Source organism: Lygodium microphyllum, chromosome 12 (assembly GCF_053477565.2).
Source record: "Lygodium microphyllum isolate KBCC chromosome 12, Lygodium_microphyllum_v1.1.10, whole genome shotgun sequence".
Lineage (NCBI taxonomy): Eukaryota > Viridiplantae > Streptophyta > Polypodiopsida > Schizaeales > Lygodiaceae > Lygodium > Lygodium microphyllum.
In genome coordinates, this window is record NC_141146.1 from 26,529,702 (window position 1) to 26,601,790 (window position 72,089).

At 41.9% G+C, this 72,089-nt stretch overlaps 1 pseudogene; it reads left to right on the forward strand.

Moving 5' to 3' along the window:
• Window positions 1-20,480: 20,480 nt before the first annotated feature.
• LOC148027565 (diacylglycerol O-acyltransferase 2 pseudogene) lies at window positions 20,481-54,487 on the forward strand (annotated as a pseudogene).
• The last annotated feature ends 17,602 nt before the right edge of the window (window positions 54,488-72,089 follow it).

Below are 72,089 nucleotides of genomic sequence, written 5' to 3' on the forward strand. Positions count from 1 at the left end.
GCATGGTATACTGCGGAATATAGTCTCGAAGAACTCTATGCATAGCATTCATCATATGAGCAACTGAGTTTGTAGCACCTTGTGGCAAGGTACACATCCTCACAAGACCAATAGGTGTCCGCATAGTAGTAATATCCCTGCTTTCCAAGGCAAGCTGAAACTGATCATAACCTGAATACAAGTCACCTAGTGAATAGATGGCTCGTCCTGCAAAAGCCTCAGCAAATTCATCCACAACTGGACCTGTTCCCACATTCCTGGTTGTCACTTTGTTCACGGGCTGCATATCCTGAATAAATCTCAAAGTACCATTCTTCTTTGGTACAGTAAACCACCTGTTAGAATAAGGTGCAGAAGAGGGTTCCAAAATCTCCATTTTAATCTTCTCATTCAGCAACTCTATCAACTTTGGCAAGTGTGCTTTAGGCACAGATATAGGACGTATATTCCATGGTACATGAGGAACAGTGAAGATGACCATAGGTGCAACCAATTCGGGACTAATGCAGTCAATTTCATGTGGAAAGAAAGCAAATGCCTTACCATGACGTCCAAGCATCTCTCTAAAACATTCTTTTTCCACTGGAAGCAAAAAATCATCATTTCCAATCTTCAATCCTGCAAGAGTTTCAGCTGTAAACTTATGTCCAATATTTGCAGGATCCCTCAACATAGGCTGCTTCATAGCTTTTTCAATCTGCTCATCACTATCAGAAGGAAGCGGGCCTGCAACCGGCTTAACCTTCTTATCAACTGTTTTATATTTTGTGTCAACCTTGGCATCATTCAAGCACTCTTTCCTTTGCTGCAATTTCTGCAAATTTTCAGCATCTTTCAACTCTGTTGGCTGAAAAATTTCAGCCTTTAGCTCTATAGACTGCATGGGTGCAGCCTGAAACTCTATATGCATAAATTTTTCTGCATTCAACTCTGTTGCCTGAATGAATTCAGCCCTCGGCTCAATGGACTGCATAGACGCATCCTGTAACTCTGTATGCAGAAATTTTTCTGCATTCAACTCTGTTGGCTGAATGGATTTAGCCCTCTGCAATTCTATTAGCTGATCAAGATCAGCCATAAATTCAGTTTGCTGAGTTTTCTCAGCCTCTAACTCTGTTTGCAGCATAAAACCAGAAATTTCCTGAAACATATCCAAGGTTTGCACATGTATAATCGTTGAACCTTTGCATATATCAGTTTTCAGCATTGCTCTCATCTCAAACAATGTATCTGCATAAGACATCCCTTCATACAATCCATCCACGTGCTCTTCTGCTTGCAAAATACCTGCATTCTTCAACTCTTTCTCCTTACGACCAATGTACTGCCTGGCAGCTCTAGGCAAATCTGAAATTTTTTGATAACTTACCGAACTATCTGAAGTAAACCCAACAAAGTTATTGGAGAAAGACTGGTTGCCAGGTGGCGAGATCTCCTCTTTTCTCCGCTCCGTACCACTGGCGTCTTGCAAGACAGCGGTACCTAATGAAAATCCAACTCCTTCGCAGGTAATGGTGCCTCACGCAAGGAGTCCCTGTTTCTCGGATGATTTACCCCAACAGTCATAAACTGAACAGCTCGCATACCATCTTTACTGCGTATCCGCGCATAAGCTGATCCGTCATCCATCACTTTTGTTTCCATTCTTGCTTCTGTAATGAAAGGCTGTCCAAGAATAATCGGATAAGAACATGAATCCTGAACAAAGCAATGATAATCCTCTTCAACATTACCAATAGAAATTCTGATACTTGGACAAGCAGCATACATATCTCCAGAAGTATTATTGGCGGCTCTCATGCGCCAGCCATGCTCTGCATCCATAGGCCACTTGCCACTCTCATAAACACCTCGAGAAATAAGATTAATTTCAGAACCATGATCAACTAAAGCAATCAAGGGAATTTGTTTCTCTCCAATCCTTACCACTGTCTCAGTGGTTGCTCTAGCCCAATGACTTCGTGAAAAATGGCTGCGAGGAATGAGAATAGGGGTCTCATCATCTTCATACTGCATAGGCTGCACTATTTTCTCCGATTGCGGATTAACAGAAGCATTCTCAACCTTCACTGTATCATCATGCTCTTCTCCAAGAGCTCCATGCCACAATCCCTGTAAAGCAGGTCCTTCCATCGCATGTCGTTTCCTCCGCAAAAGATCATGCATTTGATCCTGTATTTCTCTTCTAGCAATCCCAAGAGCCTCTCCAACAGTAAAAGTGACTTTACTATTCAAAATTCTTTCATGAAAAATCTTACTCATATCCGTTTGCATATCAAGATCTGACAAGAGCTTGAATCCTGGCTCTTTTCTTGGTTGCTTCTTTTCTTTCTGCTTGTCTCCCATTGGTTGATCGGAACCTGTTTGAGTTGGAGAATTTGACATAGGTGGAGCTATAACAGGTGGTGAAACAAAGTCACCTCCTCTAGTCTTTTTGGAGGAACTAGGACCCTCCTCATCTCTTCTTCTCTTTTCTTCAACCATGGCATCTAAACCCTGCGTTTTAGCAATATAAGCAAAAATAGAATACCTGTCAACAGGAGAATCCCATCATGTTTCTCCTCGGATGCTAGAGCCCACACAAGTCATAGTAGAAGTTTGAACTTTCCCTCTTCTCGCTATCTCAAAGGCAGAAGACCATAAAGCAGAGTCTCCATCAGATTTTTGCTCAAGCTGGACTCCAAAAGCTGAAGCATCTCCTCTAACACTCACATAAGCTGATCACGCAGCCATATCATCAACAAGCTTCTTCATACCTCCCTTACCAAAGTTCGTGTCAAGAGGAGCGCCAGTCTCTGTCAGCCATATCTTCCCATCTTGTCCCCAGAACACTACATTCTTCTTACGTGCTTCCTGAAAAGCATCACAATCTCTGCAGTGTTGGTGCTCTGTACTATCACACCAAATACATCGACGCCCTTTTCTTTGACCAGCTGAAAAAGCAGTCACTGGAGCAGGTGCTATAGCAGGTACTGACATAAGTTGCTCCTTTAACTTACCAACTTCAGCTTTGACTGCTTCAATCGTCAAATCCGCCAAGCCTTTAATAACATCATCTACAGATAAGGGCAATGGAGCAGCAGGTACTGGTGGATTCACAACAGGAGGAGTAGGCTTAGGCAAATAAGTAGCAGGGGTAGAAGAAGAAGTCTCCAAGGATTTTTTAGGAACTAATCCTGTATTTCGATGCAATCTGACTCTCCTGCACTGCTTCTTGACAAGAGCATTCACAGCATCAATGACATGTCTCCACTCAGTCTTTAAACCTGAATCAGTAGCTTGATCTTCCAAAAGATCATCCAACTTTTCCTGTAAATCAGCATCTGCAGCTTGCAAAAATAACTCCACTTTCTGCATCTCCAAAGCTTGTTGTTCAGTCCCATCCAACTGATCATAACGGCTTTCAAACTCTCGCAGAAGAGCGGTAACAGAAAGTCCCTTATTAGGCATAGAAACCCATGCTAAAAAATTCCTGCGATTCATAAGAGTTGTATCCTCCAGGAAATATTCATCTTTTAATGCCTTTTTAAATTCAGCCCAACCTGCATGTGCCTCTTGAATTTCTGCAATTCGACCTTCAAGAGCGCGCACCACGATCCGCAAGAAGTAGCGGCTCCAAACATCTTGAGAAACTCCAAGAAACTTCATCTTTTCTTCATACAAATGCAGGTAAGTTGACACTTGCTGGCCATTAAACTGCTTCATCTCCTGTTGGATAGCTTTCAAAGCATCCATAGCATCACTGTCTCGTTTTGCATGAACTTGCTGCTGCATATATATGGTAAATGACTGAAACAGGTTCTTCATGACATTATCATCTGTCATCTCTTCTTGCGAGTCTCCCATCTTGCTGATGACGCAGCACTTTCACGTCGGGTTCACCAGAAATGTCAAAGAGATCGTGTGAGAGCTGCTGAACACTGGGTTCAAGTTACAGCAAGAAATAAAGACTATCAAGAAGATCTCGATAACACAAAATTTGATGCCAAGTAATATTTATATTTCTGCCATGAAGTTCGCAAAATACAAGATGACTTCAAATCTGATCAGATCACTGATTTTAGGCCACCCAATTTAATTCAGCTGCATTTGTAAATCCTTGTCCTCAAACACTATGTACAGAAATCTAGAGTTCAAAGGTACAACACTATCATGATCTTCTTGGATTCTGGCTGTCTAGTAAGATCATTAAAAGCTTCTTGTGGAAGAAACCAGAAATACAAAGGCATAAACGTTCTCCTATGCTGCCTTCAGTAAGGTTAAACTGTCCGCTCTAGTTGTCTGGCATACCCCAGAGTTTGATTGATCAATTATAAGGAAGATAATTCCTTATACACTGTATTTATTGCTTTCTGAAAATACACACAGCCATTGCGGATCTTCCACTCTGGTTAATCCTTTGCAACATAGATCAGAAATTCTTGATCTGAGGAGAACATCAATATCTTTTTTGCATCAGCCAATGGTGACAGTCCTTCACAGCTTTGTATGAACTCCACTTTCACATTTATCATTCCAACTTGGCAATAAGATGTTGTGGTCGCCGAAAGAGATGATCAAAGCTCCTCGTCAGCAGCCCAAAAGGTCCCTTCAATATGACGCAGCAGTCCTATTCGTTTGCAGAGCTCGACGATGCCTAACTTGGTGAATAAGCTATGCTTTTGTAGCAACTAAAAACATCCCATTGTGAACCGTTCATCATCATGAAAGAATTCCAATTCTTCATATGAGCTCAAAGGCGCCCACCTTGAATCTCAGCATTGTAGTTGGCCGAAGGAGAGGTGAAAGCAGGCGTACTGTAGTGGAAGTGGTGGTGGGACCAAAGGTTGACAAAACTTGTGCAGCATTTCATTTCTTTGCCACGCTGCTGCTCGGCTGATGATTCAATCATGTAGCAAATTTAGTAGCTCCAGACAGATCTGCCGTCCTGAGGATCCTTCATGTGAATAAAAATGGGCATGACTATTATTGACGATGTGCGAGGGCACAGAACCAACCTCCCCTGTGTATCAAGATCACCCCATCAACATCATAACATCATCTTTGGGTTAGTACCTGGAATTGAAGACGAGCATCATGATGGGGCTGGAGAGGCAGTATTCATGCTGGGAATCGCCAGCGAGGGCTACCACAAGGACGAAGAGGCAGTAGCGGAAGAGCCACACTTTGTTTGTGAAGATGGCCTCTTGGGTTTGTTGTCTTTGATGTTGATGTTGTTGTTGGTGTTGTCGCTCGTTGCAGGCTTTCCTCTCCCGTTGTCGCCCATAGCCTCCTCGTCTCTATCTATCTCCCCCCCTTTCGCATTCAATCCAGCACTCTGTTCCTCCCACCTCAGTTCACCTTCATTCTCTCCTCTTTTCCTGTTCAGCTCGGCAAGCCGCATGGGCTAGGGGTTTTAAGCATTGTTCAGGACATTGTAACGGTGGATGCCCTTGCAGCGGTTGCTGCTGTGGGTTATCTTTGATGAAGTCAAGGAGATGGCGGATTTCCACTCTTCTCTTGCGTCTCATACCAGCGTCTCTCCTCCATTCGAACGCGTGACAACCCGTCTTTTTTCCCTCCCTTTTGCCATTCGAATCCTCTTTTCCCCAATTAGTCTCCTTTTTCCCTTCCTTTTTTCCTCTATCTTTAGTTTTTCCTTTTCTTATTCACATGTCAGAATTAGGCAAGCGACCTTCCTTTTTACCCCCCGCTAAGACACAGCATCATCATCCTCTTAATCTCGTAATAAGGGCATTCATTTTGGTTCATGTTCTGCATAAAGCTTTCACATATTACCCTCTGTTCATCTCCTTGCTTCTGACGTAGTGATTTTCCACAACATCTAATGTCTGACATCTCTTTGCAATCGGCATTTCAGTCCTATTGACGGAATTTATCCTCCTCGCAACCTGTTCAGCCACTATGACGGCCTCTGACAGTTTATATTTGCCTCTGATAGTTTATATACTATCAATCTCTCATGAGGATTTCAGTGAGAAAGGAGCAATGGTGAATGAGCCTCTAAGCAAGCTAGAGGCCAGTGCCTTGGCTGTTATTCAAAGCAGCAAGACAAAGATCCTTTGGCATCAGTTTTTCATATTTTTCTAATACACGCACATCATGCGTCCAAACAAAATCATGCGCAAGGGAATATATACATTGGATGCGGATTATTAAAATGCATCACACAAACAATGAATCACACGCGGAGATTAACACAAATGCACAACAAAAGAAATGGAGGCGTATACGACTCGGATGCGCAGCAACACGACATCCACCCCCTCTAAACCTGCGCATCCTCCGGATGTGCCAACTATCCAGGATCATTCAAGTCCACAAACAGGTCAAGTCCATCTTCTGATTTTAGTAGACCTGTTTCTCCATCGGCTTCATCATCTATGTCTTCTGTCTCTTCTGCTTGTCTTTCCTCTACCTGCTCTTCTTCTGTCAATGCTTCAAGTGCATATTCTTCATCTTCTCTTCTCTTGAAAATCTTGACTCGTTTTCCAGCAATAGGCACCCTCAATAGTGTTCCATCTAATTCAGCTAGCTCATAGGTACCATTGTCAAAAACCTTTTTCACTTCATACGGTCCAAACCATCTTTGAACCATTTTTCTCATGCTACTATGCTGATTTTCTAGACTACTGTCGTAGACTAGAACCCAATCTCCTTCTTTTATGGCTCTAGGCCTCAAGCGATGCCTTAAATCAAACCTGTCCTTATTTCTGAGACGGGCTGCCTTCAAACGATCAACAGCTAGCTGCACATCTTCTGTCCTTCTCTCTAGTTGACGAATCCGAAGGGCTAACAGCTCTTCCCTTGATAAATTCTCATGCCAAGGAAGAACACTCCAAGTGAGAGCACAAATTTCAATAGGCATGACAGGTTTTTGCCCATACATCAACTCCGCAGGCATGTATCCAGTAGTCACACTTTGTGTTGAGCGATCAGCCCACAATGCAAAAGGTAGTAATCTCGGCCAATCTCCAATCCGTCCTCTACAAGCTTTTGCCAATGCTTTAACTATTGGCGGATGTCCTCTTTCACTTTTGCCATTTCCCTCTGGATTATAGGCAGTAGTAAGAGCCAATTTAATCCCAAGCCGTGAGAAGAATTCTCTAGCTTCATCAGCATCTAGCTCTCCACGATCAGCTGTAATCTTGCCTATACATCCATACCTGCAAAATATTTCTTCCAACAAGAATTTACATACTGTAGTGGTGGTCTTCGTTCGCAACGGTCTACCTTCAACATAGTTTGTAAGATCCTCCCTAGCCAAGACAAGATATCTCATCTGCCAAAGTCCCACTGGCAAAGTAACCAAGTCTACCACCCACTTGTAATGCATACATAGTGGATAAGTCAGATGCAGCTCATCACGATGTCGCACTAAAGAGTAAAGCTGGCAGTCCCTGCAAGTTTCCACAAAATGAGAAACATCTTTATACATCCCTTTCCACCAGTATCTTTCTTTGATTTTCTCATAGGTAGCCCACACACCTCTATGTCCTGCCCATGAGCTCTCATGAAACTCTCGCATAATCTGTATTTGCATCGCTACATCACAAACTACTCTCAAGGGCAAGCCTCCTCTCTTTCTTGGATGCTTCCAAAGAAAACCATCTTTCAAGAAATACCCATAAGCCTTTCTTCTGATTTTCTTGAATTCATCATCTGTCCAATCAGCTCTTCGAGTCAATGAACTTAGATACTGTCCAATTTGCAGCCATTCATCAACATAAAGTTCTTCAATAAAAGCTTCAACAGTAGAAACATGACAATCATGAATAAGGACAGAAGCAGCAAACTCTGTCTCATCATCTTCTGCAAGCATTGACTCCTCATCCTCATATCTCGCTCTAGAAAGCATGTCAACAACTGGATTATCTTTCCCTGCTATGTGTCGAAATTCTGGATTCAATGATTTGATATAGGCAATCCACCGAAGCATCGCTATATCTGGAGTCGAGCAACTAGTAATCATACCAAGCAAAGGCAAACAATCTGTTTCCACAATAACTGAAGCTCCAATAAAATATCCTTTGTCACACTTCAATGCAGTGACTACTCCCCACAATTCTCTTTTAATCTGCGGATATCTCCTTTGTCGCTCATTAAGAACTTTAGCTCCAAAGCGGATTGCATACCTATTTCCATCAGCATCATCCTGTCCCACAGCCCAACCTATGCCAATAGGGCTAGTATCAACTGTCAACATGATAGGCCATCCACACTGATAATCCGCCTTGCGAAGAGTAGGAGCTGATTGCAACAGCTTCTTGAGCTTACGCATGGCTTTTGAATGCTTCTCATCCCAATGAAATTTCTGCCCCTTTCGAAGCAGCTGATAGAGAACATCTGCAATATGAGCAAAATGAGGAATCCAAATCATGTAAAATACACAAGCTCCCACAAATCTCCGCACCTTTGAAGTAGTCGAGCAATACTCTGCAATCCTGTTTATGGCATCCACCTTTGCAGGAGAAGGCTTTCCGCCATAATATCCAACCATATGCCCAACTATGATGACTTCATTAACAGCAAAGACAGATTTCAGCCCTGAAAGTGTCAAATTTACCTCCTCTAATCGTGTCAAAATTTGCTCACAAGCAATCAACTGATCAGCCACAAACTGTCTACACCCACGCAAATCAAGACTTTCATTCTTTTCTTCTTCTGCACAACCCTTAATAGGCACATCATCTAGAAAAGGCATGGTATACTGCGGAATATAGTCTCGAAGAACTCTATGCATAGCATTCATCATATGAGCAACTGAGTTTGTAGCACCTTGTGGCAAGGTACACATCCTCACAAGACCAATAGGTGTCCGCATAGTAGTAATATCCCTGCTTTCCAAGGCAAGCTGAAACTGATCATAACCTGAATACAAGTCACCTAGTGAATAGATGGCTCGTCCTGCAAAAGCCTCAGCAAATTCATCCACAACTGGACCTGTTCCCACATTCCTAGTTGTCACTTTGTTCACGGGCTGCATATCCTGAATAAATCTCAAAGTACCATTCTTCTTTGGTACAATAAACCACCTGTTAGAATAAGGTGCAGAAGAGGGTTCCAAAATCCCCATTTTAATCTTCTCATTCAACAACTCTATCAACTTTGGCAAGTGTGCTTTAGGCACAGATATAGGACGTATATTCCATGGTACATGAGGAACAGTGAAGATGACCATAGGTGCAACCAATTCGGGACTAATGCAACCAATTTCATGTGGAAAGAAAGCAAATGCCTTACCATGACGTCCAAGCATCTCTCTAAAACATTCTTTTTCCACTGGAAGCAAAAAATCATCATTTCCAATCTTCAATTCTGCAAGAGTTTCAGCTGTAAACTTATGTCCAATATTTGCAGGATCCCTCAACATAGGCTGCTTCATAGCTTTTTCAATCTGCTCATCACTATCAGAAGGAAGCGGGCCTGCAACCGGCTTAACCTTCTTATCAACTGTTTTATATTTTGTGTCAACCTTGGCATCATTCAAGCACTCTTTCCTTTGCTGCAATTTCTGCAAATTTTCAGCATCTTTCAACTCTGTTGGCTGAAAAATTTCAGCCTTTAGCTCTATAGACTGCATGGGTGCAGCCTGAAACTCTATATGCATAAATTTTTCTGCATTCAACTCTGTTGGCTGAATGAATTCAGCCCTCGGCTCAATGGACTGCATAGACACATCCTGTAACTCTGTATGCAGAAATTTTTCTGCATTCAACTCTGTTGGCTGAATGGATTTAGCCCTCTGCAATTCTATTAGCTGATCAAGATCAGCCATAAATTCAGTTTGCTGAGTTTTCTCAGCCTCTTAACTCTGTTTGCAGCATAAAACCAGAAATTTCCTGAAACATATCCAAGGTTTGCACAGGTATAATCGTTGAACCTTTGCATACATCAGTTTTCAGCATTGCTCTCATCTCAAACAATGTATCTGCATAAGACATCCCTTCATACAATCCATCCACGTGCTCTTCTGCTTGCAAAATACCTGCATTCTTCAACTCTTTCTCCTTACGACCAATGTACTGCCTGGCAGCTCTAGGCAAATCTGAAATTTTTTGATAACTTACCGAACTATCTGAAGTAAACCCAACAAAGTTATTGGAGAAAGACTGGTTGCCAGGTGGCGAGATCTCCTCTTTTCTCCGCTCCGTACCACTGGCGTCTCGCAAGACAGCGGTACCTAATGAAAATCCAACTCCTTCGCAGGTAATGGTGCCTCACGCAAGGAGTCCCTGTTTCTCGGATGATTTACCCCAACAGTCATAAACTGAACAGCTCGCATACCATCTTTACTGTGTATCCACGCATAAGCTGATCCGTCATCCATCACTTTTGTTTCCATTCTTGCTTCTGTAATGAAAGGCTGTCCAAGAATAATCGGATAAGAACATGAATCCTGAACAAAGCAATGATAATCCTCTTCAACATTACCAATAGAAATTCTGATACTTGGACAAGCAGCATACATATCTCCAGAAGTATTATTGGCGGCTCTCATGCGCCAGCCATGCTCTGCATCCATAGGCCACTTGCCACTCTCATAAACACCTCGAGCAATAAGATTAATTTCAGAACCATGATCAACTAAAGCAATCAAGGGAATTTGTTTCTGTCCAATCCTTACCACTGTCTCAGTGGTTGCTCTAGCCCAATGACTTCGTGAAAAATGGCTGCGAGGAATGAGAATAGGGGTCTCATCATCTTCATACTGCATAGGCTGCATTATTTTCTCCGATTGCGGATTAACAGAAGCATTCTCAACCTTCACTGTATCATCATGCTCTTCTCCAAGAGCTCCATGCCACAATCCCTGTAAAGCAGGTCCTTCCATCGCATGTCGTTTCCTCCGCAAAAGATCATGCATCTGATCCTCTACTTCTCTTCTAGCAATCCCAAGAGCCTCTCCAACAGTAAAAGTGACTTCACTATTCAAAATTCTTTCATGAAAAATCTTACTCATATCCGTTTGCATATCAAGATCTGACAAGAGCTTGAATCCTGGCTCTTTTCTTGGTTGCTTCTTTTCTTTCTGCTTGTCTCCCATTGGTTGATCGGAACCTGTTTGAGCTGGAGAATTTGACATAGGTGGAGCTATAACAGGTGGTGAAACAAAGTCACCCCCTCTAGTCTTTTTGGAGGAACTAGGACCCTCCTCATCTCTTCTTCTCTTTTCTTCAACCATGGCATCTAAACCCTGCGTTTTAGCAATATAAGCAAAAATAGAATACCTGTCAACAGGAGAATCCCATGCTGTTTCTCCTCGGATGCTAGAGCCCACACAAGTCATAGTAGAAGTTTGAACTTTCCCTCTTCTCGCTATCTCCAAGGCAGAAGACCATAAAGCAGAGTCTCCATCAGATTTTTGCTCAAGCTGGACTCCAAAAGCTGAAGCATCTCCTCTAACACTCACATAAGCTGATCGCGCAGCCATATCATCAACAAGCTTCTTCATACCTCCCTTACCAAAGTTCGTGTCAAGAGGAGCACCAGTCTCTGTCAGCCATATCTTCCCATCTTGTCCCCAGAACACTACATTCTTCTTACGTGCTTCCTGAAAAGCATCACAATCTCTGCAGTGTTGGTGCTCTGTACTATCACACCAAATACATCGACGCCCTTTTCTTTGACCAGCTGGAAAAGCAGTCACTGGAGCAGGTGCTATAGCAGGTACTGACATAAGTTGCTCCTTTAACTTACCAACTTCAGCTTTGACTGCTTCAATCGTCAAATTCGCCAAGCCTTTAATAACATCATCTACAGATAAGGGCACTGGAGCAGCAGGTACTGGTGGATTCACAACAGGAGGAGTAGGCTTAGGCAAAGAAGTAGCAGGGGTAGAAGAAGAAGTCTCCAAGGATTTTTCAGGAACTAATCCTGTATTTCGATGCAATCTGACTCTCCTGCGCTGCTTCTTGACAAGAATATTCACAGCATCAATGACATGTCTCCAATCAGTCTTTAAACCTGAATCAGTAGCTTGATCTTCCAAAAGATCATCCAACTTTTCCTGTAAATCAGCATCTGCAGCTTGCAAAAATAACTCCACTTTCTGCATCTCCAAAGCTTGTTGTTCAGTCCCATCCAACTGATCATAACGGCTTTCAAACTCTCGCAGAAGAGCGGTAACAGAAAGTCCCTTATTAGACATAGAAACCCATGCTAAAAAATTCATGCGATTCATAAGACCTGTATCCTCCAGGAAATATTCATCTTTTAATGCCTTTTTAAATTCAGCCCAACCTGCATGTGCCTCTTGAATTTCTGCAATTCGACCTTCAAGAGCGCGCACCACGATCCGCAAGAAGTAGCGGCTCCAAACATCTTGAGAAACTCCAAAAAACTTCATCTTTTCTTCATACAAATGCAGGTAAGTTGACACTTGCTGGCCATTAAACTACTTCATCTCCTGTTGGATAGCTTTCAAAGCATCCATAGCATCACTGTCTCGTTTTGCATGAACTTGCTGCTGCATATATATGGTAAATGACTGAAACAGGTTCTTCATGACATTATCATCTGTCATCTCTTCTTGCGAGTCTCCCATCTTGCTGATGACGCAGCACTTTCACGTCAGGTTCACCAGAAATGTCAAAGAGATCGTGCGAGAGCTGCTGAACACTGGGTTCAAGTTACAGCAAGAAATAAAGACTATCAAGAAGATCTCGATAACACAAAATTTGATGCCAAGTAATATTTATATTTCTGCCATGAAGTTCGCAAAATACAAGATGACTTCAAATCTGATCAGATCACTGATTTTAGGCCACCCAATTTAATTCAGCTGCATTTGTAAATCCTTGTCCTCAAACACTATGTACAGAAATCTAGAGTTCAAAGGTACAACACTATCGTGATCTTCTTGGATTCTGGCTGTCTAGTAAGATCATTAAAAGCTTCTTGTGGAAGAAACCAGAAATACAAAGGCATAAACGTTCTCCTATGCTGCCTTCAGTAAGGTTAAACTGTCTGCTCCAGTTGTCTGGCATACCCCAGAGTTTGATTGATCAATTATAAGGAAGATAATTCCTTATACACTGTATTTATTGCTTTCTGAAAATACACACAGCCATTGCGGATCTTCCACTCTGGTTAATCCTTTGCAACATAGATCAGAAATTCTTGATCTGAGGAGAACATCAATATCTTTTTTGCATCAGCCAATGGTGACAGTCCTTCACAGCTTTGTATGAACTCCACTTTCACATTTATCATTCCAACTTGGCAATAAGATGTTGTGGTCGCCGAAAGAGATGATCAAAGCTCCTCGTCAGCAGCCCAAAAGGTCCCTTCAATATGACGCAGCAGTCCTATTCGTTTGCAGAGCTCGACGATGCCTAACTTGGTGAATAAGCTATGCTTTTGCAGCAACTAAAAACATCCCATTGTGAACCGTTCATCATCATGAAAGAATTCCAATTCTTCATATGAGCTCGAAGGCGCCCACCTTGAATCTCAGCATTGTAGTTGGCCGAAGGAGAGGTGAATGCAGGCGTACTGTAGTGGAAGTGGTGGTGGGACCAAAGGTTGACAAAACTTGTGCAGCATTTCATTTCTTCGCCACGCTGCTGCTCGGCTGATGATTCAATCATGTAGCAAATTTAGTAGCTCCAGACAGATCTGCGGTCCTGAGGATCCTTCGTGTGAATAAAAATGGGCATGACTATTATTGACGATGTGCGAGGGCACAGAACCAACCTCCCCTGTGTATCAAGATCACCCCATCAACATCATAACATCATCTTTGGGTTAGTACCTGGAATTGAAGACGAGCATCATGATGGGGCTGGAGAGGCAGTATTCATGCTGGGAATCGCCAGCGAGGGCTGCCACAAGGACGAAGAGGCAGTAGCGGAAGAGCCACACTTTGTTTGTGAAGATGGCCTCTTGGGTTTGTTGTCTTTGATGTTGATGTTGTTGTTGGTGTTGTCGCTCGTTGCAGGCTTTCCTCTCCCGTTGTCGCCCATAGCCTCCTCGTCTCTATCTATCTCCCCCCCTTTCGCATTCAATCCAGCACTCTGTTCCTCCCGCCTCAGTTCACCTTCATTCTCTCCTCTTTTCCTGTTCAGCTCGGCAAGCCGCATGGGCTAGGGGTTTTAAGCATTGTTCAGGACATTGTAACGGTGGATGCCCTTGCAGCGGTTGCTGCTGTGGGTTATCTTTGATGAAGTCAAGGAGATGGCGGATTTCCACTCTTCTCTTGCGTCTCATACCAGCGTCTCTCCTCCATTCGAACGCGTGACAACCCGTCTTTTTTCCCTCCCTTTCGCCATTCGAATCCTCTTTTCCCCAATTAGTCTCCTTTTTCCCTTCCTTTTTTCCTCTATCTTTAGTTTTTCCTTTTCTTATTCACATGTCAGAATTAGGCAAGCGACCTTCCTTTTTACCCCCCGCTAAGACACAGCATCATCATCCTCTTAATCTCGTAATAAGGGCATTCATTTTGGTTCATGTTCTGCATAAAGCTTTCACATATTACCCTCTGTTCATCTCCTTGCTTCTGACGTAGTGATTTTCCACAACATCTAATGTCTGACATCTCTTTGCAATCAGCATTTCAGTCCTATTGACGGAATTCATCCTCCTCGCAACCTGTTCAGCCACTATGACGGCCTCTGACAGTTTATATTTGCCTCTGATAGTTTATATACTATCAATCTCTCATGAGGATTTCAGTGAGAAAGGAGCAATGGTGAATGAGCCTGTAAGCAAGCTAGAGGCCAGTGCCTTGGCTGTTATTCAAAGCAGCAGGACAAAGATCCTTTGGCATCAGTTTTTCATATTTTTCTAATACACGCACATCATGCGTCCAAACAAAATCATGCGCAAGGGAATATATACATTGGATGCAGATTATTAAAATGCATCACACAAACAATGAATAACACGCGGAGATTAACACAAATGCACAACAAAAGAAATGGAGGCGTATACGACTCGGATGCGCAGCAACACGACAACGCCAGTGGTACGAAGCGGAGAAAAGAGGAGATCTCGCCTCTTGGCAGCCAGGCTTTCTCCACTAATTTTGTTGGTTTTTCTTCAGATAGTTCAGTGAGTTATCAGAAAATTTCAAATTTGTCTAGAGCTGCCAGGCAGTACATTGGTCGTAAGGAGAAAGAGTTGAAGATTGCAGGTATTTTACAAGCAGAGGAGCATGTGGATGGGCTGTATGAAGGAATGGCTTATGCAGATACATTGTTTGAGATGGGAAATATGCTGAAAACTGATGTATGTAAGGGTTCAAGGATCATACCTGTGCAAACCTTGGATATATATCAGGAAATTTCTGATTTTATGTTGAAAACAGAGTCAGAGGTTGAGAAAACACAGCAAACCGAAGTTATGGCTGATCTTGATCAGCTTTCAGAGTTACAGAGAGCTGAAACCTTTCAGCCAGCAGAGTTAAATGTTGGAAAAATTTAGCATATGGAGTATGAGGCTGCATCATGGCAATCCACAGAGCAAAGGGCTGAAACCTTTCAACCAACAGAGTTTAATGCTGAAAAATTTCAGCATACAGAGTTTCAGGCTGCACCCATGCAGTCCATAGAGCAAAGGGCTGAAATCTTTCAGCCAACAGAGTTGAGATTTGTTGAAAATTTGCAGAAAATGCAGCAAAGAAGAGAGTGCTTGACTGATGCCAAGGTTGACATGAAGTATAAAACAGTTGATAAGAAGGTTAAGCCGGTTGCAGGGCCGCTTCCTCCTGATAGTGATGAGCAGATAGAAAAAGCTATGAAGTAGCCTATGTTGAGAGATCCTGCAAATATTGGACATAAATTTACTGCTGAAACTCTTGCTGAATTGAAGATTGGAAATGATGATTTCTTGCTTCCAGTGGAAAAAGAATGTTTTAAAGAGATGCTTGGACGACATGGTAAGGCATTTGCTTTCTTTCCTCATGAAATTGGCTGCATTAGTCCCGAATTGGTTGCGCCTATGGTCATCTTCACTGTTCCTCATGTGCCATGGAATATACGTCCTATACCTGTGCCTAGAGCACACTTGCCAAAGCTAATAGAGTTGCTGAATGAGAAGATTAAGGGATTTTGGAACCCTCTTCTGCGCCCTATTCTAACAGGTGGTTTACTGTACCAAAGAAGAATGGTACCTTGAGATTTATTCAGGATATGCAGCCCGTGAACAGAGTGACAATCAGGAATGTGAAAACAGGTCGAGTTGTGGATGAGTTTGCCGAGGCTTTTGCAGGATGAGCCATCTATTCCCTAGGTGACTTGTATTCTGGTTATGACCAGTTTCAGCTTGCCTTGGAAAGTAGAGATATTACTACTATGCGGACACCTATTGGTCTTGTGAGGATGTGTACCTTGCCTTAAGGTGCCACCAACTCAGTTGCTCATATGATGAATGCTATGCATAGAGTTCTACGAGACTATATTCCGCAGTATACCATGCCTTTCCTAGATGATGTGCCTATTAAGGGTTGTGCAGAAGAAGAAAATAATGAGAGTCTTGATTTGCGAGGATGTAGACAGTTTGTGGTTGAACACTTGGTTGCTTGTGAGCAAATATTGACACGATTATAGGAGGTGAATTTGACTCTTTCAGGGCTGAAATTTGTATTTGGTGTTAATGAAGTTATCATAGTTGGGCGCATGGTTGGTTATTATGGCAGGAAGCCTTCACCTGCAAAGGTGGATGCCATAAGCAGGATTGCAGAGTATTGCTCGACTACTTCAGAGGTGCGGAGATTTGTGGGAGCTTGTGTATTTTACATGATTTGGATTCCTCATTTAGCTCACATAGCAGATGTTCTCTATCAGCTGCTTCGAAAGGAGCAGAAGTTTCATTGGGATGAGAAGCATTCAAAAGCCATGCGTAAACTCAAGAAGTTGTTGCAGTCAGCTCCTGCTCTTCGCAAGGCGGATTATCAGTGTGGACGGCCAATCATATTGTGAGTTGATACTAGCCCTATTGGCATAGGATGGGCAGTGGGACAGGATGATGTTGATGGAAACAGATATGCAATCCGTTTTGGAGCTAAAGTTCTTAATGAGCAACAGAGGAGATATCTGCAGATTAAAAGAGAATTGTGGGGAGTAGTCACTGCACTGAAGTGTGATAAAGGGTATTTTATTGGTGCTTCAGTTGTTGTGGAAACAGATTGTTTGCCTTTGCTTGGCATGATTACTAGCTGTTCAACTCCAGATATAGCGATGCTTCGGTGGATTGCCTACATCAAATCATTGAATCCATAATTTCGACACATAGCAGGAAAAGATAATCTAGTTGCGGACATGCTATCTAGAGCGAGATATGAGGATGAGGAGTTAATGCTTGCAGATGATGATGAGATAGAGTTTGCAGCTTCTGTCCTTGTTCATGATTGTCATGTATCTACTATTGAAGCCTTTACTGAAGAACTCTATGTTGGTGAGTGGCTGCAAATTGGTCAGTATCTGAGTTCATTGACTCGAAGAGCTAATTGGACAGATGATGTATTCAAGAAAATTAGAAGAAAGGCTTATGGGTATTTCTTGAAAGATGGTTTTCTTTGGAAGCACCCAAAGAAGAGAGGCGGCCTACCCTTGAGGGTAGTTTATGAGGCAGCGATGCAGATACAGATTATGCGAGAGTTTCATGAGAGTTCTTGGGCTGGACATAGAGGTGTGTGGGCTATAATTGATTGTGTGTGTGTGTGTGTGTGTGTGTGTAGTTTTGCAATTTACAATGAAATTTTTAAACATATATAACATCCTTTTATTGACATCTGATACACACACACACACCTACGTAATGAGAAGGGATTCTTATAGATCATAGCTGATACAATGTGTAATTACTACATCAACATGTTTACATATACATATGAGCTTTACAAACACATTAAGTAAAGCCATAACTAAAGAGCATATGCAAACGGTCCTTTAATGGTTTAAAACTTAGGGTTTTTAAGGTGGAACTACTTTAGTTCTTGTTTCTTTGTTTAATTTCACACATTTTCTTAAAGATGTTTCCCACTTTGTGGAGACTTGCAGGGACTGTCAGCTTTACTCTTTAGTGCGGCATCGTGATGAGTTGCATCCGACCTATCCGCTATGTATGCATTATAAATGGGTGGTTGAGTTGGTTACTTTGCCAGTGGGACTTTGGCAGATGAGATATCTTGGCTTGGCTAGGGAGGATCTTACAAACTATGTTGAAGGCAGATCTTCGCGGACGAAGACCACCACTATAGTATGTAAATTCTTGTTGGAAGAAATATTTTGCAGGTATGGATGTATAGGCAAGATTACAACTGATCGTGGAGAGCTAAATGCAGATGAAGCTAGAGAATTTTTCTCACAGCTTGGGATTAAGTTGGCTCTTACTACTTCCTATAATCTAGAGGGGAATGGCAAGAGTGAAAGAGGACATCCCCCGATAGTTAAGGCATTGGCAAAAGCTTGTAGAGGTCGGATTGGAGATTGGCCGAGATTACTACCTTTTGCATTGTGGGCAGACCGCTCTACACATAGCGTGACTACTGGATATATGCCTGCAGAGTTGATGTATGGGCAAAAACCTATCATGCCTACAGAAATATGTGCTCTCACGTGGAGTGCTCTTCCATGGCATGAGAATTTATCAAGGGAGGAGCTTCTAGCTCTTCGGATTCGTCAACTAGAGAGAAGGGCAGAAGATGTGCAGCTTGCAGTTGATCGTTTAAAGGCAGCCCGACTCAGAAACAAGGATAGGTTTGATTTGAGGCATCGCTTGCAGCCTAGAGCCATAAAAGAGGGAGATTGGGTTCTAGTCTACGATAGTAGCCTAGAGAATCAGCATAGTAGCATGAGAAAAATGGTTCAAAGATGGTTTGGATCATATGAGGTGAAACAGGTTTTTGACAATGCTACCTATGAGTTGCCTGAATTGGATGGAATGGTATTGAGGGTGCCCATTGCTGGAAAACAAGTAAAGATTTTCAAGAGAAGAGAAGATGAAGAGTATGCACTTGAAGCATTGGCAGAAGAAGAGCTAGCAGAAGAAGCAGAGAATATGGATGATGAAGCTGATGGAGAAACAGGTACACCGGAAACTGATGAAGGACTAGACCTGTTTGTGGACTTGGATGATCCTGGATAGTTGGCTCATCTGGAGGATGCGCAGGTTTAGAGGGGGTGGATGTCGTGCTGCTACGCATCCGAGCCGTAAACACCTCCATTTTTGTTGTGCATCTGTGTTACCTTTTCGTGTGTGTTTCATTGTGTGTGATTGCTGCATTATCTTTCCGTCATTTTCAGTACCCGCATCCAATGTACATACTCCACTTGTGTGTTTGTGTTTGTGTGTGTTTGTGTTTGTGTGCATGTTGTGTGTGTGTGTGTGTGAAAAATATGAAAAACCGATGCCAAAGATTATTATTATGCTGTCAATTTCAGTGATGAATTCCAAGAAAAGTGCAGGATACCGTGGAATCAAAGGAAGCTTTGTAGAAGCCAACATTTAAGCTATGAAGATAAAGGTTGCACGTGAACAAGGCCAATGTAATATGCAGGACAAAGAATTTTTGAAGAAGATACATTAGCACTATATGCCATGGAGAAGAAGGGTCCATATGCCTTTGCTGTAGACTTTTTGATGAGAGGAATATTTGTGGCTGTCTCAAAGACTGCAACTGCCCCATAGAACGTGTTAAGCTTCTTCTTCCATTGGGCTGTTGTGCAGCTTCACTGCATTGAAATCACATGCAAAGTCAAATACTTAGGTCAAACGTAAGGGTTTCTACATCAGGCCTGGGCATAGAGAACCCCAGAACCTGCTCAGAAACAGTGTACCATACCACTTATTTCATAGCAGGTGTGGCTTATGGTTTTTACCCTCGGAACATGGTGAGATACATGTTTTGAGATCCAATGAAACTTGCTTGAAGTGAGCCATTTGCAATTGACAAGGTTGAAGGGAGTTCCTTTTACTTTTGTAAATGGACTCTGATCTTCCATATAGTGCCTTTAATGGGAAATCTCAATTTATTGCTTTGTCAGTTGGGGGTATTAATCAAGGAAAAGGTGTAATGCATCTGAAACCATGGCCGACTGCTTGGCTGGAGTATCACTACTGGTGTTGGCCTAGCCTATTCTTGGAAAAAATGAGTTTTTTTGGCTCTTTACCAAGCAATTAAGGAGGGAATTAGCGATGACAGGGGGCTTTTTCTGGCTCGTTCTACTACCATGAAGGGAAAAAATTGCTATGGAATTATGGTGCAAGCTATGAAAAGAGGTGGCCATCAAAGCTGCTTTGGAATCTGGCATATGGTGGGAGTGAAGGACTTCTACATTGGCTCACTGTCTTCGAGATGTACATCCTCAGATGGATTTCTATGGTGGTCGTTGTTGATGTCTGCGAAAGAACAGTGCTCTAGGGGATTGCTTGAGAGAAGGGAAGCAGGATGAAATTAAGTATTAACAGCGCGCACAGTTATCATGCTTCCGGCAGGTCAGATAATACACTACCTATGTTCGTAATTAGCTGTGGTCATGGATCAGATGCAGTCATCAGCAAAGGTAGTACATCATCGAGTGCGCCCGACATAGATCTCATATCCTTACGTGAAGGAAATTGATGCTCCCAGCTGTGATTAAAATTCTGAGAGTTTCTGATGTTGCTTTAGAGGAATGATCCACTTCTGGAGAGGCGGCCTATAGCTCCGCAGGTCTTTCCACCACAGTCGATTTGCCGCACTACCTTGCTCCCTTCCGAGCTTTCTTTGCCCGATCGTTCATTTGGATGGCCTTCTCAGCTCCGTTTCATCATCATCGAAGTTTAGCAAGCAATTTCTAAGGTGCTTGTCTTCTCTCACCCGGAGCCCATTTCTGCACTCGCTCTGGGGAAAAAGCTTCAAGGTTTGCACCGATCTTCTTCAAGTCGCAAATTTTCTTACTGAATCTTGGATTGGGCACGAATCCACAACCAGAAACAGGACATTCCGAGAATGCCAAGGAAAAAAAGCAGTGGACAGAGGCGACTGAACGGGGAGATCTCTCTGTCAGCGTCTATTTCTTTACTGCCATTGCACCTCATCTCCAACCTTGCTATTACTCAATTTCTTCATCTCCAAAGTCCTCTCCTAAGCGGATACATGTTACCTGTGCACTAGTTTATGGTAGGAGTCCCACTGGCCAATTGCATAAAGGTGTATGCTCCGCATGGATGAAGAATGCTGTTCCAGCCACATGTGAAACAGATGATAAACGTAGCTGGTCACCGATCTTTGTAAGATAGACAAATTTTAGGCTACCAGAGGATCCATTAACACCCATAATAATGGTTGGTCCAGGGACTAGTTTGGCGCCTTTCAAGGGCTTTCTACGGGAAAGAGCTGCACTTCAAGCATCTGGAAAAGAGCTCGGACCTACACTTCTGTTCTTTTGGTTGCTGTTCAAGGAAACGGGATTACATTTATGAGGAAGAGATTCTTGCACATGCTAAAAGGGGCATTTTAATAGAACTCTCTGTAGCCTTTTCAAGGGATGAACCGAGCAAAGAATATGTGCAGCATAAAATGAATGAAAAAGCTGTACAAAGAACAGAGACGTAAAAGCTTTGTTTCACATGATAAGCTTCTATTAGGGGCTGTGAAGCAAGCTCTAAGGAGTGTATGCCATGGTCTACAAGACACGTTTTGATGCAATGGATGCAAGAGTGTGCCCTATATGCCATTATGGACTGCATCTCTCTGCAATAGGTTTCAGATGCTGACCTGAGTAGTATACATGTCTCGAGCCTATGCATGCACTTATCAAATGCTTTATCTGTTGGACTTGGAGTTTGAACAAGCTGTTTATGACTAAGTCCTAAATCTGGTTGAATTATTTGGTGCCCTGAAAACCAAGCTCATACGCTTATTGTAAAGCAGTGGACAGATTGTCATTCTTTGTCATTTATTTTGACTCTTCTTTTGTAATGTACTTGACAAGCAATATAGTGATCTTTGGCATCAAATATTGAGTTATTGAGATATTCTTGTTAACCTCATTCCTTGCCGTACCTTGAACCCCGCGTTCTGCAGCTCTTGCACGAACTCTACGACAAGATTTTCTCTATATTCAAAAATCGCGTCTAAAAGTGCGTCTATGAGGCCTCTTTGTTGTAGTGTGCATCGACATTTTGCAGCCTCTCGACTCTCGGGAGGGAGCATCTGAGGATGTGGCACCGCATCCTGCTCAACCACAAAAGGGAGTTACATGTACGTTGATATATATTTCAAACATAGACTAGAAATCTTAGTGTTAAAACAATGAATACCGGTGATTTTTCTCTGTCCCATTCTCCATACATGCTGAGGTGGGACATTGCAACTCGACGTGATCGAAAAATACACCCTCGACAACGATCACACATGCATTTCATTTTTTGTCGTAGCCATGCATCTCGATTATGAAAACGAATGTTTCATCCTCACTTGAGGATGTGCTCGTTGACTCATCAGCATGCACCGCATTAGGTGATGACGACGACATGATTAGACCTAACTAATGACAACATCAAATTTGTTATTAATATGTTTACATAAAAACTTCAAGGTGTATTATTTATTCTAAGATATTCAATTTTAAATACACAAAACTTATCATAAATACATAAAAACTTATGATAAGAACTTACTATCAAAACTTACTATCAAAACTTATCTTAAATACAAAAACTTATGATAAAAATGCAAGCGCACTTAATGCATATCTATGGCTGTGTCTATTAGCATGTCTATGTTTGCGTCTATCTGGGCGTCTAAATCCGCATCTATTAGCCCATTTACATAACCTTAGACGCGCATATACATGCAAAAATAGACGCAAATGTCAAATTTCAAAGATACAAGCGATTTCTTTTCAAACTGTGTCTTTCCTACATTTTTTACGCAATCTGGAGCTCGAGTTTAGCCAACATGTAGTCTACCTCTAATAGTCTCTTCATGACTCACCTCTTCTTTCACTTCAAAGAGACAAGAAGGGAAAGAAGACAGCTAAAGAGAAAAAAGCTAAGGAGAGGAAGAAAGAGAGAATAAAAGAGAGGAGAACAAGAGGAACAAGAGGCAAAGAGAGGAGACAACAAGCAGCAAGCATCAAGGGAGAACAACTCACCAAGGAGAGGAAGAAGGGGAAGGAAGCAGTGCCCAAGGTGAGTCCACTCTCTCTCTCTCTCTCTCTCTCTCTCTCTCTCTCTCTCTCTCTCTCTCTCTCTATCTTTCTCCATCCCTCCCTCTCTCTCTTTTTGTATTAGGATCTTTCTTTCTATGAATTTGAAGCTTTTATATCACAAATAAATCATGGCGGTCGTCGGATTGAGAGCGACTGACTTAGCGCATTTGACAGTGCGTGTAGATTCGAGAGCAGACGCAGATATAGACACGCAGCTCTGTTTGCTGTTATCGCATATATAGTCATGTCTCTAAGCGCGTCTATTCTGCTTCCCAGACACGAGAATACACACGCTCTGCTTAGAAGCTTTGACTTCAGGGTCGCATCTAAGAGCACGTCTATTCTGCACACGCGCTCTACTCAGAAGCTTTGACTTTAGGGAAGCGTCTGAAAGCGTGTCTATTCTGCATCTCAGATGCGAATATACACGTGCCAACTCTGATAAAAAAACAAGTTTTTATTTTTGAAATTGTACAAACATATTACACAATAGTACAGTTTACATCATATTGCAGTTTAGCAAATTTGTCTTATTCCTGTGTTTTGTTTGCAGATGTCACATCTTGGTTCATCTAGGAATGACCTAGATTTGGAGCACATGAATGATACATTGGTCTTGTTCAGCAGAGGGGTCAATGCTTTTTTTGGAGGTTTCCCTAGTAAGAAAGACTTCATGGGAGAGATGACTAGACACCTTGGTCACTCTCCCACAGCAGACGAGGTGTTCAACGTCATGTCTAGAATGCCTCTAACGTCTTTACCTGGCTGCACTGCTTCCCAAATACCAAATGTCCAAACTCCAATTGCAAGTACTCCACGTGCAGCGCCTGTACATGCATCGGCTGAAGCACAAGCGTCAGCCGACGCACATACATTTGCGGAAGCACGTGCATCCAACGAGGCAAAGGGTAGTCGATAGAGAGGGAGGAGGGAGAGTTGAGGGGGAGAACAAGGCTTGTGTGGGGGTTGCCTAGGAGGTGGCAAGCGATCACCCTCACCAGAAGATCACGTAGAGGAGCCTGTACACCAGTACTATACAGTTACAAATACTAGTGGCATCTTCCATGGTGAGCATATATAGTCACATCTCTAAGCGCGTCTATTCTGCTTCCCAGACGCGAGAATACACACGCTCTGCTGAGAAGCTTTGACTTTAGGGTCGCGTCTGAGAGCGCGTCTATTCTGCACACGCGCTCTACTCAGAAGCTTTGACTTTAGGGAAGCGTCTGAAAGCGCGTCTATTCTGCATCTCAGATGCGAATATACACGTGCCAACTCTGATAAAAAAACAAGTTTTTATTTTTGAAATTGTACAAACATGTTACACAATAGTACAGTTTACATCATATTGCAGTTTAGCAAATTTGTCTTATTCCTGTGTTTTGTTTGTAGATGTCACATCTTGGTTCATCTAGAAATGACCTAGATTTGGAGCACATGAATGATACATTGGTCTTGTTCAGCAGAGGGGTCAATGCTTTTTTTGGAGGTTTCCCTAGTAAGGAAGACTTCATGGGAGAGATGACTAGACACCTTGGTCGCTCTCCCACAGCAGACGAGGTGTTCAACGTCATGTCTAGAACACCTCTAACGTCTTTACCTGGCACTGCTTCCCAAATACCAAATGTCCAAACTCCAATTGCAAGTACTCCACGTGCAGCGCCTGTACATGCATCGGCTGAAGCACAAGCATCAGCCGACGCACGTATATTTGTGGAAGCACGTGCATCCAACGAGGCAAAGGATAGTCGACAGAGAGGGAGGAGGAAGAGTTGAGGGGGAGAACGAGGCTTGTGTGGGGGTTGCCTAGGAGGTGGTGAGCGATCACCCTCACCAGAAGTTCATGTAGAGGAGCCTGTACGCCAGTATTATAGAGTTATAGTTACTGGTAGCATCTTCCATGGTGATGAAGGAAGGAATGTAATGGCGTACATGAGGAGCGTCGTGCATGCGACATATAAAGATTGTTTCGTTTACTTCAAGAATCAGGAAAGCGGCTTGTGGCAGGAGGTGTTGAGGGCAGTCCATAGGAGGTACCCAAATCATGAGGGTCAGTGATTCTCAGATGATTGGGGACGCACAAAAGTGAGGGATTTGCTTCAAAAAAAAAGATCCCACCTCATGACATGCGCCAGGGAGTCACTGCGGAGACAAGAGGAGGGGCGTGGAGCCTATAGCGCCAACCACCTATGTGCCACCGCATAGAGTAAAAGAAAGCCAAGAAGAAAGCAATAGAGAAAGTGAAGAGTCGCCAGCATGCAGAGGCGCGACGCATCCAAATGGAAACTATGGGATCGTCGCATTACAGATTGGGCGGTAGAGAGTTGTGGGAGGCAGAGTTTGAATGTATATTTTGATTTCTAGTTTTTTAAAATTTATATTTTTTAAAACTCTTTATATAATTTGTTCTAATACATTGTGTCTCATAATTGTTTATATATCATAATTGTTTTGCAGACTACTATCGTTGGTAGAATACCTACTCCTAGAGAGGTAGGTTACCATCGAGGCCATAACCGCATAGCCACATGGCTTCACTTCTATGAGGAGGGTCTTATCACTGAGGAGCAATACAACCGGGCTATGAGGATTCGACAGCTAGAGGATGTATTTTTTTTTTACTTTCCTATTAATTATAACTTTTTCTTTGCAATTGTATGTAAGCAACCTTGATCTTTTGTGTGTGTAGGCGAAACCCGATGTGGAGCATAGCGAGGAGGGGGATAGTGACGCCAATAGTGATGGTGGTGCTAGCGAAAATGTTTCTTTTTCAGATTCGTAGAGGAGCACCATACCTCCTCTATGGCCTATTACTTGCGACCACGCTTTAGGTTGCAAGCACTTAAACTCCCCATGTAAATGTGTTTTATATATAATGATTACATGGATTTTTGTTTTCAATTCTCGTGCCTTCAGATCCATTGTGTTTTTCCCAAATGCACAATTTAATGGATGGGAGGGGGGAAAAAAACCAGAGATTTTTTTTTCAATTTTGTGCTTTGCGTCTATTTGCACATCTAAATTGCAGAAAATGCACATCTAGACTCGCGTCTAAAATGCAGAGTACACGCACCCATAGACGCGCTATATAATTCAAATTAATAAAAAGAAATTAAATATCTTTTTTAAAAAGGAGATTTTTGGTTTTGCGGTCACGTCTATTGGTGCACGTAAAAGTGGTCTATGCACATGTCTATGTGCCCGTCTAATCTTCCATATAGACGCGCTTGTAAACGCACAAAAGAAATTAAATAAATAAAAAATTTTGTGTTCATATGTATTTTTATTTACACATATATATGCGCGTCTAAAGCGCATCTATTGGTGCGTGTAGATTTCCTTATACACGCGACTATAGACGCGAAATGGTACATGCGCATTTAGACGGGCTGATAGACGCGCCCGTAAGATTTTCTATCAATTGAAAAATCGCATCTAAGAGCTTGTCTAAGAGGCCTTTTTGTTGTATTCTCTCTCTCTCTCTCTCTCTCTCTCCCTCTCCCTCTCCCTCTCCCTCTCCCTCTCCCTCTCCCTCTCCCTCTCTCTCTCTCTCTCTCTCTGTGTGTTTACTTTGAGTTGTATTTTGGTTCCTTCTTAGCTTTGGGTATGTTAGTTGTTGCTTGCTTTTCCTAGTTTTATTTTGTGCTTCACTATGAATTCACGTCTACAAGCGCGTCTGATATACAGAGTAGATGCACTCGTAGACGTGCAGGTGTTGAAGATCCATGCAACCTCCTAGATTTTGTTGAGTTTTGTGGAGCTGGTGCATGTAAGAGCGCGTCTGATCCACAGAGTAGATGCACCTGTAGATGTGCTCGCATTAAACAACCATAATTCCTCTGAGGTTTTTTGAGTTTTGTGGACCTGGTGCATGTAGGAGCGCGTCTAGTGTGCAGTGTACATGCGCTGATAGATGTAAAAATTTGTTTTGAAAAATATGCAAAAAGAGAGAGAGGGTGAGAGAGAGAGACAAAGAGAGAGAGAGAGTGAGAGAGAGAGAGAGACAGACGTATAGAGAGACAAACAGATAGACATGTAGATAGAAATACTCACTACAATGCAATGGCACCTTAAGTGTAAGAGTAACATCGGTAGGCTACATAATATATTCAAAATTGGAGAGAAAAGAGAAGGCAAAGGATAATACCGATAGCACGAGATGGCAAGGAGTAAACATGGGAGCGGATAGCAAGTCGATAATCACCACAACCAATATTTTGATTTTGTTGTATAGCCTAACGATGTTACTCTTAACCTTAAGGTATCTTTGCATTGAAATAAGCATGTGCTCTATTTCTAGTATTAACAAAATAGTTGAGAAATCCCTACATGCGTGCTATCATAAGCTATACAGCATGCTTATGTTGGGACTACACAATCCTTTCAACGGATCCTAGCTTATAAAATCTTTTTTTTTGCTGTATTAGCTACCTTGTAAAATTACTTATCTCTAGCTAGATTTCTTGTCAAATTGACAATGCTCACATACGTGATCAAAATTCACATATCCAAAATGCGGTAGACCACAGACTATCTGTCTTGATTGCGTTTGCTTCAATCTTTGCAAATTGACATGACCAATCCTTCTATGCCATAATTTCACATCCTTATCTTGCCCATGTCCTTTCTCAACATATATAGTGTTTTGAATCACTGGAGTACGTGCATCCAAAAAACATAATCTCCCTTTCTTTCTACCATGAGCAATCACCCTGACAAAACTTCCATTATGGAACTCCTCAATGAAACATCCAAACTTATTAAATCTCACCTACAATCCTTGATCTATCATTTGACCACCAATCAATGCTAAGTTCTTATTTATTATGGGCACATAAAAACATCACCAAGCTTATTATCAATCCCATCTTTAGTAACAAGTGGAACACTACCAATTATATGAGTAATTTTATGTAAAGTATCATCACTAGTGGCAACATATTCCTCATTCTACATTCGCTCCTTGCTATCAAACCACTCAACATGATGAGTCATGTGATTTATAGCTCCCGAATCCAAAAACTAGTCATTCTCACAAGGAGAGTGAGTCATGCTCCCAAGCACATGCTCCATAGCAAATACGTGACTCTAGGCGATCCACCTCTAGGTCCATAACCTCTACCACCATAAGTGCATGCATAATGGCCATATTGGGTCCTTCCATGACCCCTAGACATGTCATTCTCTTTGTGATAACAATCCCTCTCAAAATGACCAAACTGCCCTCAATAATGACAACTGCTATCTCTCTGTGAAGGACTAGGCCGTCCTCTACCTCTAGGGAAAGATCTCCCCATGCCTCTATGCATGAAGTGACCACGACCAAGATTACCTCTTCTAGGAGTAAAACCATAATTACCACAACCAATTGAAGAGCCTCTAGCCCTAGATGAGCTGCCACGACCTCTCTAGTGATAGAAAACACTGTCTCCACATGCATTTTTGCCACTACTAGATGCATTAAATCCCAACTTGATTTCTTCTGTGAGTAGCAATCCAATAAGCTCCTCAAAGTCAGGCTTAGACCTCCTATAACTGAAAGAGAGGTATCCAAAGACTTGAAAGCTGGTCCAAGTCCATTTAGTGTCATTGATACTAAATCATCATCATCAACAGGTGCATTAATGGATGCAAGGTCTTCTACAATTTGCTTGATTTCTGCCACATAGTCATTGATACTGCAATTGCCTCTCCATGCACCATGTAATCTCTACTTGAGTTGTATCTTACGAGCCTTTGTACATGTTCCATACATTTTTTCTATAATTTCCCATGCCTCCTTACAAGTACTTGCCTTTTTGATATGAGGAATCAACGTTTTTGAAATACATATGGAGATCCAATGCAAAACCTTCATGTTTTTTCCTATCCAATCCTTATACACTTTCTTTTTCTCTTCAGTTGGATGTTCAAAAACTTGTGGACATTCATCATCACCTCTTATGAGGTCCCATAGACCTCTCCTCACATTAAAAATTCTCCATCCTGTAAGATCAAACACTATAATTGTCTTTGGTCAATTTGTCTTCCAAAATCTGAGTGATCTATGCCATGTCAGACATTTTGGCTGCTACAAATTCAAAAAAACCAGCAATAAAAATCGTCCACAAATGGTATTCAGTAGCATGCCCCAATCCGGAACATCAATGGTCCAATCCAAGACCAAAAGTATTCAAAATAGCCCAAAAATGCATGTAAAAATAGCTTCCAGCAAAATGACTATCATGCATGTGTCCAAAAATGTTCATATCCATCCATCCATCATGTCAACATGTCATATATTCAGTTCCCAACAAGAAATATCCAATTCGGATCCCAAACGATGTTCTATGACCCAAAATGCATCAAAACATGCGTCTCAAATCGACCATTTTTCTGCAGTTTTTTTTGTGCCAAGTTGGAAGTACGTATCAAGCTGAAGCTAGAAAAAATTTCCTAGAATTTCTAAGCAAAAAACCAGCTTGAAATAGCCTCCCGTAAGTTGCATTGAAATTACCCTTGACTTCTACACATTCTCAGAATAGATGTTGAGTAGATTCTTCATGATGTTTACACAGCATGCATCTATGAGATTCTACCACACTGTTTTATCAACAGCAAATGCAAACTGGACATAATGCTCAATATGTCCATATGACCAGCAGGCCTTGGTTATTTTCGATAATAGGTGTTATGCTGACTTAGAATTCGGAACAGATGGAGGAAAAAAATGCATTGTAACAAATGGCAAGTGACCTTGATTGCAGGGAGTGATTATTGAACCTGATAATATAATGACAATATAATTAGCAGTCTGTCGAGTTGGTTTGTTGTTGTCTTATTCCTTCTTGCGACATTTGACAGTCATTGATGCAACTCATCCTGTCCGCACTCCCCTTAAAAAATTTGCCCATCCTAACCTAAACGAAGATGCTTCTCTTGTAAAGGTTGTGAACTGTACTACTGCCTCAAGCCTCAGTCTTGTTAGTGTGCTCACCTTACGCTCTATAACTAAACTGCTTCACTGTTTTCAATTACTGTAATGGTGACGACCAAAATGACATGATTTGTTGGTGTTAGAGAGCACAAATCGATGATAGTCAATTTTCAAGCTATGCAGACACTGTAAATGGTCAATCTTCAAAGAGAAACCAGGCCCTTGACAATGATGCTTTCACCAATTGTTGCTTCTCCCACAATTAGTCTGCCTCTTGGACCACTCATGTAGCATTGGTTGTCATGGTTGGTTCCAATCATATCCACACAATGAATTCCATGCCCATGAAGGAAATAGCTCCAGATGGTGCAGTCTAGCTATAAGATCAAAAAATACACATGCTCTGTGTAGAAGAAGAGTGCAATCTGAGTAGACTTGTGTGGGTGAATGATTAAGTGTTCATTTTTCTTTCAACCTGTTGAGATGGACACTTCTTCACATGCCTTATTCATCGCTACTGCTTTGGGGCTTCCTCTACTTGTCCTTGACATTGACTGTGCTGCTCTTCAAAATTAATGGTCTCCTTCTCAATATGGACAACTGCTACTGCTCATGATAAGACCTATATAAGATCCATCATACAATGATAGGAAACTGGCTACCACTGCCATTTTGGAGTCCTCAATATCTCTTGAATGCTCTGATACCAACTGAGAAAAAGAGGGAGAGATGCGCAATGGAGAGTAGTCAACATTGGATATGGAGGCTCAAGCATTTATCATTTTCACTTTCTTCTATCTCACTTCTTCTTCCATTCTCTCAATCTCTTACAAGTGGTATCCTCCAATGATAGATACCCTCAACTTAAGGACACTTTACATATGCTTGTACTTTAGATACATACAACCATAGGATATGACTTAGGATATATCATATTTATCGACACAAAGCCTAGAAAGCAAAGACAAAACCATAGACATCGACATATGATCAAGCCATGATGGGTCCCCAAGAGCTTATTGCAAGCGCAACGCTATCATGAGGGTCACGCTTGGATATGGGTACCTAAAGAAAAAATGACCAAAGGTCCTACTCAAACGTCATCCTCAAGGTTGATCACCCGGATCATCAAGATAGATCAGGCACTTGGACCACAAGAGATCACAAATATCAAAATAGATCAGGCACTCAAACCAATCTATTGGCCAAAACCGCAACCTGCAACTAATGAACTATCTCAATCTGGGCCTACTAGTACCCCTTAGGCCTCAGAAGTACCATTAGCAATTGCGCAGACTAGCCTATTGAACAAGAGACCAAGCCAAACCTCCGAAGCAATTTGGGATGCAACAATCAATTCTGTTGAACTCTCTAGTTCAGTCAAACCCCAACCACCTGCAAGCCTTAAACCCTCTTATGAGCGGAGATCAATTCTAACCTTGGCCACGAACTTTGCCGAGAGAACATAGGGGATGACTTGGTTTCTTGCCTTAGACGCTTGGATGCTATTGTCATGACACTGGTTAAAAGTTTTAATAGGCTTAATTTAGGTCTTTTGGATGAGCCTATACTGACGGAAGTACGTGGAGTCCCCTATTCTTGGGAAGAATCAGATTTTGTATTCATTAAAGCTTCCGACATAACTGAGGAGCTAATTGCCACTGAGGTCTCCAAAGACTATGCACAAAACCGCATGCCTCATCACATCATATCACAAGAGCAATGTCCCTTGCTATAGACAGAGACATCAATGAGTTAAAATAGCTCGCTCGCATCGACTCCTCTTTCCTGAGGAAATGGTATGCTCTCTCACTTCAATGGGAGCTAGAGAGATACCAAATCATGACTAATGCTGAGCAAGGACAAGCCATCAAAACCTTGGGGTATGATCACACTTATGTAGCTCCAACTCGATGGGTTCACTATATATATATATATATTCTTTATATAACATGCGTTCATGGCCTATTTATAAATATCCTAATCTATGAATTTTTCATGAATAAAACACAACCCTTTTCTATTCAATCTATAAGTAAGCTCTTTATATGACACCCTTCTGTATGTAAAACATGTATAAAATTGGTGTTTTAAAAACCCCTTATTTTGAACTCACATTATATATACATATATTCATGAATGACCCCCCCGAGAGCTTCAACCTCTTATAGGGTGTTGACTGCCATCTGTAACCAACCTGTAGAAGAGCACCTCCTAATCCGCCCCTATTTAGATCAAATGCAACCAAGGAAGAGTTACACATTGCTAGTCAAGTAAACTCTAGTGACTTCCTTATGGATGTTCTCACCTTCATAGCTAAATCATGCATCCACCCTTTCAATATGGAACACTATACTAATTTAGAATACAATCTGAATTTCTACACTTGGCTTATGCACAAGTAAAGCCCCAAGAACACGCACTCAATGCCCTTAATCTCTCAACTCCTAATCGTAGAAAGAATTCTTCTCATTTCCAAGGCAGGAGGGGGTAAGGTGAAGTAAGGAGAAATCAAGGAAAAGTTTCATAAAATTCTTGAAATGAGTAGAACTTCTCAAAGAAAATTTATCTTTTTAGGCTTAAAGCATGTTCTTCTTTCCATAAAAGCATGGTCAACTCTTGTTTATCTTCTAGCAAGAAAATGCCTCAAGAACACTAATGGTGAGCCGTGATATATGACATGAACCTAAAATGGCAAGGGAAGATAAAGCTAGCAAGCTTCCAATCATAGAGGAAGAGCAAGCTAACTATGGCTTGACTGTGTAAATGAAGGGCTGCAACCAATTCACATTCAAGTATGCCATGAACCTAGAAGATTCCATCATGGAAGAGCCACCCATAAAACAACTCGTGGACCAGTGCAGCCTACAAAAGTATGTAGAGCAGGCCGGGCAAGCAATCGACTATGGCAAGTGCACAAAATTTCTAAAGATCTTCAATGCCAAAAGGAAATGTGGCACAATGAAAATCAGGAAAGGGGAAGAAGCCCACCAACTAGAGGTCCAATTGAGCCTTGTAGTGGTGGAGAAGGCCCTAGGTTGTTTAACTACTAGTAGGATATAGCTACGCCCAAAGAGGGGCATGTATAGCATGCTAGGGATGAACAAGGCCGCCATATGCACAATGAATGGGATAAGCTTAACAGAAATCCCAAATCTTGAGATCAAGTTGCAGGCAAAGATGGTCTATGCTCTCTTTTCCAATCAAAGGTACAATGCCCTTATAAACAAAATTAGGGTGTCCTTGTGTTGGAGAGCATCACAGTTGGATCCCCAGATGAAATAGATTGGAATGCCTTCATGCAAAAAAATATTGAAAGCTCAGCAAAAGCTTTGACCACCCGCACAGTAGTGACAGGAGGGGAATCCCCGACATCCATAGCAAGATCAACCTAAAAGAAGTCCTCCCCCAAGGCATCTACCATCAAGTTTTGTGGAATCCTAGCGGCCATCATCTAAGGAGGTGTTAAAGGACACAAAGGAAGGTGAAGAGGGTGTAGGGGAAACCCCTGACTATTTTACTCACCCATAAATAGGCATAGTCTAGTGAAAGGACTATAAGTGATAGGGAAGAATTGGAGACACAGTCCAGCCAAGGCGAGCCGAAGGCAGCAAAGAAGGGAACACCATCAAAGCTATAGAAGAAGACGAAAGAAAAATGACAAGGATGGAGCAGCTTGAGCTAAGGAGGGCCCAAAAAGATTCCAAGAGGGCCGAAGATGAGAGAAGGAGAAAAGCGGAGCAATAGGTAGAAGAATTGAGGAGAAATGAAGATGAGAACATGACCGAGGCCATACACAGGTTAGTGGAAGAGACCTTGGGCATGGAAGGACCAACCAACCTGAGCCCCTAAGGGGAAAGAGAGCCAAGCAACAGTGCCAAGGCCTCAGAAGTTGAAGCAATCCCAATAGTAAGGGGCAGCAGTCGTGATCGACATGAGGTGCTTGATGTCCATGATGCAGTTTTTGGTGAAAAAGATACAAGAGATATCTCCAAATTTAGAAGCAGGCCCCCCCCTTGTAGGAGCTAAAAGACTAAATGTGATCGATGCTAAATCAAGGCAAGATCCTAACAAGAAGAAGCTAGAGGCCTCCACAACTACAACGTCCCCTACAATACCTATTGCCACAACGTATGATGACTATGTTAAAGAGCTCCTAACGTAGCTAGAGAAGGCCAAGGGAGGAGAGGAGAGTGGCAACAAGCCATGTTGGAGATCAAAAGAGAAGCCTGATTTGCACTCAGGTTGGAAGCAACCTGCAAGGCACCAAATCATCAACGAGAAATCCAAGAACTCAAAGACTAGCTCAAAACCAAGAAAGGAGAAGAAGGAGATTGGGAAACAAAGTGGACCGAGGAGAATTAGAGCCACATAATCCTACAACAACTCAATGAGGAACTAGCAAAGTTGAGTGAGGAGCTCCAAGGGAATATGATTAACATTTGGGAGGCTATGGAAGAGATAGAGGACGCAACAACAGAGGAGAGGGCATGGAGATACCAAAAGGAAATTGAAGACTTGAAAAATAAGACTTCCCTAGAGTTGGTTGAGCAAGGCAGACTAGAAAGGGAGATCAAACACTTGAAGAAAGAGAGGGAAGAAGCCATTGAGCAAGCAACCCAAAGGCTACAGGAGGAGTTAGAAGATGTGAAACAGGAGGTGGAGGAGATAAAAGCCATTGGACGAGTCCAAAAGATAGTGCCAAGAAGGAAACCAAGACACCCACGCAGAGAGGAACAAAGATGCATTCAAGAGGTTTTTGGAAACTTCCATGCAACTCTCTATGGCACAACTAGCCCAGAGGATTGTTGAGGAGCAGTTGAACTACTAGAACAAGGAGAAAATACACATGCGAGATGTGTGGAATGAACAGTAGTAAATGGTGATGATGATGTCTCAAAGCATGGAGAAGGGCAAGGAGGAGTTGGAAGAGAGGGCCAAAAAGTGGAAAGAGCACACTTTAAACAAGTGCGAGAACTTACTAAGTGCTTGGAAATAGTTGAATGTGAGCAAGTGTTTGTAGAGGCCAGGGCCAAAGCCATAGAAGTAAGTTCACAAGTGCAACGACAAGCCTTCTTGGGGGGCACAATGCTTCATGTAACACAAGTAGAGGGCAAGGATTCTGTGGAGAGGACAAAAAGGAAGCTAAAATTGAGCACCAGAGCCTTAAATTATGGCCTACACGAGTGGCCACTCCCCATCGATACCAGCCTAGCAAGAAAATAACAATGCCAGAATTTGACGCAAGACGGCCTCTCTAGGGATGAGCTAAATGATCTAGGCTTTAAAGAGCACGAGCTGGCACATCCACCCCCAGCTCCTGAGACCCCACAAGAGAAACCTCTAGAGGAAGGACCTAATTTTGAGCAAGAGTTAGAAGAAGAGAAATAGGCCCACGAGCTTAGTCCACCACTACCAAATGAACCCCAAGAAGATCCACAAGGAAGCCGAGTACCAGAATGCATCATTACTGCTAGGAGAAGAAGACGGGAATTGGTGGAGCAAGCACAACAGAGAACTAGAGCTTAACGTTATACATGCTTGATTACATCAGTGAGCTTAATGTTATACAAGCTTGATTACATCATTGAGCTGTGATACTTTGATATTATAGGTGAGACCATTGATGGGGATCTGGTGGAGGAAAATATATTTTTCTTCTTTGACTCAATTTGGATGTACAATGAGCTTAATAACACAAGGTTATTCTCTATATGTAATTGTTATAGCTTGGTGAGATGGCATGTATTGTTTGGGTGGAGAAACCGAGCAAGGGGCCTATTTAGCCTACCACTAAGCCATGAGACCCTATTGGTGCTCCTTTGTGTCTTCTTATTGGGTTGAGTAAGGTTTTCTTTCTTCACCACTTGCATGAGAGCATCGCTATTCACAATGCTATAAGTATTGTTGTTAGCATCATTAATGTAGCAACATTAAAAGTGATGCTAACTATGATGCCAAAAAAGAAGTCACTAACTAACCTTTGGTATGCTCGTGTGTTATCATGGAAATTCTTAAATCAACATGATAGCTTCTTTTTTGAATAGCTACTCTTGTTCGAGGTTAGAGGCTACATGTGCCTAGCCACCTACACTTACTTTGTACATATTCCTCACATACCTATATATTGCAGGTGACATCATTAATCACAAATCACTTTATTCTTTATTCATCCTACTACAATACAATAAGGGGAAAAAATTCAAAAATTGTGACTATTGGAGTTCCTACATACCATATTACTCTTTCTTACTTGAACTTCCATAGCTCTTGCTTTCACTTTTGCTCTCAATCTAGCTCTGCATTGTCATTGGGATCAAAGTGAGAATTTGTGGAGCTTTAGGATGTGACTTTAGCTTGGGAAAATAGCTTCATTCACAAATTCTATGGCAATCACTCATAGAGGTAAATATCAATCCCGTTGCTCCTAGATTAACTCCCTATCTTCTTGGATTATTTCTCAACCTTCTCCAAATCATTGGTGAGTGCTAGGAGCTTTAGCACATTCACTACTAGTAAGGAGAGAGTAGGGAATAACCCACAAATTTTGGCGCATCTCCTCCCTCATCTACTTTATCTTGTAGTTCTTGCTAGACATTGCATGGCACTTGATGGTTCTTTCTAGCTTCATTTGAAGAGTTTTGGATTGACCATTGTTGTATGGTTTAGAGTAGTTTGTTGCTCACTATTTGGATAAGTATTTGACTAGTTAATGCTCTACTAATTGTTATGAAGGAAGTTTTTAATTCCCAAATGATGTATCGATGCTTGAGAAAGCCTTCGAGATTGATTAGGACTTCTTTAGCTCAACATTTGGAGGGTTCTTTATTGTAACACCCTATGGCTAGAAAGCATTCACTATGATTGAATGCCTATGGACAGTTTGGAGATGCTACATGGATGTATTGATGATTGGTACACTTAGCAACGTGAAGGACTCTTATTGGTATATAGCCCTAGATGTATTGCTTCATGTCTTTGGACACTTGTTGTTATAAGGCACACATATTGAGCTTTGGTTTATTCTTGGACATTTTGAATTTATTTCTATGGGGGCACTTTAATATTTTCATTATTGTAGAGCTTGGACTCTTGAGTTAGTGGCAGACTCTTATATGCTTCTTGCATCATGCTCACAATGTCCTTATTGCAAACATTGATGATTGTGGGCTGATTTAGCTTTGGTTTATATACTTAATACTTCCTCTTATTAGATGGTTTTGTTAGCTTTGATATATTCTTGGTTATGTACTTGAGCTTCATTTTTCATATGCAATGACTTGATTGGAGATTGGTGAATTGCCTTTATTTTTTTGAAGATCTCTTATGCACAATTGGCTTACATATAAGGTTATATTTAGTTTGGGATTTCATCTATGTCTTTAGCATCTTTCTATTTTTGAAAAGATCTAGTACCTTGTTTGTTTCACTAAAAGGATATAGGGGCACAGCGACGGGCATTTGCGATGTAGATTAGCGGCATCACTATTTGTGTCACACATATGACACAAATAGTGAGGGTACTCAAAGAAAAAAAGCGGGAAAAACCCAAATGTGGCATTTTGTTGCAACGAGTTTGAGAGAGAGCGAAAGATATCGTGGCCTTGGGAGGGAGAGGGAGAGGAAGAGAGAAAGAGAGAGAAGTCTAAATTCTCACTACTGCTACTGCCGCTACTGTCACCATTCACGAAGAAGAGGAGGAAGTGCACGAAAGAATAAGAGGGGCCATCTCAAAGAGGAGATTAAGAATACATCCTCGGGTCTTTGCGGTGAGTACATTGCCCCCTCTTGGTTTGTTCTTTTTCTTTCTTCTTTTCATTTGTTTGTTTTTCTTGAGAATGAGGTGCATTGAGGGAGAAAGTGAGAAAATGAGAGAGGGAGAAGAAGAATGGAAAAGTAAGAGAGAACAAGAGGAGAGAGAGAATAAATATGAAAGATAACAAAGAAAGAGAGAGAGAGAGAGAGAGGGAGGTAGAGAGGAGAATGTGTGAGAAAACATGAGGGGGTGGAGAGAAACAAAGAGAGGGTTTGTCTCACCAAGAGGAGACGAAGAATCCATCCTCCTCTTAGTTTGTTTTTGTACTTTCTTCTTTATTTTATTTGTTTTTTTTAAGGATGATGTGCATTGAGGGAGAAAGAGAGGAAATGAGAGAGAGAGAGAGAAGAAGAAAGGAAATGGAAGAGAGAATGAGAGAGAGAGAAGAAACATGAAAGATAACAAAGAAAGAGAGAAAGAGAAAGAGAGAGAGAGAGAGGAAGGAAGAGAGGATAATAAATGAGAAAATGTGAAGAGGTGGAGAGAAACAAAGAGGGGCAAAAAAGAAAGAGAGAGAGAGAAAGAAAGATCGGAGAAGGGGGAGAGAACATAAAACAAAGAGCGCAAAGAAAGGTGGATAAATTGTGTTAGGTTAGTTAGAAAACTAAAGCTACTCATTAGGAGAAATATGGACTCTCTTTTTTGCCCCTTAAGGAGTGAATAAACAAATATAGGCCTAACCAATGAGAGAGCTGGGATTCCAGATTCATGTAACATGAATCTTCTAGCCATATCTTGGCCCAAATCTTCCCTTAGCAATAAAATAAGGGGAAATGTGGGGACTACAATGCTGTCACTTCCTAGAAGTTTGTGCCTCGAATTTTCATTTTCTTATTTTTTATGTTTAACTTTTCTTTTCTCCCCTTTTCAGTTTCCCCCTCTTTCTTAGGCGGAACTCAAATTTGTCATATCTCTTTCCCCGCTTCTTCTTTCCTGATGAAATTTTACAGCCTCATTGTTGCTTGCCCTATCTGAATTTGCTTTGCACAAGCACAGAGAGAGTTTCACGTGTTTTATGAGAGCAGAGCTTGTTTTACCAAAGCCCTAAGATTCTCTTCACAAAACTCTACAGGTATATTTTTCTCTTCCATGGATGTTCTATGGTAAAGTTTTATCTCGTTTGGAGAAAACCTGTGCAAGTTATGTGCATTCTCTAACATGTAATTTCTTTTGTTTTGGTGCTCTAGGAGTCTTAGGGTTTCTCTGTAAACAAAGTTACATGTATATTGTCTTGTTTTTTTGTTGCTTCACTGTTAAATTTTATCTCGTTTGGACAAAATGTATACAAGTTATATGCATACTAAGCTTTCCTTTGTTTTTTTACTCCAAGAATCTCTGAGGGTGAAGAACAATGATTTTTTAAGAACTCAACTTCTACAACATCTTTGGCCTTTTTTGCAGAGAAAGCCACAGGTATATTGCCATTTTTAACTGTTGTTCCATGGTTGAATTTCAATGCATTTGGACAAAGCCTATATAAGTTATATATATGCTTTGACCCAAGATTTCTTTTGTTTTTTTACTGCAGGAATATGTTAGTGAAGGAACAATGGTCTTGCTATAAGTCAACTTCTTGTTCAACATATCTGGGGATTTTTGTGAAAGAAATTACAGTTACAATGTTTCCTTTTTAAATTGATCCATTTAAATTTTATTTCTTTTGGAGAGAACATTTTCAAATTATACACATCTTGATAGGTAAGTTTTGTATTTGGTTGTTACAGATGTCTTCATGGAGAAAAAACATCAGTAGCATACTTGCAGTGGAGGTCTTCAATAGGAAAGATAATGGTGGTAATTGGATTTGTGATAAGTATTATAAGTTGGATTGGATTTCGATGTACCCAAGTACTCGAGGGAGTTTCAAGGTCAAGCGTAAGGATGTTGCAAACCCTAGCAAATATTGGAAAGGTAGAATTCTAGAGTTCAGAAAAGTGTTTAATGGCACAAGTGCAATAACAGAAGTGTTGATTCAACATGTTTATACGCACAAACAAATCTTTGTACACGATGAGAACAACATTGCAAATTATAAACAAAACAGTAAGTTGTTAAATTTTATCATTGATTATTCATTTGTATCAGAGTTGTTTTTAAAAGTCTTTGTAGTATTCTAATTCAGTCTTGTTTGATTGACAGCTCTATATCCATCGACTTTGCATGAATGGCAGAATGTTGAATGTTTAAGCGACAAGATACATGTTTGGCATGAAGAGATAGGTTCTTTGATCTATGATAATAACTTTGCAAGTCAACTTGCCATTCAAAATATATTTTTTTATAATTCATTGTATGTGGTATAAAGCGAGAGATTGCAGCATGTCCCATTGCCGCCACTGTCTAGTGGTGAATGGTTGATTGGTAGCTTGGAGTTGTTAGGAGCTTGCAAGTCGAAGATAAAAATTGACATCAATAGTGATATGAAACCCACCACAGGCTCCAAAGACGTGCATCTTAGTTGGTTTATTCCATTCTCATTGTTTGCACATTTGTTTGGTTCATGTGATGTTTTGAAGAAAACAAAGATTACTTATCAATGCAAGTGTCCATCCGAGGAATGGATGAGTCAGCTATTGGGTGAGTCTTGGCAAGTCAAAACAACACATTTTGATGAGATGATTGAGTGCAGGGTCAACCAATCTGATCTTACATTCAGGTAAAACGTTTTTACTACTTTGCATACCTTGATTTAATTGGCATAGGTCTCGCTTAGATGAATTGTTGTGTTAGTCGCATTCACTTACCATTATTTTCATTTTTATTACAGGTATTTCATTGCTAGACAAACTCTGTGTGTTCTATTTCGATATAGAAGATGGCGACTTTTGCAAGGGGAGTGGATCAACTTGGATCAAGATACCCAAGATGAGACACATATAGCGCTCATAGATGTGGTAATCTTGTGGAGTGGTCATAATCCTTTCGTAGTTAGTGCAGAGAATAGAAAACTAATGTCCAATGAGCCCCTCTGCAACTTCTATTTCAAGTTAGATAATAGAAAAGTCAGGACTCATAGTGAGCAATCCATGACATGTAAACAATGTGCTTCTCCACATATCCTTGAGAAAGTGGAATCCTTGTAAAAAAACTTTATAAAGAGCGAATACATACCTTTTTTGGACTTCCGAGTACTTTAAATTTTAGTTTACTGTGATCCAAGCGTGTGATAATACATACTGTTATTACTCAATTGTGCAAGTAAAAATCATAATTAGATTGCAGGGTAGAGGTCTATAATCTATAGCATATTACCTTTGCACAATGATATATTGTAGTGCATCTCTACTACTCGTTTCTTAAATTTTAATATTAAATTGGATCCAAAGGGATTTTAATGGTCTTTTAGATTTATTTTCTTTAAAAAATATATATTTTCTCTCATTAGACTTGAATATACTCAGCGATCTAAACATATTCGAGGATATAATAATGTAGAATGAAGCGTTTGTCTGTATGAGTAATTTTAACAATGACTTTAAAGTACTAAAATAAAGAAACTAAGGTAAGAGTTTTCATTTGAAACTTTAGGATTAATAACTTTATAAAGAACCTTTATTTAAAACCCTAGACACATACAAGCTATAACTCCAAACTCATTTTCACTTTCATTCTCCACTTCCCTACACTTGTGCTCTCCTTCCTTCTCTCATTGTGTGCCATGGATACCACTCCCGCCTTCGCCACATGTATCAGCTCCACATGCTATGCGCACATAGGGGACCAGATATACCCTATGTTTTACTTCACCTTGAGTCTAAAGAGCTCGCTTTCCGCTGTAGACCCTGACTCTAGGATACTAGCATTGTTTTGTGATGCAGTGAACCCTCTCACTTGCTCTATTCCTGACTCCACTCTCAGGTGGGTTCCCATGGATCTTTTGTATAGTTTGCGTGCCCGATCCAGCCATGCAAAGGTGATAAGTCGAGCCCTGTGCATGTGGGGCAACATCTTCGTACTAGAGCAGTGCCCACCTCGTCACAGGACCACGTCACGATGGATCTCAGATGCCGCCTTTGCCATATATGTTATGTGCACTGAGGTGCAAGAGGACAGTGACGAGGACATAGACGCATCCTCTCGGCCACAACTAGAGTATTTTGAGAGGGAGCTTGAGGAGATCACTCTCGGTCCGAGTGTTGAGGCAGCACAGAGCTTGGCGATTGTGCACCCACCTCCCTACCCTGATGAGATGCCCACGAGCAAAGAGCCACCCCTCGCTTCTGTCCATGCTATCACCATCAAGGGGGTGGAATATCTACTCATGCAGGATGTGCTAGAGTTGTTGGAGCTAAGGGAAGAAGAACTATACTGTATCATGGTGCATGATGTACCTAGTGATTACATAGATTTTGATTTACAGGATGCCCCAGCACATGTTGATGAGGTGGCTCGTTATGATGGCATGAGCATCGATGACATCTCTGCCATTGTGAGCATCCAAGAGCAGATTGAGGATGCGGTGCCACAGTATCAGATCTTTGATGAGGAGTCTGAGTAGTTGCAGGAAAGCCTTTTCGGTCCTCGACCTGACTATGCAGTGCCTACCCGCGAGAGAGACGAGGGTGGCCCAGTGGCGGGAGCAAACCTGGATGCTCCATTACAGCAACAGATAGATGATGTAGAGAAGGTAATGTTCTTGGTTTCCTATGAAACTTAACCAGTAGGGCCTCTAGGGCATCGTGAGCCAACACAACAGTTTTTGTTGGGATCGGGCCCCTAGATGTGCCCTGGCCCGAGGCTCGCATCTTGGGGCCTCAGACGCGAGCCTGCAGATTTAGGCCCCAAGACGGGAGCCTCCAGCCAGGGCACATCTGGGGGCCCGATCCCAACAAAACTATTGAGGCGAGTCTCCGGCCAGGGCACATCTGGGGGCCCGATCTCGACAAAAACTGTTGTGTGCAGATTCAGGCCCCTAGACGCAAGCCTCCAGCCAGGGCACATCTGGGGGCCCGATCCCGAGAAAAACTGTTGTGTTGGCTCCCGATGCCCTAGAGGCCCTACTGGTTAAGTTTCATATAAATATGATATATATATCTTCAGCACACTCCATGCATAGTGAGTCTAATACTCAACTTTTGTGATGCACGAGATTGTCTATATATATGAGTTTTCATCTAGGTAGGGTGGCCGATCTGGTAGCCAAGGAAGGGTGCAAGACTCGGCATTGAAGGAGTACGTTGGACAGCTTGTCAATGACATTATTGTATTTCATAAGACATGCTCCCTGCTTTTGCTGAGAACTTCTTGAAGTTGAGGGCACTAACAAAAGCTGGGCCCTTCAAGACCATCCTGACCAACTCCAGCCTGGAGAAAGTAGTGTTGCTTTGACATTCGAAGCTACTCTACTTATTCACAAGTACTACATCTGGCCTACTTTTCTCCATGGTGGCCCGTGGCATGGTTGCCGGTGTTGAAGACCCCACTGTCATTAGACAAACTATTGGGGCAAAATGTATTGTTGCCTATGATCAAGAATAGCTCTGACCATGGGGAGCCTAGCTCGAAGAAGCCTAGGAGAGACTAGATGTACTTATTGCCTAATGATATTGCATCATCGATGTAATGCACTTTGTAATCTTCTCTTCAAGTAATGAAAACTGATGTTTGTTGGATTCGCATGCAATGTAGTTTGTGATACGTGTCGTTTACCATTGTTTTTAGTTGAATGTTACATTTATTTTTCGAATTTATATGCAACATGATTCGTACCCTAAATTTAATACGCAATGCTTTATCAAATTTGTGCGCAACATATATTTGTTTGAACGCATGTAACGATAACTCAACGATGTAAATAAAATAAATAACAAGCGACTAAACAAAAATAAGACGTGCCAAATTTTTTTAATTCATATTAATAAAAATTTACATGGGGTCCATTACAACCAGGGCTTTACAAAATGTTTTTAGAAGCTACATTCCATGTGTTTTAGAGTTGTACACCCCTATCCTTGCTGACCTCCGCGAGGACTATCTTTCCATCGCTGAAAGAACCTGACTATCCGCAGATCCCTGTCGATGACGATGATCCTCCTTGCATGCACCACTGCATAGACCAAGTCTCCAGACAAGTCCATGAGATAGGCTTCAACAACTTCTTGTAGTGCAAGGAGGGCCTGGGCAATCCAGTGTGATCGGGTTGTTTTGCACGTGATGTATCTGGAAACTGGGTCCTGTTGTTCCTAATCAGTATTCCCTCAATGATCTCCCGCACCAACTTCTGGAACGGAGCCTTTGGTATCAGGAGGTGAGTAGTCTTTTGGTAGTGGTGGATCTCGCGAAGAGCCACTGTGCCTAGCTTCCATTGGCGCTTGCACTGCTCGTGTGGTGGTGGTGGTGGTGGAACTAGAGGATGTGGCTACCATATGGAATTTCTAGGGGGTATCTCTGGGCCGCTTGCTTGGTACGAACCATGTCTTCTAGGAGAGAGAACTCAGAACTCAAAAGTGAAATGTGTAAAATGAGGTGAAACTTTAAACTTATAGCTAAACTTTTTAAAAACCCTAAAAGTTTAATTAATGAATCCAGGCTTTGGAAAAATATCACAAGTGCTCCGATTGACATGAAATTTTACCTGTGGACTCCTCAAAGACACATCAACCACCCAAAAAAAATTTGGTCCCAACAAAAGCCTCTAGGTAACCTGTCCGGAGGCTCGCGTTGTCGTATTGCTGCGCATCCGAGGTGTGGAATCCACCAAAATGTTGTGTGTGTGACATTTGTTACTTTGTACATACTTAGTCGTGTTTACATTTATTTTTTGCATGCAAGTATAGTGGAGAGAAGTTTGGAAGCATAGTAATGGATATGTTTGGGAAGTTTGGATCAGTTTCAGAAGCACTAGAAGATCAATTACCATCTACCTTGGATTTTGCAATGGAGGTTTCTGGAGTTGAAAAGTTAAGGGTCTGGCAAGCAGTGCTGTTTTTACGACTCCTATTTTAAGACACATATGGACTTGGTTGGGACTAGTGTCTGCTTCAAGAAAGGTTCTTTGTGATTTATTAAAAGATGGTTGTAGTTGTGTTCTGATTCCTGGAGGTGTTAGAGAGATGCTCTTTATGAAACATGACCGTGAGGTAGCTTATCTGAAGCAGAGAGTTGATTTCTGTAGCAATTGAGAGAGGAGTTTCTTTAGTGCCTTGTTTTATATTTGGGCAGACCCATGTTTACAAGTGGTGGAAACCCAAGGGCAGGGTATACAATCAGATCTGTTGACTGCTTCGCTTTGTGCCACTTATGTTTTGGGGAATGTTTGAGTCCCCTATATCTTTTGTCGTCCGATGCACGTTATTGTTGGGAAGCCCATTGATGTGAAGAAAAATCCAAGCTCGTTTGCTGAAGAGGTTTCTGAAATGCAATCAAGCTTTATCTTTGCCCTCCAGGAATTTTATGAGAAGTACAAAGCAGATGCAGGATACACGTGTGTTCCACTGTATGTGTACTGAGCTAAAATGTTTAGATTGTCACTGGGGTACCTGAGATCATGCAAGATCAAATATGTCAAGGCTATTCGAGCTTCGTATGCAAACATGGTCCGTGGTGCTCAGCATAATGTACTAGAAATAATACGTGTCATTGTAGTGACTTAAGGAGCCTGGGGGAAGGAAAAGCTACGGAAGGCTATTTTGAAATGGATGGCTATTTTAAAAAGGGGGATTTTTGGGGGGAAGAAGCTTAATTGAGAAGAGCGGAGCATATTCAGGACTGGTAGGCACTAATCAGATTCGAGGGGGAAAAAAAATAGAGGAAATGAGGAGAGTTGGAGAAAAGGTGCAGTCGAAAGGTGGTGGATAGATGAAGAGCAGAGCAGAAAGCATATGAATCGCAAGCAGAAAGCATACAAATCGCAAGTGGAAAGCATACGAATCGCAAAGGATTTTCTTTGATAATAAGATCCTACATATTTCAGATGTGGAGCTGAAGGAGACTAAATTTCTTAGTCAAATGGAGAGCTTACGACCTGTGCTTCTGGCCTACATGAAGGGGGACCTGCTTTGATTCCTCTGGAAGGAAGGCAGATCTTCGTTGTTGAGGGGAGCAAAAACCAAGACGACGATGCTGATCAGATGAGCATTATGCCAGGGAAAGGACGAATATAGCAGAAGAGGAAGGAGGTGCTAGAACGAACATGTCTAGTGGATTGTGAGGACGAAAGACGCTGTAGTACGAAGGGTGGAAGACGATGCTATGACAATGATCCTGAAAGATTGAGGACGATGTAGTCGACTGACGGGAAGAGACAACGAACGAAGAAGAGGGAAGAATTGGTGGATTGCCTGGAGGAGCTAAGGCAAGATATAGCATATAGCAGAAGCTTGGCGAGCATAGACTCGAGTTTACTGTCATTTGTGAGGGCAAGCCTTGTCAACAGACGTTCCAACGTAGCTTGTTGTTCGGCCTCTCCATCTCCGCCAATCGTCTTCACATCTTCTATGGTTTCAATTTCCCTAGAGCAATTGTTTGAGCCTCGCTTAAGCAAGGGTTTCGTAGAAATCAATCTCACGCAAATTTGAAAGATGCAAACCGTCCAAAAGAATCAAATAAATTTGATTCTCAATATGATGCACTGGTGAAAATGGGATCTACACAGCAGGGATATATCCCTCCAAGAATTAATGCAGTTCCGCCAGAGCATGGGTGATTCTCGTTGGATGGAGGGAATATGCACAGAGGATACATGTTGTAGACTCGAAATCTGGAAATGGAACTTTCTCAGAAACTTTTTGGAAGAGTACCTCAATTCTCAAGGATTTATGGGTATGGTTCACATTGAAAATGAAGTGCAGGCAATGTAAACTTGTGATATCTCTATGCTTCTGCATATTTATTCTCAATGTTTCCTGGACTAAGAGTTTCATGAAGAGACTCCTTCACTAACAATACAGGAGGTGCAAACAAGATCAGTGTGTGTAAATACATTGTTGACTTTATGCTCCTCTTACATATGTTGGCAAGGAACATGCTTATAGAAGCAAGCAGTTAAGATGTGGAACAGCCAAGCTCATGCTGAGCCATACACACAACATTGGGTAACCTTTAAACTATCTATGAAATCGGGCTCATAGTTATATACTGCTCTTTAGTACTTGTCACAGAATAGGTGGTTTCTAAGAGTTGAATCTTTCCAACTGATCAACATCACAGAAGGTAATTGCAGTCATATCAGGCTTGGGATTGAAACTACGTGTTGCTGGGCATGATTGTTAAAAATATTCTTTTGCTCAATGCACATTATTCCGGAATTGCTATTGCAGATTTGTATTTAGTCACTTGATTGATCTTCCATCTTGAAATTTATCAAGGTCTTCTGTAGACACGACTCTGCTTTCAAAAACCCTTCGACATCTTTGGTGAACCCAACGTGAAAGCATCACATCAATTTCAGGATGGGAGATACTTCAGCATCCATTTCAGCCTCTTCTACAATTCCTGCTGTGTCCTCTACTTCAGCTCCATCATTGAGTGCTGCTTCAAGTACTTCAACGGATGATCTAAAGCAGATTTTGCAGAATATGTCTATGTATATGCAGCTTCAAAATCAACAGACACAATTGTATATGGTGCAGCAGCAGCAATTGCATCAACAACAGTTGTCTCAGCAAAGGCAACTATATTTGGAGCAGGAGAATGCAATCAGCGCAACTAAGGCGATTGAAGCAGTTGAGAATGAGAAGAAGCTATTTGATGGTCGTAATGTTTCAGCTTATTTCAAGACATATGAGATCAAGATGGGATTTTTTGGAGTACCAGCTGGACTTATGAGTAAGTATTTCCTTCGTCTTGTCACACCCCCCTTGAGGGCAAAAGTGACTGATCTTTTTATTCAAAATTCGCATTGGAAAGATTTTAAGAAGGCCCTGAAAGAAGAGTATTTCCTTGAGGACTTTGGGATGGCTACACGGCGGTCATTCCGAGAGTGGGTCTATATGCCAAACAAAGGTCTAGCTGCTTCAGAGTTGATACAAGAATTTGAAGAGAGGTATAGTCAGCTTGATGCCATTGAACAAAGAGCATTGGATGTTGAGAAAGTTGAGCTTTTCTTGCAAGCTACAGATCCTGCTCTTCAGGAAGAATTAGGAGAGCTTCTTGAGGATCGCACGAAGCCTATGGGTCTTAAAACGGATTGGCAAGATGCCCAGGATGCAGTCTCGACTTTGACCAAGAGGAGGATATGGAAGACCCGCCTACTACAGAATGGATCTATGACACCGATGCCGTCTTCTGCTCCTATGCCTGCTTCTATCCCTGTTATTTCTTCTCTTCCTCAGCCAGTTTCTTGGCCTATGCCAGTGCCTATTGTTTCTACTCCTCCCATTCCTCCTGCTCCAAGACCGATGCCTGCTCCTTCTGCTCCAAAACCATCCACTCCGTCGGTGCCTTCCTCTCTTGATGATATAATCAAAGGCATAACGGATTTGACACTAGAGTCAGTTAAAGCAGAATTGGTGGGAAAATTGAAAGAGCATTTTGCTTCAACTGCGCCTACTATTTCTTCTAGTGCTCCTACTGCACCTAGGAGTGCCCCTAGTGCACTTAGGAGAGATCGAAGATGTATTTGGTGTGATAGTACGGACCATCAGCATTGCAGGGATTGTGAATCTTTTCAGGATGCAAGGAGGAAGAATTTGGTATTTTGGGGACAAGATGGTAAGATCTGTTTGAATGAAACAGGAGCTCCGCTTGCTACCAATTTTGGGAAAGGCGGAATGAAGAAATTAGTGGATGATATGCATGTGCATACTTCTTATGTGGAAACTAGAGGAGATGCTTCTGCATATGGAGTTCAGATTGAGAAAGGATCAGAGAATCAGTCAGCATAATGGACTTATGCTATGGAGACGGCAAACAAGGGAAAATTTCAGCAAACTTTTTTGACTAGTGCAGGCTCTAGCATCAGATCTGAGACAGGTTGGGATTCGCCTGTTGACAGGTACACTATTTATGCCTACTTGGCTAAGTCTCAAGGAGCAGATGTACTTGTTGAGGAGAAGCGTAAGAGGGATGAAGAAAATCCAAATGCAGCTAAAAAGACTAGAGGGGGTGAGTTTGTTACTCCACCTACTGCAGGACCGTCTTTGAGACCAGGGCCAGAACGACAGATGGAAGATGCTCAAAAGAAAGAAAAGAGGCAAGAGCCTAGAGAGAGAAAGCAGCCACGGTTTAGATTGATATCCAATATTGAGACATCTATGGACATGAAGAAAATCTTTAATGACAAGATACTTGGCAGTGAGGTGACTTTTACTATTTCTGAGGTTTTGGGCATCTCGAAAAGAGAGTTTCAAGATCAGTTTCAAGAGGTCCTGAAGAGGAAAAGACATGCATTGCCTACTACTGATACACAGGGAGTTTTGATTGGGGAGTTGGATGAGGATGAGGATGAGGTTATGGTTGAGAATGCTTCTGTTTTTCCACAGATAGAGAAGAGGGTTCAGCCTATGCATTATGCTAAAACTTATAAGCTTGTCTTGATACCGCATAGTCACTTTTTGCGGAGTCATTGGGCTAGGGCAACTACAAAAACGATGGTAAAAATTGGAGAGAAACAGGTGCCTTATGTTGCTTTGGTGGATCACGGTTCAGAGATTAATCTCATAGTTCAAGGAGTTTATGAAAGTAATAGATGGCCTATGGATGTAGAGCATGGGTGGCGTATGAGAGCTGCCAACAACACTGCAGGTGATTTGTATGCTGCTTGTCCCAGTGTCAGGGTTTCTATTGGAGATGTAGAGGAGGATTTCCATTTCTTTGTGCAGGATTCATGCTCTTATCCCATAATTCTTGGACAGCCATTCATCATAGAGATGCGCATGGAAACAAAAGTAATGGATGATGGATTTGCTTATGCACGGATTCGCAGTAAAGATGGTATGAGAGCAGTTCAGTTTATGACTGTGTGTGTGAACCATGTTAGAAACAGGGATACTCTTAGAGATGCACCTTTGCCCACTGTGAGGGATTCGGGTTTTCATTAAGTACCACTGTTTCGTGAGACGATGGTGGTACAGAGCAGAGGAGATTGGAGTTCTCGCCTCCTGGCAGCAATGTTTTCTCCTCCAGTTTTGTTGGAATTTCAGCAAACAGTTCGATGAGTTATCAGAAGACTTCTAAGTTGCCTAGAGCTGCCAGGCAGTATATATGCAGGAAGGAGAAAAATTTGAAAAATATAAGTATTTTAGAGGATGATGAGCATATAGATGGGATGTATGATAGTATGATTTGTGCAGATACGATGACAGAGATGAAAAATATGCTGAAAACTGATATGCAAAGTTGTCACAGTAATGTATTAGTGCAATCCTTGGACGTGTTTCATGAAATTGCAGATTTTGTGTCACAAATGGAGTCAGAGGCTGAGTTGTCTCAGCAAAAAGTGTTGAGTGCTGAAGAAATTCAGCAAACAGAGTTTTCGACTGATTATGATAAGCTTACAGAGACACAGAGGGCTGAAAACTTTCAGCTAATAGAGTTTACTACTGAAATATTTCAGCATCCAGAGTTTAGGGCTGTTCTTATGCTGTCCATAGAGCAGAGGGCTGAGGATATTCAGCCAACTGGAGTGCAGAATTGCTAATTTACAACAAGATTTAAGTAATGCAGAGGATCATAATGAAGCCAGGGTTGACACGAAATACAAGACTGTGGATAAGAAGGTGAAGCCGGTAGCTGTACCGCTTCCACCTGATAGTGATCAGCAAATAGAGAGGGCTGCCAAACAGCCAATTTTGAGGAATCCAGAGCATATAGGCCATAAATTTTCAGCAGAGACTCTTGCTGAATTGAAAATTGGAAATGGTGATTTCTTGCTACCCATAGAGAAGCAATGCGTTCAGGAGATGCTTGAGCAACATGGAAGGGGGTTTGCTTTTTTCCCGCATGAGATTGGATATGTGAATCCAGATATTGTTGCTCCTATGGTGATCTTTACTATTCCTCATATTCCATGGAACCTCCGACCTATTCCAGTACCTAAGGCACACCTACCGAAGCTGATTGATTTGTTGAATGAGAAAATCAGGATGGGAATCCTAGAGCCGTCATCTACACCATACTCAAATAGGTGGTTTACGGTTCCAAAGAAGAATGGTACTCTCTGATTTATACAGGACATGCAACCAGTAAACGGAGTTACTATCAGGAATGTTGGTATAGGTCCAGTTGTGGATGAATTTGCAGAAGCATTTGCTGGACATGCCATCTATTCTTTAGGTGATTTGTATTCGGGATATGATCAGTTTCAGCTGGCTTTGGAAAGCAGAGACATAACCACTATGAGAACTCTTATTGGGCTTGTTAGGATGTGTACCTTGCATCAAGGTGCCACTAATTCTGTTTCGCATATGATGAATGCCATGCATAAGGTCCTTCGTGATTACATACCTCAGCTTACCATGCCTTTCTTGGATGATGTGCCCATTAAGGGGTGTGCAAAAGAAGAGAAGAATGAGAGTTTAAATGAGCAGGGATGCATATACTTTGTGACTGATCATATTTCAGCTTGTGAGAAGATTTTGGCCAAGTTAGAAGAAGTGAACTTGACACTATCATGGCAAAAATCTGTTTTTGGAGTAAATGAGGTTGTCATTGTTGGACATATGTGTGGGTATTATGGCAGGAAACCCTCACCTGAGAAGGTGGATGCTATAGGCAAGATTACAGAGTATTGTTCTACCACTTCAGAGGTACGGAGATTCATTGGAGCTTGTGTGTTCTATATGATTTGGATACCCCATTTTGCACACATAGCAGATTGTTTATATCAACTGCTTCGAAAGGGGCAGAAATTTTATTGGGATGAGAGCCACACTAGAGCCATGCGGAAATTGAAGAAGTTATTGCAGATTGCTCCTACTCTCAGGAAAGCGGATTATAATTGTGGAAGGCCTATTGTATTGACAGTTGACACTAGTCCAATTGGCATAGGTTGGGCTGTGGGTCAAGATGATGCAGATGGAAACATGTATGCTATTCGGTTTGGGGCGAAAGTCCTAAACAAGAGACAGGGGAGATATTCACAAATCAAGAGGGAGTTACTGGGGATTGTTACGGCTCTCAAATGTGACAAGGAGTATTTTATTGGAGCTTCAATTGTGGTAGAGACAGATTGCTTGCCATTGATAGGTATGATTATGAGTTGCTCTACTCCGGATATAGCTATGCTGAGATGGATTGCATACATCAAGTCATTAAATCCATAATTTAAACACATAGCAGGAAAGGATAATCCAGTGGTAGATATGTTGTCTAGAGCTAGATATGATGATGAGGAGACACTACTTGCAGAAGAGGATGATGCAGAAATTTCAGCCGCTATGGTTGATCATGTTTGCCATGTCTATGATATTGTGGCGTTCATAGAAGAACTCTATGTTGGAGATTGGTTGCAGATTGGCAAGTACCTCAGTACACTAAGTAAAAGAGATAAATGGAGAGATGAAGAATTCAAGAAGATCAGAAGAAAAGCTTATGGTTATTTTCTCAAGGATGGATTTCTTTGGAAGCATCCGAAGAAAAGAGGTGGATTACCCTTGCAGGTTGTCTGCGATAGAGAGACACAGTTACAAGTGATGAGGGAGTTTCATGAGAGTCCTTGGGCTGTTCATAGAGGAGTGTGGGCTACTTATGAGAAAATCAAGGAGAAATATTGGTGGAAAGGCATGTACAGAGATGTTTCTCACTTTGTAGAGACTTGCAGAGATTGCCAGATGTATTCGGTAGTGCGTCATCGAGATGAGCTTCATCCGATCTATCCGCTATGCATTCATTATAAGTGGGTAGTTAACTTGGTTACTATGCCTATGGGTCTATGGCAGATCAGATATATTATTTTGGCTAGAGAGGATCTTACCAATCATGTTGAGGGCAGACATTTGAGAACGACGACCACTAGTGCAGTGTGTAAGTTCTTATTGGAAGAAATTTTCTGCAGGTATGGTTGTGTGGGTAAGATCACTACGGATCGCGGTGAATTGGATGCAGATGAAGCTAGGGAGTTTTTCTCTCAACTAGGAATCAAGTTGGCTCTAACCACAGCATACAATCCAGAGGGAAATGGGAAGAGTGAAAGAGGACATCCGCCGATAGTGAAAGCATTAGCCAAAGCATGCAGAGGACAGATTGGAGAATGGCCGAGACTTCTACCATTTGCTTTGTGGGCTGATTGTACGACTCACAGTGTTACCACAGGATATATGCCCGTAGAGTTAATGTATGGTCAGAAACCGGTTATGCCGACTGAGACTTGTGCTTTGACTTGGTCAGTTTTACCTTGGCAGGAGGATTTGATGAGAGAGGAGCTCTTACCTCTTCGGATTCGGCAGTTGGAGAGAAGACCAGAGGATATTCAGCTATCTATTGACAGGTTGAAGGTGTCTAGACTAAGAAATAAGGACAGGTTTGACAGTAGGCATCGCTTGCGGCCTAGAGCAATAGAAGAGGGAGACTGGGTATTAGTCTTTGATAGCAACCTTGAAAATCAGCATAGTGCACTTCGAAAGATGGTTAAAAGATGGTTTGGGCCATACATAGTCAGACATGTCTTTGACAATGCAACATATGAGCTGACAGAATTGGATGGGACAGTGCTTAGAGTGCCTATTGCAGGAAAAAGAATCAAGATTTTCAAGAAAAGAGATAATAAGGATTATGCATTGGAATAATTTGCAAGAGAAGAGCAACGAGAAGAAACTCCAATAGAAGAGACAGATGATATGACAAATAATCTTGTTGATATACTGGAAATACACAATGAAGAGATTGATCTATTCGTGGATCTTGATGATAATGATCATGGGTAGTTGGCCCATCCGGAGGATGCGTAGGATTAGAGGGGGTGGATGTCATACTGCTGCACATCCGAGGTGTGGAATCCACCAAAATGTTGTGTGTGTGACATTTGTTACTTTGTACATACTTAGTTGTGTTTACATTTATTTTTTGCATGCGAGTATAGTGGAGAGAAGAGTAATGGATATGTTTGGGAAGTTTGGATTAGTTTCAGAAGCACTAGAAGATCAATTACCATCTACCTTGGATTTTGCAATGGAGGTTTCTACAGTTGAAAAGTTAAGGGTCTGGCAAGTAGTGCGGTTTTTAGAACTATTTTAAGACACATATGGACTTGGTTGGGACTAGTGTCTGCTTCAAGAAAGGTTCTTTGTGATTTATTAAAATATGGTTGTAGTTGTGTTCTGATTCCTGGAGGTGTTAGAGAGATGCTCTTTATGAAACATGACCGTGAGGTAGCTTATCTGAAGCAGAGAGCTGGTTTCTATAGCAATTGAGATAGGAGCTCCTTTAGTGCCTTGTTTTTTATTTGGGCAGACCCATGTTTACAAGTGGTGGAAACCCAAGGGCAAGGTATACAATCAGATCTGTCGACTGCTTCGCTTTGTGCCAGTTATGTTTTGGGGAATGTTTGAGTCCCCTTTATCTTTGTGTCGTCCGATGCACTTTATTGTTGGGAAGCCCATTGATGTGAAGAAAAATCCAAGCCTGTCTACTGAAGAGGTCTCTGAAATGCAATCAAGATTTATCTTTGCCCTCCAAGAATTTTATGAGAAGTACAAAGCAGATGCAGGATACACGTGTGTTCCACTGTATGTGTACTGAGCTGAAATGTTTAGATTGTCACTGGGGTACCTGAGATCATGCAGGATCAAATATGTCAAGGCTATTCGAGCTTCGTATGCAAACATGGTCCGTGGTGCTCAGCATAATGTACTGTAAATAATACATGTCATTGTAGTGACTTAAGGAGCTTGGGGGAAGGAAAAGCGACGGAAGGCTATTTTGAAATGGATGGCTATTTTAAAAAGGGGGCTTTTTGGCGCGAAGAGGCTTAATTGAGAAGAGTGGAGCATATTCAGGACTGGTAGGCACTAATTAGATTCGAGGGGGAAAAAAAACAGAGGAAATGAGGAGAGCTAGAGCAAAGGTGCAGTCGAAAGGTGGTGGATAGATGAAGAGCAGAGCAGAAAGCATATGAATCGCAAGCAGAAAGCATACGAATCGCAAGCGGAAAGCATACGAATCGCAAAGGATTTTCTTTGATAATAAGATCCTACATATTTCAGATGTGGAGCTGAAGGAGACTAAATTTCTCAGTCAAATGGAGAGCTTACGACCTGTGCTTCTGGCCTACATGAAGGGGGACCTGCTTTGATTCCTGTGGAAGGAAGGCAGATCTTCGTTGTTGAGGGGAGCAAAAACGAAGACGACGATGCTGATCAGATGAGCATTATGCCAGGGAAAGGAGGAATATAGCAGAAGAGGAAGGAGGTGCTAGAACGAACATGTCTAGTGGATTGTAAGGACGGAAGACGCTGTAGTACAAAGGGCGGAAGACGATGCTGTGACAATAATCCTGAAAGTAGACAAAGATACTCAGGAGACTGAAGACGACGTAGCCTACTGACGGGAAGAGACAACAAAAGAAGTGTTCAATGAGGAGAGAGAGAGAAAAGGAAAAACTCCATATCCATGAGCCTTCAGGCTCCCAAGCTCATTTCTTCATATTCCACACTCTCTACTGAAAAGCACACACTCTACAAGATAAAGTGACCTAGTGTAAATGTAGACTAGACTGACTAACTCTAGTCAGGTTACTAACTGACTACTAATCCGACTTATTTAATGTAGTCACATGTAGACAGCTGTACACACTAGCTGTCATAGATGTCGGTCTTAGATGAAGACACACTGACGGTGAGCTTGATTTCTAACAAGAAGGAGAGGGAAGAATTGGTGGATTGCCTGGAGGAGCTAAGGCAAGATATAGCATATAGCAGGAGCTTGGCGAGCGCAGACTCGATTTTACTGTAGTCTGTGAGGCCAAGACTTGTCAATAGACGTTCCAACGTAGCTTCTTGTTCGGCCTCTCCATCTCTGCCAATCGTCTTCACATCTGCTATGGTTTCAATTTTCCCAGAGCAATTGTTTGAGCCTCGCTTTAGCAAGGGTTTCGTAGAAATCAATCTGAGGCAAATTTGAAAGATGCAAATAGTCCAAAAGAATCAAATAAATTTGATTCTCAATATGATGCACTGGTGAAAACGGGATCTACACAGCAGGGATATATCCCTCCAAGAACTAACGCAGTTCCGCCAGAGCATGGGTGATTCTCGTTGGATGGAGGGATTATGCACAGAGGATACATGTTGCAGACTCTAAATCTGGAAATGGAACTTTCTCAGTAACTTTTTAGAAGAGTGTCTCAATTCTCAAGGATTTATGGGTATGGTTCACATTGAAAGTGAAGTGCAGGCAATGTAAACTTGTGATATCTCTATGCTTCTGCATATTTATTCTCAATGTTTCCTGGACTAAGAGTTTCATGAAGAGACTCCTTCACTAACAATACAGGAGGTGCAAACAAGATCAGTGTGTGTAAATACATTGTTGACTTTATGCTCCTCTTACATATGTTGGCAAGGAATATGCTTATAGAAGCAAGCAGTTAAGATGTGGAACAGCCAAGCTCATGCTGAGCCATACACACAACATTGGGTAATCTTTAAACAATCTATGAAATTGGGCTCATAGTTATTATACTGCTCTTCAGTACTTGTCACAAAATAGGTGGTTTCTAAGAGTTGAATCTTTCCAACTGATCAACATCACAGAAGGTAATTGCAGTCATATCAGGCTTGGGATTGAAACTACGTGTTGATGGGCATGATTGTTAAAAATATTCATTTGCTCAATGCACATTATGCCGGAATTGCTGTTGCAGATTTGTATTTAGTCACTTGATTGATCTTCCATCTTAAAATTTATCAAGGTCTTCTGTAGACACGATTTTGCTTTCAAAAACCCTTCAACAGCGTCTGGGGACGCGAGCCTCTAGATAGGTTACCCAGAGGATTCTGATGGGGCCAAATTTTTAATATAAATGAGTTTTTCTGATGCCCAGCATGAGGGTGAAGTTTCACCAGATTCCGATTTACAAATTTGACGGTTCAATCTTTTTTTGAAAATGCGTTAACTAGATTATATTGCACTGATAATAGAAAAACTCACCAATGAGTATCTGCAACTATAGATTAAATGTATTGTCAACCTCGCAATGCAAAACATTGAAAAATTAAAAATTCACAAAAAGTAAATCATGGGTAAAATGGAATATCGTATATCGCATATTGTGTTGCCAATTCTGTAACGTGTCCACCTATTGTCTTCAGGACACGTCTTAGCAATCCATCGGAAAGGATGTTTAGAAAGCTCTGCCCGGCACTCCCATGGAATGTTACGGGGTTTGTGATCAAGAACTTTCCACCTCTGTCACGTAGCGGAAGTAATCTGGCCGTTTTCACTTACGATCGACCTGAATTAGGGTTTTGCCTATTGGTCATTTCCTAAACGGCAACTAATGTCGAACCCGAGCAAACTGCTTTACGCAGAAATGCCAGGTCCGAAGTGGATTCACAGTGCACTTGGTTCAAGGAGAATGGGAAATAAGAGGGATACAAGGCTTGACCTCTCTGCCATAGGGCATAGTCCCATTCCATTCCCCTAAAACAACATTAATCGGGATTATTATAACTTAGATTCCAGATCTACCCTCTTGCTGTTTGTGTTCTTTGAACAATCTTCTTGCTGTCCATCATGATTGAGAAAAGTTCCCGGCCAACTGGGACCACCCATCCGTAGGACGGACCCATGGCCGCATCCACCGCACTTTCCTCAAGTTGTTTTAATTATTTAATTACCTACCACATTTAGTTGGACATGTATCAGTCAGCTTCCTTAATTAACCCATTAGGCATTGGTTCCTTCACGTAATCATAGACTTGACCTAGAAAAGCAATGTCAAACAAGTTCCTTTTCAATAGCTTATCATATTATCTTTGAAATACATTTATAAAGTCCAGCCCGTAGGCTCGTCCATAATCCACCCGAAGGCTATCCAGCAATCCACAGGGATTACTAATCTAAGATTCTAACTATTGATTAGTATGCGGGCCTCGGGATCCAATCCCAAGTCATGTTGGCCTCTTGTGTAGGGCCCGAAAGGCGAGGGATTTATGGCCAGAGCCCCCTCTAGCACCCAAGCGTCCTCCTGCTCTCGGCGGGTTCGGTCCACCTTCCCGGCACGGTTAACAACCCCCTTGGTTAGGGTCAGGCAGGGAGTCGGGGGTAATTGAAGCTGCCTCTCCCTTCAGGCCTTCAACCTGAAGCATTAGATATCTTTTCATCCTTTAATTCTTTGAGCAAACAAAGCAAAACAGTGCTCTTAAAACTGTTACAAGCATAATCATTTCCATTGGTCGTTATTTTTGGCCAACTGCTAAGGAGTGAATCCTTCTTTCCGAATGCATCCAGCACTCGATCTGGGATCAATTGCAACTTGGCAAGATCCCCAAGGGTTTATTTGTTAACCCTATATCCTGGATTAGGGCCATACCCTATTAACTCGACTTAATCAATACCTTAAGTTCAAATAGCAACACATATGTTATTCCAATTTACTGATTGGTCTTTTGCTTCCAAGCAAATATCTAATCCCCGTATCTTGGTCACTTTACCCAAGAAAGGTACTATATCAGGACGATTATTTATCTTCTTGCAAGATAACTTGCGTAAGAATCTACCAATCTCATTCCGAGGAATTGGCCATTCCCTTGTGATCAAATCACAAGATCATGCGAATCTGCAACTTGTTGCACAAGTGTCGCATCAAATCTATGGGACTATTTACCCATCAAATGGAGTCTTATAATCACGAAATTATGATTAGATCTAACAATCCATTCCTAATTGCATCAGGCCGACATTGTCGGTCCTAGGGTTCCAAGTTTAAACCGAGTTTCATCTTTTTAACGAGAGATCCTTAGGGTAAAAACCCTAGATCATTTCTCGCAAGTATCTCCTACTGTCCCTACATTCTGTGAATGTGGGCAAGTCTTTAGGGTATAGGAGTTTCTGCTTTGGCAATAAGAGTGACTAGGTCAGGTCCTCAACGTGTTAAATCCTAGTTCGCTCTTTGGGATATGTTGCATTGAATTAACCCTTCCTAAATGAGTCCCTTGCGGTTTTTTTAAACCATTTTAACTTGTCTTTTCTTGAAGATAATTATACTACCATTTTCCTAACCACATGATTCATTGCCTACGTATAAGTTGATTTACAAGCCCTAACTTTTCGGGTTAAGATCAAAGCATAGGTTAAGTTATAGCATAATTCCAATTGATCATCCTATAACATGCAATGTAAACAGTTTTCCTCTTCTTAGTTGTGTAAGCCAAAAGAACTCTAGTACAAAAGAAATAGAAGGGTCTCAAACCAAACTCAACTAACTAAGGTGGCATACTAACTGAGCCACGAACTAGAGTAGATAAGGATAGCTGTCATCTAGCTATTATTCATGGGTGGTGTACCAATCACATCTGCAACTGACAAGTCGGTGATATAAATGCAAAATGGTCACCCTGGCATATCACGAGTGGAGCTCGATATCTCAACACTCCCCCTCAAGCTCAATCCCAATTCCTGCACACCAAGCAGGTCTCTGAACTCGCACAGCTTCTCTGTACCCAATGCCTTTGTGAATATGTCAGCTACCTGGTCCTCTGTGTTGACATAAACTAGATCAATAAGACCTAGTAAAACCCTCTCCCGCACATAGTGATAATGCACCTCAATGTGCTTTGTTCTAGCATGATAGACTGGGTTATTTGCCAAGTGTATACTACTGATGTTGTCACAATAAATGACAACTGGCCCATTTGTAGGCTGATGCATATCATAAAGTAGCTTATGCAACCAAGCTACTTCACATGCTGCCATTGTTGCACTCCTGTACTCAGCCTCTGTGCTCGACAAGGCAGCTGTAGGTTATTTCTTGGTGCTCCAAGTGACTGCAACACTCCCAAAAGAGAACACATATCCACTGGTAGATCGTCTATCAAAAATACTACCAGCCCAATCAGCATCAGTGTATCCATGCAACTGTATCTGAACCCCAGTCTCATAAAGTAGTCCATACTGCAATGTGGACTTCACATACCTGAGTATGTGTCTAGCCGCATCCAAATGCGGTTTCCTTGGAGCCTGCATAAACTGACTTACCAATCCAATAGCATAGCTCAAATCTGGCCTGGTAATAGTCATATAAATCAAACTTCCTACTATGCGTCTGTACATAGTAGGGTCTTCCAGAAGCTCACTTACATCTGTGCTCAGCTTCACATTCTGCTCCAAAGGAACCGAAATAGGCTTACAGCCTGTCATCCCGTATTTGGACAGCATGTCCAATCCATACTGCCTCTGCAAGAGCCGTATCCCACTTGGTGATCTAATCACCTCAATGCCCAAGAAATAACGCAGCTCTCCCAAATCCTTCATCTCAAACTTCTGCTTCAATAGCATCTTCACATGAAGGATATCTTCATCACTCTCACCTGTCATAATCAAATCATCAACATAAATGACAAGTAGCATAATATCTTTCTCTGTTTTTCTCACATAAAGTGAGAAATCTGCCTTGGAAATCTGAAAGCCAATAGTGACAAGATACTATCCTATCTTGTCAGTCCATGCTCTAGGTGCTTGCTTCAAGCCATACAAGGCTTTCTTCAACCTGCAAACAAACTCAGGATGAACAACATGCACATAACTTGGTGGCTGCTCCATATATACCTCTTCTTGCAAATCACCATGCAAAAAGGCATTCTTTATATCCATCTGATGTAAAGACCATCCCTTTGATGCATCCACAGCAATGACTGCTCTTACGATTGCCATCCTTGCAACCAGACTAAATGTTTCTTTATAATCAATGCCATATGTTTATGCATACCCCTTGACTACTAATCTTGCCTTGTATCTGTTCACAGAACCATCTGCTTTGTGCTTCACCTTATAAACCCACTTACAGCCAATTGCATTCTTACCTTTAGGCAAAGGTACCAATTCCCATGTAGCATTTGCTTCCAAGGCATCCATTTCTTCATCCATGGCTTTCTCCCATTTTTCTTTTCCCATGGCTTGCTCAAAAGAAGTGGGTTCTGGTTCATGTATCACTTTGACCATATAGGCATAGTGAATGGCTGTAAATCCATCATATTTCAGCCTATCCACAGGATACCTAGCTTTGGTAGACCTACGCAAAGTAGGTTCACTCCCAGGTGCTCTCAAAACATCCCTGGTCTTCCTTACTCTAGGTGTAACAATAGAAGGAATACCCAACTCATCATCAATGCTCTGTTCTAAGCCACTGGATTCACCATCCACATAAGAGTGACCTGCATTCACATCAAACATGGGCTGATCTAACTTCTCTTTTTCTTTTCGTGATACTTGAATACCACTATCTGCATTGCTTTGAGAAGATTCTCCTGATCTCAATCTGCCTATCCATGGCGAAGAATGTGAACCACTACTAGAGGACGTTCTAGGTCCACTAATATTTTGTGACTGCTGCTGTGAATTTTGTGCAGCATTACCATTTTGTGCATCTACATCATCAATCACATTTACTGGTTTATACCAGCTACTCGTCTCATAAAAAACAACATCTCTGCTCTCTGTAAACTTACGAGTAGAAGGGTTATAGCATCTATACCCTTTCTGCTGCAGAGAGTAACCAATAAAGATGCACTTCTCAGCTTATGGATCCAACTTGGATCTCAACTCATTTGGCACATGAACATAGGCAATGCAACCAAAAATTTTCAAATGAGAAATATCTGGTTTCCTACCAGTATACCTCTCCTCTGGAGTCATCCCATGTATTGCTACAGTGGGAGTCCTGTTCATTATGTAGACTATTGTAGCAACTACCTCAGCCCAATAAAAATCTGGCAGGTCTTTTTCATTGAGCATGGCAGGAGATACCTCTCCAATATACCTGTTTTTCCTTTCTGCAATTCCATTTTGTTGTGGGGTATGACCGCATGAATATTGTTGCTTTATGCCATGCTCCTGCAGGAACCTTGCAAACTCATTTGAGAGATACTCTCCCCCTCCATCTGACCTTAGGCATTTTATTTGTAGGCCTGTTTCTTTTTCAACCATAGCTTTAAGAGTTTTGAAATGCCCAAAAACTTCACTTTTCTTTTTCATAAAATACACCCAAACTTTTCTCCTATAGTCATCAATAAAAGTGACAAAATAATGACAGCCTCCAAGAGATGCAGCTTTAGTAGTCCACACATCAGAGTGGGTTAATTCCAATGGCTTCTTACTCTCTTGAACATGTCTAGGAAATGGTTTCCTTGCATGTTTTCCAAATTGGCAAGCTTCACATACCTTATGCATTTCTGCAACCTTGAATTTAGGCAATCCTGCAACAATATTTTGGGCCTACATTGATTTAAGTCGCTGTACATTAACATGACCAATGCGTTTATGTCAGATATCAATATCTGCAACTACACCAGTCCCATGTGCAAACATTACTGCACTCAATTCAGACATGTCTGCATCCAACGTAAACATTCTGCCCTTCTTCTTTCCTTTTGCTATCAAGCAACCTTTATTTTTCATATCCTCAACAAAGCATCCATTGGAATTAAATCTGACCTGCAAGCCTTGCTCAACCATTTGACCAACAGAAACCAGGTTCTTGGTGATATTCGGGACATGAAATATATCCGACAGGTATTTCTTTTTTCCATCCTGCATAGACAAAGGAATATTTCCAATCTACACAATAGGATGTGCAGTATCATCACCAGTCTCCACAAATCCTAGTTTTTCCATTTTCCTTGCATCCTGCATCCATTCTGCATGACCTGTCATGTGGTTTGATGCACCTGAGTCAACATACCACACATCGTTACTTTCTTCTGCACTTGTCACAGAATTGGTCATGTGCTGCACCATAAACAAATGCTAATTTCTGTCATCACCCTGTCTACTAGAAGATGCATAATTCCCTTGTTGCAATTTTCCATTCATGATGTCATTCTGCTTTTTATAGCAGTCCTTAGCCATATGACCCATTTTACCAAAGTAGTAGCATTCAACATTGCTGTTTGCATTTTGGCCTCTTTGCCATCCACCACGACCTCTTTGGCTCCCCCTGCCTCTAGAGTTACCATGTCCTCCTCCATAGGACTGGTTTTCTTGAGTTTGCTGCATAATCTGATTTCTACCACGGTCTCCAGACGGCCTCCTCTACCTCTGCCTCTACCTTTTCCAGCATTTGAGTAGAAGACAACTTCTTTTGAAGTTCCTCTTGAAGAAGATGCACCACCATTTCTCTGCTTCTCAGAAATTAGAAGAGCAATCAACTCCTCAAAATCAAGAAATCTTTCACGGATGGAAATGGATGTTCGGAACTGTGCATAATCCTTTCCTAGACCATTCAAGGTCACAGAAACTAAATCATCATCTTCCACTGGCGACCCAATGGAAGCAAGTGCATCTGCAATCTTCTTCACCTTCATGTGGTAGTCATTGATGCTCATACTTTCTCTTTGCACATTATGCAACTCTTGCTTGAGCTGCATTTTCCTGGCTTGCGTATTTGTGCTATACATTTTTGACAAAGTATCCCATGCCTCCTTTGGCGTATTTGCATCCTGAATATGCACAATCATAGAGTCTGAAATACTGATAGACAGCCAGTACATAACTTTCCTGGCTCTCTCATGCCATGCTTTAAATGCATGCATTTGCTGTTGATTAGGAACATCAGGAAGAACTGGTTCTTCTTCATTTCCTGCAACAAATTCCCAATATCCTTTTCCCATAAGGAAATTTTCATTCTAAACTTCCATGCTTGGAAGTTGTTCTTGTCAAGATTTTCAGTTACAATCTGTGAAAGAGAATCAGACGCCATTACAGAACACTGCAAAAAATTCTGTCACTGCAAAAAACACAGCTTCACCCTCACAAGGGCAAATCTGCAAAACTGATGAAGTGGTATTTGACCACACAATCACTTCCTAGTGACGATTTTGCATAAACAGGAACCAAGGATGATTCTGTAACTCCCAATGTCTCTGCACACAAGCATACGATGCAATTTGTGTGGTAATTTTTCACCGACCTGTAGAACAGTGGTCGCACAGCATAAAACTGGGTCTTTTCCTAAGTGCGTGCAGAAAACTTCCGCCTCCAAAACAGGCCCCGAAATGGCCTCAAATCAAAAAAATAGGGTCACCGTGGGCTAAAGCCCTCACCCGCAACATACACTGCTCTCTTGCTTCACCGCGAAGGGCGTCTCAACCTGAGACAATGCACTCTTGCACTTTCCGACTGTGCTACCTGGTGAGACTTGCTCCCAAAACAGAAGAATGAAAGCAACACTGGTCCTCTTACCAGAACACCGCGAACTTGGCTTGCTTTCTTGAGCTCCTTACCACGAAGAAGGCTATGATACCATGTCAAGATTGTGGGAGAGAAGGAAGGAGTCTCACTTGTAGCTTTCTTACTTGCACAATGGAGGAATACACACAAAGGTAGAGGCTGAAAACAGTTTTTCTCTTCTTAGTTGTGTAAGCCAAAAGAACTCTAGTACAAAAGAAATAGAAAAAACCTATATATGGATCTCAAACCAAACTTAACTAACTAAGGTGGCATACTAACTGAGCCACGAACTAGAGTAGATAAGGATAGCTGTCATCTAGCTATTATTCATGGGTGGTGTACCAACCGCATCTGCAACTGACAAGTCGGTGACATAAATGCACAACGGTCACCTTGGCATATCACGAGTGGAGCTTGATATCTCAACAGACGATCCTCCTGTAGTTGCACCTTGTGCTTTCTTGGGAGCCATCGTGAATGCGGCCTTTTTGTCGTGGATGCTGATTTATGATCTTGGCCGTCTCCTTCGCACATGAAACTTCCTTTGTGATTCGGCCACCTTGATTAATTTCTCCGTCTTTTGGAACTCGATTTAGAAGGCTTTATAGGTTTCCTTCTTAAACTCGAACTAGTGGAACCTTGTGGGGAACCCAGAGGGGGGAAGAAGGCCTTAACTCCCAGGTTAAATGAGCTTTTAAAGGGCCTTAGGTGAAATGGAAAAGGGGGGAAAGAGGGTGTCTTGTGAAGGCCAATAGAAAGGGGGTTCTAAGGTACCTCGAGGTTTAAAATGAACCTTTGAGTAAGAACATGAGGGGGGGAAAAAGAAAAGCTTAATGGGCTTTTTAAAAACGTGGAGGGGATCCATGGGAAAGGGGGCTTTTTGGATCCCGAGGGGTAGGGTTATTAAACCCACACGAAAAATGGGTTATGAGGAAGCCCACAAGAAGGGGGGCTTCCAAGGAGGCTTTAAAAGCTTCCTAAGAAGCTTCTAAAGCTTCTGGAAATCATGGAAGGCCCACGTGGAGGAAGGGAAAGGCGGCAGATGGCGATTCGTTGGTGGTAGCAGTAGCTGGCGCAGGGTTACTCCTCTCACACAACACACTATCCTTCAGGCGGTTTGCTCCTTCTCGACTCCCCTCAGATTGGCGTGCTCAGAGTTTCAGGCGGCGGTTCACCTCTCTCCCTCCCATGGCATCGATTATCACGGCCTCCCCTCCTTACTCTAAACTTCACGTAGCGTTATGATCCCTTTGTTCCTTACTCCCATGGCACAAGGCTATATAGGTGAGGGGAGGGGATCCTCCCTCCCCCATGCGGCATCCTGAATGGCTTCAACCTTCTGCAAGATCCAGCAAGGAGGTTAATTTCCCTTGCTATTCCCCTCTCCTCCAGCACGACAGTCGGTTGGGGGGAAAGGGGGATAATTAAAACAATTTGCCTTTATTCCCCATAAATTATCCTTTTGGCCTCCTAAGAGGATGTTCTTATAAAGAATGCGGTTTTTTTGGAAATGGAATTATTACATTCTCTCCTCCTTGGAGGAATCGAGATGTCCTCATCTCGAGATAAACTGGGAATATTGATGGTTGAGAGTGCTTTCATCTACCCAAGTGGCATCCTCCTCGGGATAATCTTTCCACTGGACGAGGCATTCTCTCAAGGTTCTGGATCTCAGTTGCCTCTCCCTAACATCTAGGATCCTATCAGGCCTTAGTTCAAGGACTCCTTGACTAGGCATTACAACTTGTTGGTCATCAAGTACATGGTTAGGATTAGGTACATACTTCTTCAATAGGCTGATATGGAATACATTATGAACCTTTAGGTTCTCCGGGAGTTGCAATCTATAGGCATTAGATCCTAGCCACTTGAGGATTTTGTATGGTCCACAATACCTTGGACTTAGCTTCTTGCAGTCTCCTAAGGATAGAGAACTCTTCTGTGGACATACGCGAATGAAGACCATGTCTCCTTTCTCGAAGATTCTATCTTGACGCTTCAAATCCGCGTATGCCTTCTATCTATCCTTGGCGGCTTGGATGTCCTGTCTTATTGACTTTATTTGGTTATCCATCTCTTCCAACATCTACCCTAAAGCTTCAACGCTCAAGGTTGGATCTGAGAAGTTTAGGGGACTTCGATAGTCATGACCATATAATGCTTGAAAAGGGGTCATCTGAATGCTTTGTTGGTAAGAAGCATTGTAGGCAAATTCAACCAAAGGCAAGTGTTGAATCCACCTTTTTGGCTCACGATAGCAATGTGCCCTAAGCATATCCTCGATAACTTGATTGACTCGCTCCGTTTGACCATCAGTTTAGGGATGGTAGGCTGTAATAAAACAAAGTTCCGTCCCCATGGCTTCAAGGATAGCTCTCCAAAAGTGTGATGTGAAGAGAGAATCACGATCACTAATGATTCTTCTGGGTATCCCATGTAGCTTGAATATTTCCTTGATAAACAACCTTGCAATGTCTGAGGCTTTATAGTTTGTCTTTACTGGAATAAGGTGTGCAACCTTAGTGAGTATGTCAAGCACAACCATGATGGAGGTGTATCCTCCTTGAACTTGGGGTAGGCCAACAACAAAGTCCATACTGATGAATTCCCATTTCATTTGGGGAATGCCAAGTGATTGCAACTTCCCTGGCATCTTGACATGTTCAGCTTTGATACGTTGACAAGACAAACACTCACTGACATACTTGAGCACGTCACCTTTAAGCCTCTCCCAATAGTAGCTCATTCTAGCTGCATTAAGAGTCTTGGCATAGCTAGGGTGTCCTGAGAAAGGGGAATCATGAGCTTCCCACAATATCTTCTGCTTAAGTGACTAGCTTGTCGATATACATAGCCTCGTTCTATAGTAGACAAGTCTACTATTGATAGAGAATTCATGATACTTAGCCTGTAGCTTTTGATGCTAGTCCTTGATAGAGATCTCCCTTAGCATCTTTTTATAGGCTGGATCATGGCATGCTTCCTCTCGAGCTAGCTCAAGTATTGGATTATTTGGCAAGGATACCTTTGTAGCTAGAGATATAGCTGTTGATGGATTTTGCAAGATTAGTGAATTAAGGAATGCCTTGCGACGGAGTGCATCGGTAACTACGTTCTCCTTTCGAGGTCAGTACTTGATTTCAAAGTCATACTCCTCCAGCACTTCAATCCACCGATGTTGCCTCATGTTGAGTTTGTTCTGGGTAAAGATCCACTTGAGACTCTTATGATCAGTCACTAGAGTAGACTTGTTACCCAACAGGTAGTGTCTCCAAAGCTTTAGAGTGTGGATGACAGCTAACAATTCTAGATCATGGGTAGTATAATTCTTCTCATGGCTCTTCAGTTTCCTTGAAGAGTATGCTATAGGATGACCTTCCTGAATGAGCACACATCCTAAGGCAAGCATGCTCGCATCAATTACTACCTCGAACTCCTTACTCAGGTCTGGTAATTTCAGATGCTAATACCAAACTTTTCTTCAATCTATCAAAGCTAGTTTGTTTGGGAGTTGACCATGCAATGGAAGTTTGCTTGTTCAGTAAGTTCTCAAAGGTGATGCAATCAAAGCATAGTTTTTTATGAAAACCCTATACCATCTTGTCAATCCAAGAAAGCTGCGTATTTATTTGACAGTTGTTGCTATTGGCCATTCTAGCACATCTCTGACCTTGGCTAGGTCCACTGAGATTCCTTCCATTGATACGATGAATCTCAGATATTCAATCTGAAGTTTGAAGAATGCACACTTCTTCATCTTAGCATACAGTTTATGTATCCTCATTGTCTCAAGGACAATCCGGAGTTGGGGTTCATGATATTCTTCTTGTTTGGAATAGACTAAAGTATCGTCAAAGAAGACGAGCACGAAGTCATCAAGATATGGCCTAAAGATATCCTGCATTAACCTATTGAAGGTGGCAGGCGCATTCGTAAGCACGAATGACATAACTAGAAACTCAAAGTGTCCATATCTTGTATTGAAGGCCGTCTTTGGGATATCTCCTTCCTTGATTCTTATCTGATAGTAACCATACCTGAGATCAATCTTGGAGAAGATCTTGGCACCTTGAAGACGATCAAGAAGCTCATCTATTCTAGGAATAGGATACTTGTTCTTGATAGTTGATTGATTCAACCCTCTGTAATCAATACATAGTCGAAGTGTTCCATCTTTCTTTTTCTGGAACAATATTGGAGCTCCCCATGGTGAGGGATTTACAACCAGAGCCCCCTCTGGCACCCAAGCGTCCTCCTACTCCAAGTAGCACTCAAGGGAGAGACCTCTCGCGGTGGGTTCAGTCCACCTTCCCAGCGCTGTTAACAACCCCCTTGGTTAGGGTCAGGCAGGTAGTCGAGGGTAATTGAAGCTACCTCTCCCTTCAGGCATTCAACCTGAAGCATTAGATATCTTTTCATCCTTTAATTCTTTGAGCAAACAAAGCAAAACAGTGGTCTTAAAACTGTTACAAGCACAATCATTTCCATTGGTCGTTATTTCTGGCCAACTGCTAAGGAGTGAATCCTTCTTTTCGAATGCATCCAGCACTCGATCTAGGATGGATTGCGACTTGGCAAGATCCCCAAGGGTTTATTTGTGACTTGGCAAGAAAGCTCCGCCCGGCACTCCCATGGAATGTTACGGGATTTGCAATCTAGGACTTTCTGCGTCTGTCACGTAGCGGAAGTATTCTAGCCGTTCCCATTTAGGACCCTGAATCAAGGTTTTCCCTATTGGTCATTTCCTAAACGGCAACTAATGTCGAACCTGAGTGAGCTACTTTATGCAGAAACGCGAGGTCCGAAGCGGATTCACACTGCACTTCGTTCAAGGAGAATGGGAAACAAGAGGGATGCAAGGCTCGACCTCTCTGCCATAGGGCATAGTCCCATTCTATTCCCCTAAAACAGTGTAAATTGGGATTATTTTAACTTAGATTCCAGGTCAACATTCTTGTTGTTCGTGTTCTTTGAACGATCTTCTTGGTGTCCATCATGATTGAGAAAAGTTCTCGGCTAATCAGGACCACCCATCCGTAGGACGGACCCATGGCCACATCCACCCCACTTTCCTCAAGTTGTTTTAGTTATTTAATTACCTACCACATTTGGTTGGACATGTATCAGTCACCTTCCTTAATTAACCTGTTAGGTACTGGTTCCTTCACGTAATCATAGCACTTGACATAGAAAAGCAATGTCAAACAAGTTTCTTTTCAACAGCTTATCATATTATCTTTGAAATACATTTATAAAGTCCAGCCCGCAGGCTCATCCATAATCTGCCCGAAGGCTATCCAGCAATCGACATGGATTACTAATCCAAGATTTCGCCCATAGACTAGTATGCGGGCCTCGGGATCCAATCCTGAGTCAGGTTGGCCTATTGTGCAAGGCCCGGAAGGCGAGGGATTTATAGTCAGACCCCCCTTTGGCACCCAAGCGTCCTCCTACTCCAAGTAGCGCTCAACGAAGAGACCTCTTGTGGCGGGTTCAGTCCACCTTCCCGGTGCAGTTAACAACCCCCTTGGTTAGGGTCAGGCAGGCAGTCGGGGGTAATTGAAGCTGCCTCTCCCTTCAAGCCTTCAACCTGAAGCATTAGATATCTTTGCATCCTTTAATTCTTTGAGCAAACAAAGCAAAACAGTGCTCTTAAAACTGTTACAAGCACAATCATTTCCATTGGTCCTTATTTTTGGCCAACTGCTAAGGAGTGAATCCTTCTTTCCGAATGCATCCAGCAATCCATCCGAGATCAATTGCGACTTGGCAAGATCATGCAAATCTGAAACTTTTTGCAGAAGTCTCGCATCAAATCTATGGGACTATTTACCCATCGAATGGAGTCTCATAATCACGAAATCATGATTAGATATAACAATCCATTCCTGATTGCATCAAGCCGATATTGTCGGTCCTAGGGTTCCAAGTTCAAATCGAGTTTCATCTTTTTAGCGAGAGATCCTTAGGGTAAAAACCCTAGATCATTTGTCGCAAGTATGTCCTATTGTCCCTACATTCTCTGAATGTGGGCAAGTCTTTAGGGTATAGGAGTTTCAGCTTTGGCAATAAGAGCGACTAGGTCATGTCCTCAACGTGTTAAATCCTAGTTAGCTCTTTGGGATATGTTGCATTGAATTAACCCTTCGTAAACGAGTCTCTCGCTGTTTTTTAAAACCAATTTAACTTGTCTATTCTTGAAGATAATTATGCTACCATTTCCATAACCACATGATTCATTGCCTACATATAAGTTGATTTACAAGCCCTAACTTTTCGGGTTAAGATCAAAGCATAGGTTAAGTTATAGCATAATTCCAATTGATCATCCTATAGCATGCAAACAAGATTCATACTACTAAGCTTTAGGATTTTATGTTTAAATATACAGCCTTTTTCTACTTTCATTTCCAAATGAATTAGTCGTATGCTGAACTTACACAATCTTTCGTTGATTTGAGTTTTTAGGCCACTTGCCTAGAGTTAAATCTTCTTCATGCAGCCCTAGCAATTTCCTACGATTGCTAGCAACTTTCTTTAAGAATCATTTCGAAAAAGAAGTTCAATAATGCGATATGCGGTTTATTCCTTCCATGCTTAATGGAAGTGTACTATCATAATTTTGTTTTGTGAAGATGGGGATTAATTAATCTAATTTCATTACTTTGCAATGCATAAAAATCGCTTGCTAGAAATGCATAGAAATCTTATGCCCACTTTATTTTGTTCGTTTTATTGAAAAATACTAATGATTGAATCCCTCAATTGTGAGCCATTAGCCAAAGTATTTTTAATCGAAAAAACATGCATCCTTATTCCTCAAATGATCCATGCATAATTGAAATATTACGACGTTAATAAAATTTAGGAAGAAGAACCTGGACTTGTGGTGAAATGTCCACATGGATATTAGGAGACGATCCTCCTATAGTTGCACCTTGTGCTTTCTTGGGAGCCATGGCGAATGCGGCCTTTTCATCTTGGATGTTGATTTATGATCTTGGCCGTCTCCTTCGCACGTGAACTTCCTTTGTGATTCGGCCACCTTGATTAATTTCTCCGTCTTTTAAAACCGGATTTAGAAGGCTTTATAGGTTTCCTCCTTAAACTCGAACTAGTGGAACCTTGTGGCGAACCCGAAGGGGGGAAGAAGGCCTTAACTCCCGGGTTAAATGAGCTTTTAAAGGGCCTTGGGTGAAATGGAAAAGGGGGGAAAGAGGGTGTCTTGTGAAGGCCAATAGAAAGGGGATTCTAAGTTACCTCGAGGTTTCAAATGAACCTTTGAGTAAGAACCTAAGGGGGGGAAAAGGAAAAGCTTAATGGGCTTTTTAAAAACTTGGAGGGGATCCACAGGAAAGGGGGTTTTTGGGATCCCGAGGGATGGGGTTATTAAACCGACACAAAAAATGGGTTATGAGGAAGCCCACAAGAAGGGGGCATCCAAGGAGGCTTTAAGAGCTTCCTAAGAAGCTTCTAAAGCTTCTGGAAATCATGGAAGGCCCACGTGGAGAAAGGGAAAGGCGACAGATGGCGATTCGTTGGTGGTAGCGGCAGCTGGCACAGGGTTACTCCTCTCACACAGCACACTATCCTTCAGGCGGCGGCTTGCTCCTTCTCGACTCCCCTCAGACTGGCGTGCTCAGAGTTTCAGGTGGCGGTTCACCTCTCTCCCTCCCATGGCATCGATTATCAGAGCCTCCCCTCCTTACTCTAAACTTCACGCAGCGTTATGCTCCCTTTGTTCCTTACTCCCATGGCACAAGGCTATATAGGTGAGGGGAGGGGATCCTCCCTCCCCCACGCGGCATCGTGCAGGGCTTCGACCTTCTGCAAGCTCCAACAAGTAGCTTAATTTCCCTTGCTATTCCTCTCTCCTCCAGCACGACAATCGGTTGGGGGTAAAGGGGGATAATTAAAAAAATTTGCCTTTATTCCCGATAAATGATCCTTTTGGCCT